Raw genomic sequence first — 72,089 nt, forward strand, 5'->3', positions numbered from 1 at the left:
GAAATAAGTGCAGTTGAGAAGAAGAAAAGATCGAACATTAGAGAAGGAGAGCAAAGAAGTAGAGAAAAGAGAGAGGGGGGGGGGAGAGGCCAGAAGGGGTAAATGGAGGAGAAGACATTATACGGGGAAAGATGAAATTGGGCAGAAAATACTAGGAATTGTGGGAGTGTACGTTAATTGGGATGGGGAGATGAAGTTGGAGGCGGTAAGGGATTGGATGAAAGAAGAAGAGGGAACGAGTGGATGTTGGAATAAAGTGTGTGGAAATATAGATTAAAAATATATGTAAAGGATAAAGAAGTTACCAAGGTCTGTAGATAAACGATGGGAGAGGAAAAAAGATCTTATTCATATTTACACATTAGCCCTAACATGGCGGGGTCAATACGATATATCAATTCCACCTTCCCCCACCTTCTCCAGCTTCCACTTTACTACACTCACTCTTCTCGTACACATACACTTCGTAGCCTCAAAATGCGAAAACCTTTCTTCCCCTCCCGTCGTTTATCTACAAACCTTGGAAGTCACTAGGGATAGATTGCGTAATTAGAATGCATAATAAAAATGCGTAATCAAGATGCGTAGTAAGGATGTGTAATTAGGCTGCGTTTTAGAAATAAAGAAAGTAGAAGTAAGAATAAAAGGATGAGAGAAAAAAAAGAACGAAAATATAGCGAGTATGGGAAAAGGACATTCAGCGAGTGAAAGGATGCATCCGAGCAAAGGAAAGGATTGTTCTAGAGTGAAAGTTGTTTATACTAATGATAAAAAACACTTAGGATGACTAATCTGGCAAATATTTTTTTATTAATGTAATTTAAAAAACTCATCTAGAGCCACTGATTTAAGCCTACCTCAATTTCTGTACGCGATTGACACCGTTTTAAGTTCCACTTGCTTCTCAATGGAAAATTTTATAAGCAAGTCTTTGGCAGCCCGATGGGCTCCTCCCTTTCACCGATATTGGCGGATATCGTTATGGAAGATTTAGAAGCACTCCTTGAACTTTCTCAATGTCTTGGTAATTAGAGAAGGCAGTAAATTGTTAAGTAATTGGTTTAGGAAACCGACATTTTCTGGCCGGTATATTAATTATTTCTCGTCCCACCCGAATGCCTATAAAATTAATACAATCACCAATCTTGTGCCAAGCGATTTTACTGTCTAGCGAAAGGTTTCACAAACACAACATCAAAATTGTCAAGGAATTATTGTTAAAAAATTCTTTTCCAATAAAATTCATCCATCGACATATTAAAAGACGATTAAATAAATTATTAGAAAAAAGCGACCTTGTAAAAAACAATGTTAACACACTGGTCAACAATAAAATATAAATAATGTGAAAACAATTGTTTTACCGTACGTTAACATGTGAGCGATGAGATGAGACGTATATTGAATAAGTTTATAGATGTACGATACACCGTGCCCAAAAAATTAGATAGGGTAATAAAAAGAAGAAAAGATAAAATTGAAGATATTAACTCTACTGAAATTGTATACAAAATTAATTTTAACGAATGCAATTTCTCATACATAGGTCAGATCAAACGACACATAAAAATTAGAATCAAAGAGCACCAATATAACATAAAAAGCTTGTCTTCGCACCATACCGTAGTCACAGATCACCGATTATCCTTACACCACAAATTTGATTGGTCGAAACCTGAGATTTTACATCGAGAAAAACATAAAAAAAAGAGAGAAATCGCCGAAATGTTATTAAATTTTTTAAATTTGTTTTATATTAAAAAATTTAATAACATTAATTTACAAAAATACACGGAGAATCTCAATCCTTCATATGACAGAATTATAAGTATTGTTTAGCTTCCTTTGACTAATTATTTTTGAACAAACTTACTGTATGTTTTTAAATCTGACTAACATTTTTCGACGATCACCTCATTCCACAGACAAAGGTTGTGTTGTACAGACGTGCTTTCCAACACGTCTCCTGTAATAATACTAATTTATGCAAATTGACATGGATAGATTTTTAATGCGTTAATATAATTTAATCAAGGTATTTATAATCTCATTCATTCGGATTAATTTATTTTGTGATTCGAGACGTACTTATATTTGTTCTTTTGCTTTAAATTATAGATACACTTGATAAGGGCCAGGAATTGTCTGGCCGAAACGTTGTGTTTTTTAATTACATCAATAAAAAAATATTTGCCAGATTAGTCATTCTAAGTGTTTTTTATCATTAGTCTTTGAATACTGGCATATTAACAATACTGTTGGAGTTGTTTATACTATTTTAAAATATTGGATTGAGATAGAGATGGTTGTAAATATAGAGGTGGTTGTGACAGCGTGCTGGGAGATGTAGAAGTGGATGATATTGTTAATAAAGGGTAGTTGCGGAGTGGATAGGTAATTAAAATGCGTAAATCAGGATGCATAATAAAGATGTGTAATTAGGCTGTGCTTTAGAAATAGAGAAGATAGAAAGTAGGAAAGAGAGAGGGGATAGGAAGGAAGAGAGTAGATTGTTGTGAGTGTGATGCACTCACACAAGAAATGTCGCAAGCGATATAAGGTGTCAAATGACACCTCGCGCGCGGACACCGCCCGGCCTACATACCGGGCAATGCACCCGATTGCTTAATAAACAACACCCAAAATCTCCTAATTTTGGAGTGGAATCTGCATAGCTAGCAATTGCTGGCTAAGCAAGAACATTGACTAAAGGCCAGTGACCGGGAAGTACCTTCCCCGATTATACACCAAAAATCGGTGTATATAAACACCGAGGTACAGACAACGAGCGGGCTTTGCTACACATTATACAGCGACAAACGTATGTCGCTCATTCTTTTATATTTGTCACGGGTATTAACGAATTAAGTCAGTGTAACTCAGTGTAATCAAGATAGAAAATATATACACATTGTTATACGACAATTGGCTACAATCTCTCAAGAAACCTGACCCGAGGAGTATCGACGGACGATCCCAAATACCTGTGGCCCTCGATCCACCAAAGGGCCACAACAAGATGAATATGGCGAGAAAGCACTCAGCGAGTGAGAGGATAAGAGGATGCATACAAGAGAAGGGAAGGATTGTGCTAGCGTGAGAGTTGTTTATACTATTGTATATATTAAATTGAGACAGAGATGATTGTAAATATAGATGTGGTTGTAACAGCGTGTTGGGAGATGTAGAGGTGAATGATATGGTTAATATACGATAGTTGCGGAGTAAGTAGGGAAAGTAGTATCAAGTTAGTGTAAGTTAGTGATTAAGTTCGAGTTTTTATATGTAAAACAAAGATTGTAAAGCTCAAGGGGACACAATAAAGCACATACATAAGTAAACCCTTAAAAAATTAGTTGCTGCATTAAGCTTGGTATCAAAATAATTGTCTTTATCTGTTTTTAAAATATCCTGATCCCAAATTTTTTTGCTTAATATTTAGCTTATGTAACTCAATTGTTAAGATGGCGGTACTGACGCGCTCACAAGAGTAAAGTTTTTTTTTAAACTAATTGCTGCGACTTTGAAATCAAAATGATTGTCTACTTATCTTTTTTTAAAACATCCTGGTCTCGAATTTTTTGTCCCGTCAACGCCTCAACACCCATAACTTAACAATTAAATTGTTAGTTAAATACTAAGCAAAAAAATTCGTGACCAAAATATTTTCAGAGCAAATAAATAGACGATTATTTTCGTTTTAGAGCAGAAAAATTAAATATTAAGTAAAAAATTCGGGATATTTTAAAAACAGATACACAATCACTTTGATACCAAAGTCAATGCAGCAATTAATTTTTCTAATGTACTTTACTATTGTGATCGCGTCAGAATCGTCACCTTAACAATTGAGATACACAAGCTAAATATTAAGCAAAAAATTCGGGACCAGTAATGTCAACACACATGTATGTACGTATAGTATACATATGAGCATGTTTGTACATATATATGCATGTGTGTATTTCTCTCTCCCTCTCTCTCTCTCTCCCTCCCTCTCCCTCTCTCTCTCTTTGGGGGGTTGCTCTGTATGTAAGAAACGATATCAAGTATGAAATAGTAGTATTGAAAAAATTAGAAAGGATTGTGTGATGCGTTGCAATAGAAGTAAAAGAGAAATTGTTTAAAGGAGTGTTAATGGTAATATATCATTCACCGAGTGCGTCACATGGAGAGTTTATAGGATTCTTAGAGGAGATAGTAGAAGAATTAACGATAAAAGAAGAGTGTATAATATTAGGAGACTTTAATATAGATTGTATGACAGACTCTTATTATACAAATAAACTACTAACGACTATGCAAAGTCTAGGTATGAAGCAGTATGTGGATAAACCAACGAGAGTTACCGAAAATAGTAAAACAATTATAGATCTAGTTTTTGCGAATAAAGATATAAATGTAGAAGTCAAGTACGAACCTAAGATAACGGATCATGCGTGGATAAAAGTTGTGATAAATATGAACAAGATTGTAAATAAATATAAAGAATTCAGTGGCAGGGATTATAGTAAATATAATGCGGATGAGTTTATTAAGCTAGTGGAGAGTAATTTAAAAAAAAGGATATGATTTAGATATTAATCAGTTAGATATTAATGTAAAGGCAAAGAATTTAATTAATAGTATTGTAGATGCGCTAGACATCTCAGCACCTAAAAAAATTTTTAGAATACCGAAAATATGGGAAGGGAAAAAATGGTATTCAAAGGAAGTAGAAGAGCTAGTGACTAGAAGAGATGAGGCTTATAGAAAAGCACTGTACGATAGCACGGAACAAAACTGGCAACAATTTAAAATAGAAAGAAATGCAGTAGTTAGTTTAATTAGAACAAAGAAAAAAGAATATTATGAAAACATGATTGATCATAATAGTAACAATCCCACAACTATGTGGAAATCATTAAAAGAAATTATTAAAGGAGGACCAATAGGCGCGAAAGTTGTAGGAAAAATAGATTTTGAAATATTAGACAATAATATAGAGTGTGATATAGCTGATAAATTTAACTTATATTATATACAAAGTATTAAAGACATAATAAAATCTATAGATAAGAATTATACAACAAGCACAAATAAGAGAACTATTTATTGTATTGAAAAGAAGGGAGAGCTAGAAAAATTTGAATCAATTACGACAGAACAAATAAGAAAAATCATTAGGAAATTACCAAAAAAGAAAGGTACCGAAGAAGTAATAACTAGTGATATATTAAAAACGGTATTTTGTGTCATAGAAGAGGAATATTGTGATATAATAAATAAGTCATTGATTGAGGGTTGTTTCTTGATAGAGTGAAAAACATCCACGATAATTCCAATACCAAAAGTAGAGAAACCTAAGAGGGCAAGTGATTATAGGCCTATTAATATATTACCAATATATGAAAAAGTATTAGAGATAATAGTTAAAAAGCAAATTGAGGTCTACCTAGAAAGTAATAAAATTATAACGGAACATCAGTCGGGCTTTAGAAAAAATTATTCGTGTGAAACAGCAATTCAAACAGTTATAGATGAATGGAAATTGATTATTAGTGAGAGACAAATAGTAGGAGTTATTTTTGTAGATCTTAAACGGGCTTTCGAGACAATTGATAGAGGAAGATTATTAGAGAATTTATACCAGTATGGTATTACAAGAACAGTTCTAGAATGGTTTAGGTCGTACTTAAAAGATAGAATGCAACAAGTTCAATTTAATGATAGATGGTCTAAGATACTAACTACGGAATATAGAATGCCACAGGGTTCGGTATTGAGCCCATTGTTGTTTATAATATATATGAATGATATTGTTAACGTTTGCTCGGAGGTGTGTAATATAAAAATGTTTGCGGACGATACGTTAATATATGTAACAGGTGAGAGTAGTGCGGAGATAGAGAGGAAATTGAATATTGCATTTAACGTAGTGGAGGAATGGATGAATATTAATAAACTGAAGATGAATGCGGGGAAAACAAAATATATGTTAGTTAGAGGTATAAGGAAAGAATTGAGAGGCAATATTATTGTGAGATGTTTGGATGGAAATGAGATTGAGCGCGCAGAAATAATGAAGTACTTGGGCATAATTATTGATGATAGACTTAGATTCAGCGGTCACTGTGATTACATGCTAAAGAAAATAAGTTTTTTAAATAGAATAGGGAACTTTATCTCGGCTTACACTAGATGTACGATATACAAGACAATTATAGCACCTCACTTTCGAGTATTGTGCGACGCTACTAATAGATATGGGAGATACACAGTTAAGTAGGCTCCAAATAGCGCAAAATAGAGCCATGAGCGTCATATTGCAATGTGACAGACGTACCAAAGTCAAATGTATGCACCAAGCGTTGTAATTAATGACCATAAGACAAAGGCTGTATTACAATATGTGCATGTTTATTTTTAAGATCTTAAATAATATGATGCCGGAGCAATTTAGTAATAGACTTATGCCCGTTTCTACCAACTTGGGGTTAACTATGGTTTAGTGAAACTTCGGTTAAAATTAACTCTTAGTTTAATATTGATTGGTTTCTACGAGTGAAGTATCTGGAACGTTTAACTAAACTTATAGCATGTTTGATGTAACTCTGGAAGCACTAGAATGTAGAACGTTGATTGGTTCAATAATTGTTCTAACGGAACTGTGATACATATCTTATAAAAAAAGCGTACAATTATCATAAGTGCATAATTATTATAAGAAAAATGAGTGAAAGAAAATTAAGTGTGCAACGAAAACGTGCGCAAAATTTTTCCGAAAAGGAAAAACTAATTTTAACAGAAGTAATGTTAAAATATAAAAATATTATAGAAAATAAAAGAACTGATGGAGTAACCTCAAAAGATAAAGAAAAGTGTTGGAAGCTAATAGAAAATGATTACAATAGTACATCTTCTTCAACAGAATTTAGAAATGCGGAAGTTCTAAAAAGTTGTTGGGAGAATCTAAAAAAAGACACGAAAATTTTTTGCTGATGAAAGGATGAAATTATATAAAACTGGTAAGTAAAATATTGCTTGATATTTTGGTGTAAAACTATAGGGATATTAAATATCAAAATGATTATTTTATAATTTGTAGACGTACATAATTTTTTATAAGTAATACTGTGTATACTGTAATAGTAAATTATGTTTGTAAAACTAGGTGGAGGGCCATGTGAATTCCAATCAAATATATTGATGGAACGTATACGTGACATTATTAAACCTTCTGTTGAAGGCATCATAAATACTTACGATAGTGATGCTATAGAAGGTAAAAAAAAAAATATATATATATATATATAATATATGAACAGTATAAATTTAAGCGATGTTACGATCCTTCCTAATTTTGAAATTTATTAGAACAAGAGATATCGTTACTTTTACTAGTTAATAATATATGTAAAAAAGCTAAGAATGTGTTAAATTATATTCATGTATGTATATAATGTTTATACAGAACAAAGTGCAAATGTGTGCAACAAAAAAGCTACAAAGACAAATTCATGTGAGACGTTATCAGATACTACTGAAATGGAGGAGTGGCTTGATGACTACAATGATCAAGATCTTTTACAGGTGAGTATTAAAATATGTTACAATGTGTGTATACTATATACATTTTTCAAATGAATTAAAGACAAATTAATATGAATTTGTAGTACCTACAACAAAATAATGGTGATATAAAACAAGATTCGTTTGATAACGATGCACATGAAATGACAACATATAATAAGGAAAATGATGACATAATTGATAACGAGAGTGCATCAGATGTTAACGGAAATAGCCCGTTTGTAAGTATGAACAAAAATTTCATGTACATAGAAATGTAATATATTACGCTATTTATTTTTATTTTCATATACTTTTTTGTTGTAGTTTACGAATAATAAACAACACTTTCTTAAAAAGAATAATACCCAAAATAGAACAAAACCAGAAAAGCAAGATGTACAGAAAACATCCGCAGTACAAATATTAAAACAAAAAATAAGTACTCCACTTCAAGTCAAAGCCAATGTTATAGATGAGCAATATAAATCGAGAAAACTCAATAGACAAGACAAACCATATAAGAAAAATGAAGATACTGTTACTTCAAAAAAGTTACAATTTGACATGTTAACAGAATCAAAAATCAAGCTTGCAGAATGTATGACAGAAGATTTTAAAGCAAAAAGTGAAATAGAAATGCAAATCTTAAGTAGACGATTAAGGAAAGAAGAATTAGAAATACAGATATTAGAAAAAGAGTTGTTATTACAAGAGCACAGATTACAAAGAGAGGTGCAACAAAAAAACATCATCTAACATTTAATAGAAATAAATTTTATTTTTAATTTGGTGTACTAAACACTTAACAGTAAGATAAGACTGATAATATTAGGTTTTTATTCCTGCACTACTGTACTGGTGCAATAAGTTAGAATAAAACAAATATATTTTTTTCATTCTAACTTATTGTACTAGTGCAGCAGTGTAGGAATAAAAAACAACCCTATTATTATATTGAGAAAGACTGATAATATTAACCTTATATAAAGAAGCTATAAAATATACTAAGTGATATTAATAAAAAATAGTAAACAATTGTACTTGTTACATTACATGATATATGTCCGAACTCGTAGTTCGCGATTTAGGGCCGATAGCGCTCATGGATGTGATAATATAACTAGCTTGTAAGTCAATGCAATAGATGTCATTCTTATAGCTGGCGGGGCGAAAGGGAAGAGAGGAGAAACGAGTCAGTCGCCTGTAACCACTCGTGCGAGACGCTTGCACAAATAAAGTAAAATATATTTAGTAGTGTTTCTTATACATTTTGAGCGTTGTTTTTCAACCGCATCCCTAAACATCCAGAGACAGCACGATCCATTCGGATCATTGAACGAAACATTGGTCCTTCGAGCCGGATATTCAGAAGTAATAAAGAACAAGTTTGTGCAAGCAACAATCGGAAGTACGGCGTGGCATAGAAACGTCGAGAAATCCACACGAGTGAGCTCTCAAAGCAGAATCAGGCAGGCGGATCTGCAATTCAGCACATTCGTTGATGCAAACATACGCAAGACAATAATCGTACGCACGGAATCGTAAGTCCACAACAAAGATTTGCGATTCTACGCAGCGTAACGATAACGCAAAACGATAGAAGGCATCGTAATCGAAGGCCGGCTGAACAAGACTGTTCAACGCAGTAATCATAAGGCGTCGTGCAAGCCAAGGGCACGTGCGCCGGCATCAAACTTCCAGCAAGGGCGAGTAGCCATATCAACCGCGTGAGAAGCGGAAGACACACGGCGGCGGCCATAGCAGCCACAAGGGACGCGGGTGCGACACGTCGGCAGCCATAGTAGCATCAAAGGAATTGGCGGGAACGACACACCAGCGGCCTTAGCAGCAAAGAATTCGAGTTCACGGCACGTCAGGACAGCGGGACCCGAGGTCATTTGCGATCGCGGCACGTAAGCAGAGTGGTTCACCTATATCATTTGTATCATTTACGCGCATAATTGCGTGATCACTGTCGAGTTAAGGCACATTGTATTCGCGTACAACACGAGTCGGTATGGCGGATGAGCGAACGATCAGTATGTTAAAAAAGAAACGCGGCATTATCAAAAGTCAATTATCGAAATTCACAACATATATTGACAGATTTAATGATTCGAGAAACTTGACGGAATTAACTGCGCGACTAGAGAAGGCTGAAGATTTATGGGCAGATTTTGACAAAATACAAACGGAAATCGAGTTAGAGGATGACACCGAAACGCAATCTGAGCATCGCGATGCGTTCGAAACAGCATATTTTAATGTAATAGGTAGGGCGAGACAGCTTAAACATGCGGGATCACAACAAGCGAGTTCAGATGTACAGCCACAAGCGAATCACACGTGCGCTAATCAAAACGTAAATTTGCCCATATTGAAATTGCCAGAGTTCAACGGAGAATACAGTAAATGGATACAGTTTAACGATACATTCAATGCGATAATTCATAACAACAATACGTTGAATATCACGCAAAAATTTTATTATTTAAAGTCATGCTTGAGTGGAGAGGCCGCTCAAGCATTAGATACATTAGAGGTATCGGACGCGAATTATGAGGTCGCTCGGGATATCTTAAGACAAAGGTTCGAAAACAAAAACATTATAATACATAGTCACGTAAGGGCTTTATTCGAATTATCACAGGTAATTAAAGATTCACACACATCTCTTAGAAGCCTCATTGATAGCATGTCACAACATTTGCGAGCTCTAAGGTCCTTGGGACAACCGGTCGATGAATGGGATTCGATGATCATTTTTCTTATTACGTCAAAGTTAGATACGATAACGCGTAGGGAATGGGAAAAGGCAACGGTCAAGCATAGCGAATTACCAACCACCAATAGTTTCAAGGCTTTTTTAAACGAACGTTGTCAATTTCTTGAAAAATTAGCAAGAGACGATAAACAGACGAACAAACAAATTGGAAATAAAGAAAATAAGGATAAAACAAGGTTAGGCACATTGACGTGTTTAGCATCAAACCTTGCAAAATGCTTATTTTGTAAGGGTTCGCATAACATATATTCATGCAAGGATTTATTAAACTTATCGGTAGATAAGCGATTAACACAAGTCAAGAAACTAAAATTATGTACGAATTGCTTGAGAAGTAACCATTTTAGTAGAGATTGCAAGGCAGGTGGTTGTAAAAAATGTAGCGGTAGGCACAACACGTTATTACATTTCAGTGACTCCAAAGGCGAAAATGAGAGAGACGATCATTCGACTGCTAATACGAACAGTGAAAACAGCGTAAAGGAATCGGCGGTGGCCACACATGCATTACAAATAAACAATAATTCATATATACTGTTAGCGACGGCCAGGATTGTCATATTCGACAACAATGGTAAGCCTCATCAATGCAGGGCTCTATTAGATAATGGATCGCAGTCAAATTTTGTTACAAAACGTTTGTCTCAAAAATTAGGTGTCGCGGGGACGCCTATAAAGCTTCCGGTTTGCGGAATCAATCAAAGTGTAACGACCATTTCACATAAAATCAATGCCTCCGTTAAGTCGTTTTACAATGATTATAGGGCCGAATTGTCATTCTTGGTAGTTGAAAACATCACGCAAGAATTGCCAAACAAATTTTATAATATTTCAACATTAAACATACCGGATGATCTATCATTAGCGGATCCGCGTTTTAATTATCCCGATAGGATAGATCTACTGTTAGGCGCGGGTATTTTTTGGGAACTTCTTTGTGCAGGACAAATTCAATTAGGTAAGGGAAGGCCATTCCTTCAAAAAACGAGATTAGGGTGGGTCATATCGGGACCTATGGCACCTATGTGCAAGGAAACAGTATCCCTGTGTCAGGTCAGCACCATCCAAGAAGTGCGCGACAATTTAGAGCGTTTCTGGGAGATAGAGGAATGTTTCACAGCACCAAAATATACACGAGAGGAATCTGAATGCGAAGCATTATTCGTTAAAACCGCGGAACGCGATGAGCAAGGTCGATTCACAGTACAATTACCGTTTCGAACAAATGTAAATGAACTCGGGGATTCTTTAAATATGACAATTAAACGATTTTACGCATTAGAACGGCGGTTAGCTAAAGATCCGGATCTTAAAAAACAATATTTAAATTTTATGAACGAATATCAACAACTCGGTCACATGACAGAAATTACCCCTGAGGAGAAGGATCTTAACTCGGTCTATTATTTGCCTCACCATAGTGTGGTGAAGGAATCGAGCACAACTACAAGAGTACGCGTGGTATTCGATGCATCAGCAAGGACATCTTCTAATTTATCGTTGAATGACGTATTGATGACTGGCCCGATTATACAAGATAGTTTGTTCGCAATATTAGTTCGTTTTAGAGTGCACAAATATGTGTTTACAGCTGATGTAAGAAAGATGTACAGACAGGTCAATGTTTATGAACCGCATCGTAACTATCAGAGAATTATATGGCGCCCAAATGAAAGGGAACCTGTACGGCATTTTAAATTAAATACGCTAACATACGGTACAGCGTCGGCTTCATTTGAGGCTATACGAGCTCTTCATCAAACAGCAATAGACAAACGGGACGCGTACCCTGAGGCATGTAACATTATTCTAATGGACTTTTACGTAGATGATCTAATCTCAGGATCCGATACAATCAAGAGCGCGAAAGATCTGGTTCATAATATAAACACAGTACTAAGCAGCGGATGTTTTCAACTACATAAATGGAATAGCAACAATGAAAAAATAATTGAGTCATTACAAGCGGAACCGAGTACTGATCAGATACAACTGCCTCAGGAAGTCAATTCGAAGACACTTGGTCTGTCATGGAATACTAGTAACGATACATTACATTATCAGGCAAGCAACATAAGTAATAAATCGACTAAGGTTACTAAGAGAAAAATATTATCATTTATAGCGCAGTTGTTTGATCCGTTAGGATTAATTAGTCCGACGATCGTCATAGGGAAAATTATCATGCAAAAAATTTGGAAGGCAGGAATCGGTTGGGACGAGTCGTTGCCCCTTGAGATATTCACGATATGGAATCAATTTTTCGAGGGTATGAAAAACATGAACGAAATTTCGATACCCAGATGCGCATGGGGTCAACGGTATCATAGTGTACAATTACACGGATTTAGCGACGCCTCGGAAGTAGCCTACGGCGCATGCATATATGTTAGATCAGAAGACGAAGCTGGTAATATCACGTCTAAAATCTTATGCGCTAAATCACGCGTGGCCCCGTTAAAAACGGTAAGTTTACCGCGGCTCGAGTTGTGTGGTGCGTTACTTTTAGCGCGATTGCATCAACAAGTAGTAGAGGCTTTAAGTCGTCTTGATAGTCAACATTGTGATAGCTTCTATTGGTGCGATTCCACCATTGTTTTATCATGGGTTACCACTGAACCCAGCCGGTTAAAAACATTCGTAGCAAATCGAACTGCTGAAATACAGCGACTTACTGACGTCAATCGTTGGTCTCATGTGGTGAGTGACGAAAATCCCGCGGATATCATAACAAGGGGGATGAGTCTAGGCAAGCTAGCAACAACTCGGTTGTGGTGGCACGGGCCACCGTGGTTGAAACTCAAATCTGAGGCCTGGCCTATCGTAAATACTGTTCCTCAAACTACAGTCCTTCCCGAGTTAAAGGATAATGAGGTGGTATGCACTACGGTTAAATTCAGTTGTGATTTATTTCATCGGTTCTCATCATACATGAAATTACTTCGCGTTACAGCCTATTGCTTGCGATTTATTAAAAACGTAAGGGGGAGGCAGAAATGTACCGGACTGTTATCGGTCAATGAATTGAACGAATCATTATTCACGCTGGTTAGAATGATGCAATCCATGCATTTTGCGCCTGAAATCAATGACTTAGAACGCAAAGAAACAATACGTGCAAATAGCAGAATACTGTCACTAAATCCATTCTTAGATGAGCATCGTATATTAAGAGTAGGGGGTCGTTTAAGATATTCCGAGCTACCATATGAGCGGAGGCATCCGATGTTGCTACCGAGCAATCATTCACGCGCATGATTATAATTCACGAACATGAAAAACAAATGCACGCAGGATTGGCTAGTACATTAGCGGCAATTAGAATGCGTTTTTGGCCTCTAAATAGCCGTAGTACAGTAAGAAAGGTAATTTCGCGATGCGTAATTTGCTTTCGCGTGAATCCGAAGAACACGAAATATCAAATGGGAAATCTGCCAGAATCCCGGTTTAACTCTGACAAGCCATTTGCAGTGATCGGTATAGATTTTGCAGGACCCTTAGTAATTAAAGACGGTAAGCTTAGAAATAAAAAGATTATCAAATGTTACTTATGCGTATTCGTCTGTTTCTCGACCAAGGCTGTACATCTGGAGATCGTTGGCGATTTAACGAGCGATTCGTTTTTAAACGCGTTAAAACGATTTGTATCGCGACGCGGATTGTGCCGTCATATATATTCTGACAACGCCACTAATTTTGTTGGTGCGAACAAAGAATTGAACGAAATCGCTAAATGGTTAAAATGCATGGACAAGAATGACAAATTTATAAAATTTTGTACCCAAAATTTAATAACGTGGCATTTTACTCCACCACATGCTCCAAATTTTGGAGGCATATGGGAGGCGGCGGTAAAGAGCGCGAAATATCATATTAAGAGAATAGTGGGCCAGGCCCATCTAACATTCGAAGAATTGTACACAGTGATCACGCAAATTGAAGCAATTATGAATTCTCGACCATTAATGCCGATATCAAACGATCCAAATGACATGGAAATATTAACGCCGGGACATTTTTTAATTGGTGAGCCACTCACAGCGTTACCACAAAACTCCGTCACAGAATTATCTACTAATCGATTGAATCAGTATCAGCGTCTACAGCAGCTCGTTCAACACTTTTGGTCCCGATGGAATAAGGAATATGTGTCGAGTCTGCAGCATCGTAGCAAATGGAAAATTGACACGCCGTCAAAGATTAAACTAGGTACCATGGTAATATTAAAGGAGGATCATACACCGCCACAGCAATGGCGTTTTGGTCGCGTAATGGAAATTCATCCTGGTAAGGATGGAGTAGTACGTGTGGTAAGCGTAAAGACAGTCAGTGGAATATTGAAACGATCGCTGGGAAAAATTTGCGTATTACCCTTGAACGAAACCATGTAAAACTCAACCAAATTTTAAAGACTATATGATTGTAACTCATTTTACGCGAGACTGATTAGTATTAAGACGCGTATTATTATTATTTTTTTTTATTATTATTTTATTTTATACGTATATAAAGGAAATACTTATTTAGTATAATACTCATTATAAGATTATTCATTGAAAGCGGCCTTTCAAGGGGCGCGGGATGTCCGAACTCGTAGTTCGCGATTTAGGGCCGATAGCGCTCATGGATGTGATAATATAACTAGCTTGTAAGTCAATGCAATAGATGTCATTCTTATAGCTGGCGGGGCGAAAGGGAAGAGAGGAGAAACGAGTCAGTCGCCTGTAACCACTCGTGCGAGACGCTTGCACAAATAAAGTAAAATATATTTAGTAGTGTTTCTTATACATTTTGAGCGTTGTTTTTCAACCGCATCCCTAAACATCCAGAGACAGCACGATCCATTCGGATCATTGAACGAAACAATATATATATATATTAATATTTTATATTATAATATTGTATATTATATGTATATATATATATATATATATATATATACATATAAAACAAATGCAAAATGTTATTTTGCAAGACTGATCAAACAAAAGTAAAGTTAAAATGAAATTCTACTTTATAAAACAATTGTTCTTTGTCCACAAAAAATTTTATTTATGTTTTGTTCTTACTGCAAAGTAACATTTTAATTTTATTTTTGTTAGATTAGTCTTGCAAAATAACATTTTGCATTTGTTATATATATATATATATATATATATATATATATATATACATATATAAATCATGTAACAATTTTAATTATTTACTATTTTTTATTTTTATCACTTAGTATATTTTATAGCTTTTCAGTCTAACATAATGTTACGTTATATTAAGACTGTTTCTTTTTTTATAAGAACTTTAATTAATATTTCTTACTCTGTAAAATAACATTTTAATTTTATTTTTGTTTGATTAGTCTAACACTGTTACGTTATATAATAAGAACTGTTCCTTTTTTACAAGATTAATTTGTTTTGTACTTACTGCGAGATAATATATTAATTTTATTATTGTTTGGTGTAATACGAAGTATTTATAAAAAATACATAAGTGCGTAGATAGAAAGAGAAAGAGAGAAAGGGGAGATATTTTTTTGATAATATATACTTTATTATGTATAAGTAAAGGTATTTAAATGAAAACATAATACATGTGTAATGTAATTTCAAACTGTATTTTATTTTAATAAATAGAGTGGTACAGACATTAATATTGTTTAAATTTAGAATTTTCTTAATTCTAACGTACCTAAAATTAAAAAAGATGAAATAATATTAATATATTACTAAATATTTAAATATATTTTTAAGTTTTTGCATTTTTTGTTCGATTCTTATGCAGTTCATTATTTCATACACATGCAACAGGATAGAAAGTTTCAGACTTTAGAATATTTAAATGTTCTTTATGTCTTTTTTAGTTTTTAATATCTCTTTTATTCGTGTATGTTAATTGTAAAACATTTCGGGATATATGGTTTCCTCAATTTATACTCGGGATGTATGGTTTCCTCAATTTATACTCTAATGCTGAAAAAATTATATTTCTTAATAATAGAAGTATTTTATAGAATTATAAATTGTGAGGTAATATATAAAACTAATATTTTTGTATTATATCATTTATGCATTCATATATGTATATCAGCGTATGAACACACACATACACACAAAATCTAATGGAAATAAGAAATTTTAATATATTAAATATGAAAATATTTGTAAACAAACATACTTAGCAAAATAAGTATGAATCAGTTCTGTTCTTATTGTTGCACCAGCAACCTCGTCATTGATTCTCTGGTTAATGTTGCATTCCGCTAGCATATAATCCCATGGTGCAGGTAAATCTACATTTGGATCATCATCTGGTTGTGGGTCATGATTTTCTCTAGCAATATTGTGAAGCACTGCTGTTGCAATAATAATAGGCATGACTCTCTGTAAATGATATCGCATTCCCAAAGCTAGAATTGGAAATCTTCTTTTCCAAACACCAAATAGACGTTCTATTATATTGCGGGTAGAATGTGTGATTCATTATAAAGTCGTTCTGCAGCAGTTTGTCGTTATCAGTGGAGTTAGAAGATATTGTTTCGAAGGGTATGCGGAATCTCCTAACAAAAAACCGTTATTATATGCACCATTCTCAAAATTTGCTTTCAAGCGACTATTATTAAAAATAGTGCTATCGTGCACAGAACCCTGCCAACGAGCAACTATATCCGTTATTTGCAAATTGCTGTTACATGTTACTTGTGCATTTATAGAAAAGTATCCTTTCCTATTACAAAATAACTCAGCATCTTCTCCCCCTATACAACAATTAAAATTAAAGAATATGTAAGTAGTAATAATTGTATAGCAGGCAAATTAATGCAAATAATATAAATAATATCTCATATTACAATAACTTACCAAATGATTGGACACGGATATGTGTGCAATCTATACATCCTATCACTCTTGGAAAACGTGCAATATTATAGAATTGTCGTTGTTCCTTCCTTATTTCTTCTTCCGTGTTTGGAAAATGAATATAAAGAGGTCGTAATCTAGCAATGGCTTGACTGACTCTGTGTACGATATAATGTGCTGAAGTTGTGCTCACACCCGAAAAATCTCCAGCAGATATTAAAAATGATCCAGTGGCATATACACGAAGCGTCAATAACAATTGTGTCATGGGAGATATAGCTTTATTTCTAGAAAGAAATTAGTATTACCTTTATGTTTACTAGAATTTATATTTGCAATTATAAAACTATTTCTTATACTTACTTATTTGTTGCAAATTCTAACTCTTCTCTTATATGTTGTAACACTGATAACACAGATCTTTTACTTATTCGAAATCGCATTATAAATTCAATGTCATCAAGCTCTTCGAAATAATTAATGCGATGTTTAAATCTTTTTCTCCTTCTGATCGGTCTCACAATATCTTCATCATCAGAAAACAACAGATTTAATAAAAAGGGCATCATATTTCCTATATGTAACTTTTAATATAAATTTTTGTATCATAAAATTTTTACATCATTTATTAAATGTATTTACTTTTTTACTTACTTTATATTACTTTAATTATTATATGTAATTTTATTAACAATCTTATATATAACCACACAATTTTTCTACAAACTAGATAGTTATATTTCTAAAACGTGGTTTAACAATGCTAAACGGTCAATATTGATCGTTTAAATTAAACTGGATTTACGTACATTTAAACGTGAGTTTATCATTAGTAGAAACCAACATTTTGCTAAACTTTGGTTAACCGAATGTCACTAGGGATTAACTTTTAAACCGCGTTGGTAGAAATGGGCATTAGAATAGTAAAGGGAGAACGCGAAACTAGGCAGACAGGGGATATTGTTATTGAATTTCGAAAAACAAGAAGCGCGCAGAAAAGTTTATTTTATGAAGGTGTGTTAATGTACAACGATTAATTACCACCCGAAGTTAAACATTGTAATCGTTTAGAAATGTTTAAACGAATGCTAAAAGAATTTGTTTTTAATGATGTAGCATAAAATTGTATATATATATGTATTGAAAATAGCTGAGAAAGCTAATAAAAGATCGATCAAACAATCAATCAATCAATCAATCAATCTCTCTCTCTCAATTGGATAATAACAATAGCACACAATTATAATTTATTCACATGTGTAGCCAAGCATTCGTGGCCAACAATTGTTCATGATAAAATTTCTTACCATGTTTCTCTTTAAAATTCAAATAATAAATATAATAATAATAATATAACAATCTCATCCAACAGCTTGTTTTTTCTTAAATCTTTTGCGAAGATTTCCTCGGAACAAGTTGGATATTAGATCTTGTAATACAGATACTTATGTAATACAAGGATCTAAAAATATTTTAATAACTTATCGATACACTACAAAAGAATAAAACGCTTACCTTATCCCATCATTTTTTTGTAAAATGTTATTTGGTACCTTCAAGTCCACATATTCTGTCGACCACATTGCAAATTCCAAGTTTTGAAGTTAATTATATACCATATAATATTTAGGGGAAAGAATTACTTAAAACAACGAAAGAAAAATGAAACACACAGACACACATGCACGCACGCACGCATATATATGTACATACATACTCATATGTATATACATACATACATATATGTTTAGACATTACACAATGTTTCTCTCTCTCTCCCCCCTTTCTCTCTTATTTGACAATAACTCTTTCTAACACACAATAATTATAACTTTTTTACATGTATAAATAACTTTAAAAAATTGTTATCTATCCCAGGTGCCGAGCGACGACGACGACAAAGACGACGTTTCTGAAAATATTTTACTCTTGATGCAAAACTTTAAATCGCTATATCTTTGCTCGTAAGTCACGTAGTGAAAAAATAAAAACACTTTCATTATACAAACTAGATCCAAGCTATATTGAGCCAATTTAAAAATTAATCGATTCAATAAATAAATAAATGAATATTATCAAGTCGACTGTCTGGCAAATCCGTTTATTAAAAAAAAAGATGCCATGCCTCTTGATTGCATCTTATGTAGGCTAAACTGCTAAAAACAAGAATATTTGAACACAGTGTTGCGCCTTGCGGTACAACAAAGGATTTTTGCCGTACCTTGCGGTGCGACAAAAGATCTTTTGGGATTCGTTGCTGCCCAAGGAGTAGGAACTCGCGGAAGGAGGCGGCTTTTGTTGGCAGGGTCCTTAAATCACTCACTCACTGATTCTAAGTTAATTTGATATAAAAGATTTATTTCTCTGTTGTTGTACACTGGTTGCGGTCGGCGAAGGTCGGCCGCGTCGTGTTACACTTGATTAGATACGGCGCGTGGCTCGGAGTTAACGCTTCGTCTCTTTGCTCGCTCGAGATTTGCTAGCGGCTAAGTTCCGAACTCGTAATTCACTCGTGCAGGCCGTACGTATCGGCTTGATTGCTAATCACTGATCCCGCTGGCCGCTGTTCGGCAGCAGCTTAAATAGTGTCGCGGATTTGATTATTAGTGGGGGCATCGGGCCCTCCGCATGACCATATATGGTCATTCCCGCGCGCATCCGGCGCGCGGGAAATATTTGCGAGTTTAGCAACAATTGCCAAAATGCAGGTATGCAATTCCGGTGGCATGATTGTTGCTAAGCTGGCTTCGCTACTTCTTTAAGGTGGCTGGTGCGTTGCCCAGTGCGATGACCGACCGGCAGCGCACGAGGCATGTGTCACCTGACACCTTGTGATAGCGAGCCTTCCTCGGCGAGCTATCTGATAATTTTAATATTTTATTTTCTTTATTTTATAATATGATTTTATTGGTTGTGAGTGTTTCGCTCACAACAATAGAAACTGTATCAATAGAAATTCAATTCAGGCCTCAATAATTATAGATCGTAGAATCAATCAGTTACATGAATTTGGCTGGGAGGTTTTAATTTTGGAAAAAGAAAAAGATTTATCCAAGAGATTAATTTCCGAGATGAGACACATAAAAAGATAAACAAAGGATTAAACGTGCAATGGGACACAGATTTACTCAAATCCTATGTACGATAAATTCATCAAATAATATAGGCTGTGTCCATCGTGATGCTCTCTTCCTCTCTCTCTCCTCCCTCCACGACGTTCCTGATCCCAACACAAGATCTACACTGTGAAATAATTTGTCTCACTTTGTTTTTTAACACCAACAAAGTCAGAGAGCTTATATATACACAATTGACGGTTCAACTTCAGTTCAATCTGATCTTTTTGTAAGATTTTTGTAGATTTTTAATGAGCCCTTTATTGAATTATGAGATTTTTATTATAGTGACTAAATTTGTTTAGTTTGACCGTTGTTTTCCGGATTAAAAACTTCATAATGACTTAATTTCAAGACTCCATTGTACTTATGATTCAATAACACTGAAGAGGACTCGAAATGTGAATCAAAACGTTTGCGAACTCAATGTACATTTATATTTTAAATTTTTATTGGGTTTTTGTTGCAATGTAAGAATTTTCTTAGAATAAAAATTTGCATAATTACACCTAGAGCTGGCTCTTATTGGCGATATTCTCTTAATGTTTTGAAATTATAGAGCCTTTTAAATACTTTTGTTCATTATTAAAATAATATAGTTATAAGTTCCCATGGGTTGAGTGTCTATCGGGCGTGTCTCCAGGTGGCGGATAGGACGCCTAGGTGGAAAACCCCGGTTCGGGTCTAAACCCCTGCGTGCTGGGGCGAACCGCTCGGGCGATAACCTGCCCCGGCGTAAAACTCTGTCTAGGGGTGGGGAAAGCCGATACCGCGGACCAAATCAACCCAAGCCAAGCTGGAAGCTATTATGGCGATGGCTGCATGGCACTGAAGGAGCAGTATCTCGAACGATGGGAAATCAGGCGAAACTCCAGAGTATTTAGCCTTACCCACGCATGCGGAGCAGAGCCCCTGCCAGTTTGATCAGTCAGCTGTTCTGATCGATCGATATATTGATTTCCCATGAGGAGCGTTGTCAATTGTCTTCGGCTTGACAACGCCGATTATTGTTGTTGTTGATTCTCAGACTCGCTCTGAGTTTAACGTGTATTCGTTTGCTCAAAATAAAGTTATTCATTTAAAGAAAAAGTGTCTTTTCCTTTCCGCGACGCGAGCGTAACATTTTCGGGGCTCGTCCGGGATCCGTTCGACAGATCCTGCGGAACGCGCGCGTGTTTTTAGTAAAAAGTGCGCGGAGCGAAAAAGTGCGAGAAGAGAGAAATGGAGACAACGGGCTCAGCTGCAGGTGCTTTGGAATTTATGGAAGGACGTTCCCTGCAACGTGCGTCGGCGAAAAAAAGGCACGCCGAGACTCCGGGGCCTTCCTCGGGTGCAGCGGCGCCCGAATTCTTGTTACTCCTGGAGGAGCTTCGTCAGATGCACGAGGAACAAGCGCGACAGCGGTAGGAATTCGAGGAGACGCTGTGGCAGCTGCGGTCTCTTCGCGGAACAGATATCCAGCTAAGTCCCTCTAATAGCATTCTCCCGGTCAAAAATGTGGGTGACGCGGCGCGTGTGTCCGGTGAGCGTGAGCGCGTGCGGGGAAGTGCGAGCGAGCGGCTGGAAATTAAAACTCGACACTTTTGACGGGACGGCTCCGTTGCGCGAATTTCTTACTCAATTCTCGCTTATCGCGGACGCGAATCGATGGAGCGAAGCAGAGAAGGCGGTCGTTTTGTCTTCTTGCTTGCGTAAGAAGGCTCGCTCCGTATTGGACTTGTATGCCGACGGGGAAAACTCGATTTCTTTCCCAGAGCTCAAATATAAATTGGAGTTGCAATTCGGGAAAAGTGAGCTCGCGCAAAATTTTTACTTACAATTCACTAATCGAAAACAAAACGTGGGCAAAGATTTTGCGACATTGGACGCGGATCTAGAGCGGCTTTCGCGGAAAGCTTATCCGGAGTGCTCGCACGAGGTGCGGGATAAAATAGCTTGTTCGCAGTTTGTTGCCGCGCTTTCGGAAGGATTTATTAAGCGTACTCTTCAGGTGGAGGGGATAGCTTCGCTCAGGGTGGCGATTGAACGCGCAAAAACTTTGAAATTAATAAACCAGAGTAGTTTTTCGGAAAGGGCGTCGAGAAATTTCCGTTCCGTTCGTAAGAAGGCTATAGGGCAAAAGAGAGAGAGAAGCGCACAGGACAAAAAGCGGTCGGGGGAGGAAAAGCTCGTTAAGAGAGAGAGAGGAGCTGGCGTGGGCCGAAGTCCGCGGCTGGCGGTTCGCGCGAGTGTTGGACGTGCGGGAAGATGGGGCATTTCCGTGCGGACTGTCCCGTGGAGGAGAGAAACTAGGTTTAGACGACCTTCCCGGAGCGAGTTCAACTTTGGAGGTAAAAGCTCCGACGGTCAGCCGTTTTGTTAAAAAAACTGACGTTTTTCATAATAATCATGTTTTTATTAGTATGGAGGAAAATTTTGTATATAAAGGAAAATTAGTCGGAAGGTCTTGTTTCTTTAAAATAGACTCAGGCTCCGACGTTTCGGTGGTTAACGGAAAATTTGTCAAAGGGAAAAGTTTTTTTTTTGAAAACTGGAAGTTGTATTTTAAGATATCCAACCGGAGAAAGAGTTCTTTTCAAGGGAAGGGTCGTTCAGGGAAGACTCTAGTTCAGATTGGGAAATTTTTGTTGGAAATTCCTTTTATTGTGACCAATATACGTGATGATTGTTTACTTGGTGCTGATTTTATTGAAAAGATAAATTTGGGGAATATTTTTGATGCTTTTTTTCTCTAAGTCTGTTCCTGTGGTGAAAAGGGTTGCTTATATGGAAGCGTCAGCGGAAAAAATTTCTTCCGTCTTAGAGGAACTCATTCTTAAAAATTCGTCTAATCTTGATAAAAGTAAAAAAAATTTTTCTGATTTTCTTGAAGAATTTTGTGACGTGTTCTCGAAAAAAATCGTTGCTGGAAATTATGATGTTGTTCAACATTCTATAATTGTTCAAGATGTTTCCCCGATTAAGTAGGCGCCTCGACGGATTCTTTTGTATTTGCGGGGGAAGGTGGAGAAAGTAATTGAGGAGATGAAAGAACAAGGCGTGATTAAAGAGTCTTGAAGTCCCTGGATTTCTCCTGCTGTCTTGGTCAGAAAGAAAAACGGGACAATAAGGTTTTGCGTGGATTATCAAAAGTTAAATGCCGTAACTGAGAAAGACTTCTATCCCCTCCCCAGGATTGATGACATATTCGATTCACTCTCAGGTAATATTTGGTTCTCAACTTTAGATTTGAAAAGGAGTTACTGGCAAATTAAGATCAGTCCCGAAGATCGTGAGAAAACTGCTTCCTCTGTCAGAAGGGGGCTGTGGCAGTTCACTGTCATGCCTTTTGGTCTGTGTAACGCTCTCGCGACTTTTGAGCGTCTCATGGAAAAAGAGTATTTGTCAAAAATTTGTTTTTTGATTTGAAGTAAACCTCGTTTACTTAGATGACGTTATTGTTTTCAAAGAAATGTTGAAAAATCTTGAAATAATTTTTCGACGAATACGGGAGATTAATTTGAAGATTAATCCTGGAAAATGTTTTCTTTTCTAAAAGTGTTAAATATTTGGGACGTTATTTCCTCAAGTGGCATTACTATCGATCCTGAAAAAGTTTCTGCTTTGAAAAACTGGCCGGTTCCGCATTCTAAAAAATAATTACAGTTTTCTGGGTTTTTGTTCTTACTACCGTAAATTTGTAAAGGGTTTCTCTTCTATCGCGAAGCTCCTTTTTGTGCTCACGGAAGATAAAATCAAATTTACTTGGGGAAATAAATGTCAAGATGCATTTAACAAACTAAAGAACATTTTATCCTCTCTCCCATGCTTTTTTCCCCTAATGGGAAAGGTGAATTTATCTTGGATACCGATGCTTCAATATTAGTATCGGTGCGGTCCTCTCGCAAAGGCAAGTTGGAGTGGAAAGAGTTATCGCGTATTTCAGTCGTGTTTTGAATAAGGCTGAAAGGAATTATTGTGTAATTCGCCAAGAACTTTTGGCCATTGTTGAGTCAGTTAAGTCTTTTACTCATTATTTATTAGGACGAAAATTCTTTATTCGCACCGATCATGTTTCTTTAAAGTGGTTAATGTCATTCAGGGAATTGGAAGATCAACTTGTTCGTTGGTTAGAAAGGCTACAACGCTTTGAGTTTAAAATTGTCTATCGAAAAGGACAGTCTGACAGGAACGCGGATGAGATGTCTCAACGGTTGTGTGAATCTTCGGGATGCAAGTATTGCACCAGAGTGGAAGAGAAGAGCGCTCAGGAATCGGAGAGCACGATAGCTCGAATTTTCTTCCCCAAAAGTAATGTGTTGAAATGACGTCGAGATCAGAGGGAAGATCCTTGCATCGCGTCAATCATTCGTTGGAAGGAGACGGGGGAGATTCCTCGTCATACAGAGCTCGCTTCTCAGGATGTTTCTTCCCGGATATATCACTCGTATTGGGATGCTCTTTATATCCGGAACGGTATTCTTTATAAGAAATGGTTCGCTCCAAATTTAAAGTCGACTGTTCTTCAGCTTGTTGTTCCTCGCAAACGAGTTAAGAAAATTTTGTTGCAGGCCCATGATTCTTCTTCTAGCGGCCATTTCGGTTTTAATAAAACGCTTGAGAGAATTTGTAAACGTTTCTTTTGGGCGACCTGTAAGCGGGACGTGGAGGAATAGTGCAAATCTTGTGACGTTTGTATTTCCAGGAAAGGTCCTGCTGGAAAAGGGAAATCCCCTCTTCAAGTTTACAACGTTGGTTCTCCTTTCGAGAGAGTTCAGATGGATATTTTAGAACCTCTTCCTACTACTACTTCGGGAAATAAATATTTACTTGTAATTGTAAACTGTTTCACAAAATGAGTTGAGGCTTTCTTGCTGAAGAACATCAGAGCGAAGACAGTTGCGGAGGTCTTCATTGGTCAGGTGGTGTCAAGACATGGAATACCTTTTGAACTCCACACTGATCAGGGAAGAACTTTGAGTCGACGCTTTTCTCCGAGTTTATGAAGCTTCTCGGAATTAGAATCACTCCTCTTCATCCGCAATCTGATGGTCAAGTGGAGCGCCAACACCAGACAATCGTTAACTTTTTAGCGAAAGTACATCTCCTTGAATCCAAAGGATTGGGATTAATAGATCCCTATGTACCTATTGGCCTATCATTCTTCGAAGCATGAAGCAACCGGTCTGTGGAACTCTATTTCGGGCGGGATCTTAGGATGCCCTTGGATCTGGTTCCCGAGGGGAACCCAGAGATCTGCGTCCCAGAGATCTGCGAGAAGATGGGGGGAGAGATGTTGTCAAAAGCACTAGAGATGTCGATGAAGACACAGATGATTTTGTTGAGCAGAAGAAAGCGGTGCACGAAGCTAGTTAATGCCATAAGGTTGTCGGTGCAGGATTTGTTGGACCTGAAGCCTGATTGAAAGTCGGGAAGGATATGTCTGGATTTGGTCCACCAGCGCAGTCTCCAGAAAATAATTATTTCTGGAACCTTGAGAAAGCACGAAAGGAGGGAGATCGGTCTGACACATTTGCCATTGGGTTAGGGGATGAAGATGACCAAGGACTTATGCCATTCGGGAGGGAAGACGCCCGCTTGCAGCAATTGATTGAAGATGGTGGCGAAAACCTGTTAGTAAGAGAGGAGAGCTGCGGCAAAGTCGATTTAATTCAGGCTAGAGACGTTGCGTTTTTTGGATGTGTTTATCGCATGTCTGACTTCGGTGGCGGTAATAGCCGAATCGAGAGATGCGGGCGCCGAGGAGGCAGCGGGCGGGGTGTCGAGGTCTTGGCTCCGGGAACCTCGTTCGCTGGGACGTTATGTGGAGGAGCGTCGTCAGAAGCTCGAAGAAGTCGGTTCTGAAGCAAAAAAGCGGATGGATAATCGTGCTTTTCGCGTTACAATACCGGACGCAGACGGATTTTATTTCAGAAAGGACAGAAGATTTGGCTGTTCAATCCTCAGAGGACGAAGGGTTTAGCTCCTAAATTGCAGAGAAATTGGAAAGGTCCCTATTTCGTGGTAAAAAAATTGAGTAAAGTAGTCTATTGCATTCGAAAATCTTCTAAGCATCGTAGGAAAATTGTTCATTCCGACAGGTTGGCTTCTTATAAAGAAAGAGGCTTAGGTTAATTCTCTATTTAGAAAGAAATTCGTTAATTGGAAAGTCAGAGCCCAGATTCTTTAGAAATTGAGACTGTTTAAGTTAAGTAAAATTGTTTTTGTTTTCTGCCCTTATTTCTCTTTAATTTTTCAGTCTCTCGTCATGAAGGAGACGGACCGGGCGGAAGATTCTCTTGGAAACTGTTCCGTGAGATCTTCGAGGACGACCCTCTCTGTTCACGCGGGGGAATCTTTTAGTTTTTAAGAAGACTGCCTCTCCTACGGTTTTTGAACCGTGGTTTTCCTGTGGGACAAAGAGTAAATGCCGAGACAGGGACTTCAGGAGTCCTTTTGGGATGACGGGTCCACGGTAGTTACCCCCCTTTTGTCCGAAGAAGTAAAGAGGAAACGCCGCTGTGAGTGCGTTCTCTGCTGGATGCAACTGCGAGAAAAAGCTTCAGGGAGCTAGCCACTCTGCAGGGCAGAAGTGGAATGAAAGAACCTTCCGGAGAAGGAAGAGATACTTCAGAAAACCTGAACAACACAGTATAAAACCTGGACAACGCAGTCAAAAACGACGAGTTCGGTAACTCGGGCAGTAGTCCGGGGTAGAACAAGGTCGAGGCACCAGGAACGGCTCAGTTTCCGCATTCGGTTGTCGGGACGACAACTTGTGAAGAAGAGAGGAGCAGTGTTACGCCTCTGCCAGTTTAATCAGTTAGTTGTTCTGATCGATCAATATATTGATTTTCCATGAGGAGCGTTGTCAATTGTTTTCGGCTTGACAACGACGATTAATGTTGTTATTGATTCTCAGACTCGCTCTGAGTTTAACGTGTATTCATTTGCTCGAAATAAAGCTATTCGTTTAAGGAAAAAGAGGGTGTCTTTTCCTTTCCGCGGCGCGAGCGTAACAATATTAAAGTATTATTACAGAAAGCTATTTAGGCCTCCAAATGAAGATCGACCCAAGGCCTGCATGGCCGTTAAAGGAAGACCCAGCTGTTGCCGGATTTTTGATACAGAAACTTGATAGCGGTCGTGATCAAGATCACTAACGGGACCTGGGCTAGGAAGGTGGTGGTGGTGTCGGGCTATCCCCCGCACGGAGAGGATGATCCGCTGCCATCGGACCAGGCAGTTTATCTGGTGGAGTTCTGTCAAAGGGAGCGGCTTCCCCTCATCCTGGGGTGCGATGCAAATGATCCTGGGGTGCGATGCACCACACGATGTGGAGAAGCACGGATACCAATAGGAGAGGTGAGAGGCTGTTGGAATTTCTAGTGTCTACCGACCTGAAAATTCTCAACAGAGGCGAGGAACCGACTTTTGTCACGGCAGTGAAAAAGGAGATTCTAGATCTAACCGTCTGTTCCAGACAGTTAGTACAGGAGGTGACCGGCTGGAGAGTTTCTGAGGAGCCCTCATTGTCGGACCACAGACAGATCACCTTCAGGCTTGCCAAGGCTCAGACGAAGGTGATGACCGTAAGGAATCCAAGGAAGACGAACTGGGACTCATTTCGTGAAGACCTGGCCGTCGGTCTTAGGGAATTTCCCAAAAGACATGAAACCCCGCAAGAGATCAAGCTGTGCGTCGAACACCTGCAAAGAGCTCTCGTTGGCAGCTTTGAAAATAGCTGTCCAAAAAGGACGGTAAGAAATACCAGGAAAGTCTCCTAGTAGAATCCCAAGCTGCAGGATTTCAGAGGCGCGGCACGCCGGGCCTGGAACAGTGCCAGAAACACGGTCCGCCAGACTGACTGGGACCTTCATCGGAGAACCCAGAAAGCCTATAGAGATTCTGAAATAAGGGCTAAAAGGGAGAGCTGGAGAAGATTTTGCGAGTCGGTGGAGGGAATACCCGAAACCGCAAGGCTCGGTAGGATCTTGGCCAAGAATCAAGATGCTCCTCTAGAGGCTATTTGACTCGACGACGGGACGATAGTGGCTGGAGAGCGATGCCTGATCCATTTGCTGAGTCGAACTTTCTGGGCTTCCGCGGAGGCCCGGAGAAGGACATCCAAGGAACCCCGAACCTGCACAGGGCACGAGAAAAGGATTGGTCTCTTGCGGCAGAAATCGTTGAGCCTGACAAGGTCAAATGGGCCGTAGGAGTTTTCAACCCTTTAAGTCGGCCGGGCCGGATCTAGCCCTTTTTCAGGAGAGGCTGGAGCAGATTATCGGGCCGCTCACGCGGACGCTGAGGGCTTGATTGGCTTTGGGCTATATGCCTAGAACTTGGAGACAGGCGAAAGTGGTGTTCAAGGCAGGAAAAACGGGTTACAGTTCCCCCAAGGCGGGAAGAACGAGTTACAGCTCTGCCAAGGATTTTCGCCCAATCAGCCTGACGTCTTTTCTTCTCAAGACGTTGGAAAGGCTGGTGGACGTCTACGCAAGGTGGTTTTACTGCACCCGTTGCATGTGAATCAGCACGCGTATCGTGTAAGGTACTCCACAGAATCGGCGCATCACTCTGCTGCATCGTTTATCGAGGAACTAGAGAAGAAGGACTACGTGGTCGGCACCTTTCTAGATATAAAAGGTGGTTTCAACAACACACCACACAAAGTGATGTGTGAGGAGGTTGTTCGCAGGGGTGTGCCGGAAAGGATCGTGGATTGGATCAGAGGTATGTTCGGGCGGCAGGTAACGGCCTCACTGGGAACGGTGAGGATCAGTGGATGGGTAGAGAGAGGCTGCCCGCAGGGGCGAGTTCTTTCTTCACTCTTGTGGTATCTGGTAGCGGACAGATTGCTCAGGACGCTAAACGAAAGGAGCTTCTTTACATTAGGATATGCGAATGACTTGGCCATCCTAATAAGAGGTCCCTTTCTAGAGACTCTCCTGGAGCTCACGCAAAGGACCTTGGAGGTGATTGTGGAGTGGTGCGGCAGGACCGGTTTGTCGGTAAATCCACTGAAGACGGGGCTCGTAATTTTCATTCGCAAGTACAAGGTAGGCTCAGTGGAAGGGTCAGTCCTTGGAGGAACGAGACTAGTTAACCGAGTCGGCTATATATTTGGAGGTGATCCTAGATAGGAAACTGACATTAAAGGAACATCTCGAGAACTGCTGTAGGACGGTATGCTTTTACTTCTGGATGTGCAGAAGAGCATTCGGGCAGACTTAAGGCCTCAAACCGAAAATGGTTCACAGGATTTATACGGCGATACTCAGACCGAGACTGCTATACGCGGCGGTGATATGGTGACCAAAGGTGCTGAGGAAAACCGCTAAGACAACGCTGGAGCATGTCAGGGCTCTGATCCTAAGAGCGACTCTGAGAGCCATGTGGACCACGCCGGTAGCGATGATGAGGGTGCCGCTTGGCGTTGAGTTTCTCAACCAGGTGGTGGTAGTGGCGGCAACAGCCTACCGTCTGAAGTGTGAATCGAGGTGGAAGGAATCCTAACGGACAACATTTTTGCAATGGAGCAAGATAGGAAAACTGTGACTCGTCCCTTCGAAAGAAGGTACAGGATAAGCTTTCCCGGGCGCTGGGAATGGAACGGCTCCAAAGGACCGGTTTCTCGGGACAGGGACGTCTAGTTCACGGATGGTTCCAGAACGAGCATGGGCTCTGGAGCTGGTTTTTATTGTCAACGCAGCAGAGCAAAGATCATCATCCCGCTTGGCAAACACGCTACGGTTTTCCAAGCGGAGGTGGTAGCCATTATGAGATGCGACCAAAACCTATTAGTCTGATAGAGTAGGAAGACGCATTAGGATCTGCTCAGACAATCAGGCAGCACTTAAGGCGCTTGAGGGTCCGAGAATAAATTCGTGGCTGGTTTGGGACTGCAAATGCGCACTGGACAAGTTGACAAAGAACAATAAAGTTGGCCTGGTATGGGTCCCTGGCCAATCAAGAATCAAAGGCAACAAAATGGCCAATCTATTTGTTAAGGAGGCGGCGAGAACAGGATTGCTGGGACCGGAGCTGGCTCTTGGGATCTATTTTTGTCTGGGCAAGGGGAGAATCAGGAGCTGGCTCAGAGAATAGCACCTGAAGTACTGGAAGAAAGAAGCGAAGGTCAAGAGCAAACAGGCCAGGATCTTGCTGGGGGAGTGTCCCGGCGGGGGCTTGGCCAAAAGCATAAAAGCTTTAAGTAGAAAAGACGCTAGGCTCATGACGTAGTTGCTCACGGGTCATGGCGATTTTAGCTATCACATGCATAAACTGGGCTGTAGCAATACGCCCGACTGCAGATTGTGTGGAGAAGAGAAGGAGACTAGTCTTCACATTCTTAGAGACTGCCCAGAATTGGTCGGACTAAAAATACGCCTGCTAGCCTCAGGTTTACTGGAACCAGAACAGGTAGGGCAGCTAATAACGAGGAGGCACAATGGACTCGGTCTGAGTGCCAAAGTGGGGCTCGTAGGACCACTCCCGATGTTATTATTATTATTATAGTTATAAGTTTTGTTTTTAAGTGAATAAATTTAAAAAAATTTAATATTATATTTTAAGAAAAACAAAATTTTCTTGATTAAACTTTGTTATTTTACACTTTATCAGGTAAAAAAAATAAAAATAATATTGAGCACAATGGGAATCAACAGTCCGTAGCCATGAGCACTATATATATATATATATATATATATATATATATATATACACATATATATTTATATATACAGGGTGTCTGGTATTTTTTTTTGAGATGTTTATGAGCAGGTAGAGCGCATGAAACTCAAGAGAAAAGTACCTTACCGTTTTTCCATTTCCGCAATAGTTAACAAGTTAGTAACTTGTAAAATTTTCTGTATTAGCCCGGCCTACCGGCAAATGCAAGCGCGCCGAGCGCCCGGCCGCGGCGACCGCCTCTCCCCAGCGCTTGAACCTTGAAATTGCTAGGCGCGCGTGAGAAATTGTTACAACAAGCGACAATGGTTACGCACAAGCGACGCGTAACGCTAAATTCTCCCTTTGAGTTATGATAGTTCCTTACCTTTTTTAATAAAAATAAAATTTTTTAACGACAAAAAGTATGTGTGTATGTGTACTAAAAATATCAGTTGTAATGCTTAAAGAAGTAATTACTAAATTTATTTTTTTAATAAATAACAATTATTTTTAATAAAAAATATTTTTTTGATGATAGTCTTAAACGTTGTAAACTGTCATTATAAATTTTAAAAGAAGCTGTTATTATATGCTCAAAACAAAATTTATGCTTCTTCAAAAAACATTAGAAAATTTTATCGATTAAAATGGAAATGACAACCAAATAAAGTGTTTGTTTCAACTTTATATTCTTAATTAAAAATTAAATAACTAGGATATTTATATTTTTAATAAAATTAATCCTTGTGATAGACTTATAATACACGGAAATAACTTTATGGTAAAAATTACTATGATAAGTAGTAAACGCGAGCCAAGGAAGAATTATAAAAATTTTTATTGTTTTTCATCAAATTACGACAATATTTACACTACTTATATGATATAATTCTCTGAAATTTCTTCTTACAGTTCGTGGTTACTATCATAAATAATAAATCATACATAATGTTACTATAAAATTTTCTCCGTAATTTTACAAATGTATTAACTTGTAAATTTACAAATATATGAATTTATTAAACGTTTGAAAACTTATAAGCAATATTTATTTAATTTAAGAAAATTTTAGTATGTAATATAAACGCATTTGCCGGTAGGCCGGGCTAATACAGAAAATTTTACAAGTCACTAACTTGTTAACTATTGCGAATATGGAAAAACGGTAAAGTACTTTTCTGTTTAGTTTCATGCACTCTACCTACTCATAAACATCCCATAAAAAATACCAGACACCCTGTATATATATATATATATATATATATATATATATATATATAAACTACGCCGCCTTCTTGCACAACTTTAACGGAACTGAATATTGTATTTTTTTAAATTAATTTTTTTCGAAAACGGTTGAAAGATGGATCGTAAGACTGCGTATTCTTATTGTAAAGTATCACGGTACAAAAAACTTATTTAAAATCGACGTTTCAAATCTGTAGCTCTTTCCTCATAAGTATTGTATGTATGTAGCAGAAAATTCAATCGTGGCACATTTTATATGCATTATTAAAATTCCATGAGAAAAATACGCTGTTTAATTACATTTTCTAAATATAGAATGTTCATAGAAAGAAATGCAATCAAGATATTTGATTTTCAATCATTTTCAATATTGTCATCGATGTATTACGCTATTTTTACGACTACTATGTTCAAGAACACTTTTGAAGATATTAGAATTTTACAAAATTTGTTTCGACATATGTAAAAACCATTAATTTCTGTTTAAAGCCTTTCATTGGAGATATACTGAATTTGTGACGTCATGAATAAAAAATGACATATTAACAACCCACGTTTTCGACTGTGCTATTTGCAAATAAAAATAAAGCTGCGTTCCAAAATTTATTGTCAGTGGAAGTTTATAGTTCACGTTACATATCGTCGTTTCCGAATAAAAGAGCGTTAATTTAAAAACCGATTGAAAAGGGCGTTAACTCAGAAACCGGTGGAGAAAAGCATTAAATTGGAAATCGATTAAAAAGGGCGTTAACTCGGAAGCCGATTAAAAAGGGCGTTAACTCGAAAGCCGGTTGAAAAAGGTGTTAACTGGGAAGCCGGTTGAAAAAAGCGTTATTTCGCCTACTAAAACTTTATTTTAGTTTCGTAGGACTGCCGAAATAATTTTGGTGCTTGATTTAAAACAGCATATTGAAATAAAAATGAATATGTACATATAAATAAAGCAACAAAATTATTTCGGCAATGCTGTCAAAACTTAAAGTGAAAAATTTGAGGGCGTAAGTTAACGCCTTTTCAACCGTCTTCCTAGTTAATGTCTTTTTCAATCGGCGCCCAAATTAACGCCTTTTTCAACCGGCTTCCGAGTTAATGCCGGTTTTAATTGGCTTCTGAGTTAACGCCCTTTTATAACATCTGAAATCACTTTAATACTTTGAAAATATGGCGAGTATTAGACTTTTTTAAATATATTAATATATAATCGTAAAATATACGAGACCAATTTTTGTCTGTCAAAATTCAATCGCAATGATAACTCTCGCAAATACAAAGTAAAAACAGCGAAATAACTAATCAGCATCTCAAAAAACTGTCAACAATAAAATCGGTAACATCTTTTTAAGAGAAGATAATTATTATAGTTAGTATTCATAATACTCACCAGAGTATTCACAATACTTACATGTTACAAATATTCGACGCCAATTTGATTCGCCTTGAAGTATGTTGTTAAACACAAAAATCTAAAACACGCATTTTTTATGTGCGGAAATTCATGTTTAAGAGGTAAAATACCCCTTTGAAAAAAAAATTTTCTTTTCGGAGCGAATATCGCCGGAAATATAAAAAATAGAAAAAAATTTTCACATAAAAGTTGTATTCAAAACTACCTTAACGGTCTCAAAACTACCTTAAAGTTGTAAAAAAAAAATTTATTTTTCTTGTTTAGCTGAAAATTATATTTCTTGTTTACCAAAATATTCCCACTCACATTTTTTTAATTAAAAAAAATTTTCCGTCAAAAGAGCTTTTTAAAATTTAATTATGTATATTAAAGTTATGTTACAAAATATATTCAAAAATAATTTACAAATGCAATAAGTACAATAAGTAAATGATATAGGATATATTATTGTATTAACATTTAAAAATTATTTCCTTATTAAATGTTTAGAAATTATTATGTAAATTACAATCTTATTATGTAAATAAACAAAAAATAAAAGTAGTTCTAGTTTTAAAAATGTAAAAGCATTAAAACAAAAATAGTTTTAAGAAAATAATAAGATGTTATTAACCTTTTCAAGGGCACATATTTTCTAACAATTATGTCGGATAAGTCTTGTCGTATCTTTGTTTTGAATTATTCTGAAACCGAATCCGAGGTCAAAATTTAAAAATTCAAAATAGCGGATCTAATATGGCGCACATCGAACATAAAAATTAAAAATTTGTAGCCATATTTTACACAAAATTTGTAATTAAAAAAGTTCCTTTCAATTATTTGCTAAAATGCAGTTTTCGAAAAAAAAAATTTTTGGAATGATATTCTTGAAATCCTTTCATTCGATATTTTGTAGCCATCATTTTGAATTTTACATTTTTCAGCTTATTCTCATAATCAGCAATCTAAATAACCATTAAGTACAAAATTCCACACAATTGACTTATAAATTAAGTGAATAAATCATTTTTATATGCTAAAAATAGCATTTTTGCAGTATATTTTGTTAAATAAAAAATAATAACAATATACTTTCTACAACTTCAACTTAATATGACTTAGTTCGTCATCTCTAGAATCTAAAATTATGATCTGGTAGTTTATTAACATTCAAGGGGCTTCCAGAATAAACTTATCGTAAAAAAAGCATTTTTCGTCATTGTTTATTAATAATTGCAAAATGCATGATTGATGCAAAACTAGTATAGTAGTGCATAGTTCTAACATTAACAAATATAGAACAGTTTATTTCACGATCACACGATGCAACAGACTTCAATTATATTTAAAAAAACGAAGAAAATGAAGTGGAAAGTATACTTCCCACCGCCCCTAAAAGGGTTAAGCATCTTAATTTAACGACTTAAAAAAAGCGATTTTTAGGAATTTTTTTCTCAAGAATTATTGCAGATATTTAAATAATTTTTTTTTTTGTTTTTTAATTAACTCTTTGACTTTATAATAATTTTTTGAATAAAAAAAATTATTTGTATGCATTTATATATAATTGAAAATAGCGTTTCAAAATTCATAGCGGGACAAATATTTCCACTTCAAAAACAAAAAAACTACAAAATTCTTAAATTGTCAGTCAATGGTTATAGCCCGAACTACAATTAAATCAAAATATTGATTTGTTCGAATTTTATAAAACATAAGCAACTGAAAAAAATCCATTTTTTCAAATGGCTACCATTTTGTTATTTCTTGATAAAATTAATTTTTTCTAATTCCGGCTATAGCCATTCACTAAAAATTTAAGAATCTTTTTGGTTATTTGTTTCTGACCTTCCCAAATAGAAATATTTGTCCCGCCATAAATTTTGAGGTGCTATTTTCAATTATATATAAATGCATAAAAATAATTCTTTTATTACACAAAAATTATTACAAAGTTGAAAAATTAATTCAAAAATCAATAAAAATTATTTAAATATCTGCAATGATTTTTGAAAAAAAATTTTTACAAATCGCCTTTTCAAAGCCAACAAAATAAGATGAAAGAAATTTTAAAGAAATTATGTTCTTGCGATGTACAACTTTGCAGTGTACAATTTTACGGTGTAAAAATGTACGGTGTACAACTTTACAGTGTAGAAATGTACAGTGTCCAAAATTTATGTTCTGTATGTCCAAAATTCTTGTGTCCGAATGAATCGTGTCCATTTAAACCGTGTACATGATTTCGTGTCCATTTGTAATCTGCGTATTTGTGTACGTAAATTTGTGTACGATCTAATTGTGTCTATCTGCACTGTGTCCAAGTGAGCCACTCCCGAAATAATGTACAAAAATAAGTAAAAAATAGGAAAAATTATACTAGCTTTAAAGAGATATAATAAAAACTATCATAATTTTTAACTCTTTAAGGCCCGAATTTTTACAGACACGTTAATGAAATACAAACACCATACATATAGGTTTTTGAGGTCGCTGATTACAAATCTGACATCAGAATTTCAAAATTCAAAATGGCGAATCTAATATAGCGGACCAAAAATATTTTTATTTAATTAAAATTTCTTTAGTAGTCAATGAACTGGCCAATTTATTATTATTCAAATAGCACAACGTTTCGATCTTAGTTCAGGTTCTTATCAAGTGCGAAATCCGAAAGATTCAAATTTTCAGGAAACGTCATAACCAGTGTTGTAAACGATCTAGATCATTAATCTAGATCAACTTCTATGATCTATTGATCTAGTAAGATCTTTTTTTACGTTAATCTTTGATCTGATCTAGATTTTTTAAATTATATGATCTTGGTCTATAAAAAATTAGATCTTTTTATTACTTGACTCGAATGACTTTAGAGGTTCTCTATCTATACTGTCATCTCTACTCTAGGGCTGCTTTCTTTTTAGGAGACACAAGCGACACTTTTGACACAAATCGACACACGTCGCTTTCCATTTAGAATTTTATTCAAACTCAATCGACACTCTTCGACTCTGCTTGGGAGGAGAGTTAGAGTATGTTTTTTAACTAGAACGTCATGTGCACGTGAAAGCGATTTTGTATTAAAGCAAATTATTCGGTTTAGCGGCGCCAAGTTTTTGTAGTAAAATTTGTATTAAAATATTTATTTGTAATATTTGTACAAATAATTATTTGTAAAAGTGGATGTTTTAGTTCGTATAAACATCCATTTTCATAGTTGGCGCATTTTCTTCATATCAATACTTTTGTAGAAAATTAACTTTTTGTTATTTTAAGGAGGGAAAGAGAATTTTATTAAAATTTCGTACATTTGTAGTGCCAAATTAAAATTATTTTGTACAAAAATAGATTTTTGAGGGTGTTTCATGCGCGCGTATACTTGGCGCTTTTTTATACCTTTTTTTAAAAAGGTAATTTTGTTGCAATTTCACTCATTTTGTAGTGTCAGATATCTCATTTTTTTAAATAATATATATGAAAATCCTTAAGACAATTTTAAAGTCTATATCTAATTAAAGATCGAGATTCAGAGTAAATTAAAATATTTAACAAAACAAAGTTATATTAGTTTTTTTTTATTACATTTTAATTCATTTTCATAATATGCCTATTATATCATAGCTAGAAACACGGCTGTCCAATTTAAAGATTAGTATAACACTATGTGTAGTACAATCAAATAAGTATATTACACAAAATTTTCATTTTTTTATTGAAAATAAGTATTTAGAGATAAGTTAATATTATAAAATTTTATAAATCTAATGCACCGTTTAATGTGATAAATCTAAGGTCAGATTAAGGTTAGGTATTAGTTTATCCACATATGGCACATACTGTTCGTTACGTGTTCCATTTATCTATGACAAACTGTGTTCGAGTGTGTTAATTTGTGTCGATGTGTGTCTCCTAAAAAGAAAGCAGCCTAGGTCAATAGTTTCTAAGATTAAAGTCCGCGATGCTAGAACTTGGTCCAAGTTTGCGGTCCAGAAAATGTGTAGCCAAATTAACTAGCAAATTTTAATTTACTTATGTATAATTATATATGTACTTATATATGTACTTATTATATACTTACAAATAATTGGATTAATAAAGTTAATGTCACAAATAGTTGTTTAATTAATTCAAATTTTTGTTTTAAAAGTTCGGCGTAAATTGTGCAATTTTCTACTGCGCATGCGTACCACTAAATCTTCGAAAGAAAAAATCTCCGGCGGCAAGAACTTCCTTTTAGAGGTGTAGAGTGGGGGTAATAAGGTAAAACTATCGAAGATTTTTTCCTTTGGAGATTTCTGGGACATTCCTAAAAACCCACTAAAGAAGTTTAAAAAACTTTGATGCCTACTCCTACCAAATTGTCAAAGTAAAAAAAGAAACGATCTTCGATCTAGATCAAAATTAATGTTATCTATGATCTAGATCAAATGTATGAAAAATGATCTGTAATCTGATCTAGATTTAATATTTTGATAAAGATCTTGATCTGATCTAGATTATTTATTTAATGATCTATTACAACACTGGTCATAACACTCGTTGTAACTCACAAATTGACGAAATGTATAGCGTTAAAAAATCGCTTAGTTATAATAAGTGTCTAGAACGGAGGAAACAAGTAAGTTTGTGCAGTTCACTCTATATTGTTACATTTCTTTCTAAAACCTTAGGAAAAGCTTACATTCAGCCTTGTATATTTTATAGCAAAGGAGTGAATTTGCTGGTACAAACTCACAAGCTTACGTTTCCTGAAAATTTGAATCCTTCGGATTTCGCACTTGATAAGGACCTGAACTAAGGTCGAAACGTTGTGCTATTTGAATATTAATAAATTGGCTAGTTCGTTGACTACTAAAGAAATTTTAATTATTTTTAACCTTGACTGGTGACTATAAGGACTATAAGGACTACATTATTTTTATTTAGTTTATTTAGATAAAATTTAGAATACAGTGGTTTTCGGGGACACTGATTACGTATCTGACACAATTTTGAATTTTAAAATTTTGATGTCAGATTCGTAAACAGCGACCCCGAAAACCCGTGTATTATGAATTTTATTCAAATAAACTAAATAAAAATATTTTTGGTCCGCCATATTAGATCCGCCATTTTAGATTTTAAAATTCTGATGTTAGATTCGTATCAGCAATCCCAAAAACCTACATTATAAATTGTCACATCAATGTTACTTAATGTTCGCTCTGACCTAAATTTTTCTTGTAAAAGATTTTTTTTGTTAATAAATTAATACTTAATATATACAATTTCATAATAACAATAATAGCACATAATTAATAACTTGCTAGATGCTAGGTGTATGATGCTAGAATCATATCGATTTCAATTATATATCTTATTGTTTAGACTTTAGACCATAATTATTTGCGCACATAACCAAGAATAGCGTATATATGGAGGCATTTATCATTAATTCTCGAATATTTTGTAATACAACTTTAATATATATAAACAATGTTAATACATTAATTCTCTGACCGACCGTAATATGTTAAACATATCCATGAGTTGTAAATCGTCTAACTTTTATTAAATTTAATTTTCTTAGCTTTATTTTAAACTGCACGCCGACAGGATTCGTCAGATTTAAGACACAGTAACTAAGTTAATTTTGATGCTCAAGAGCATCTTGAAATCCTCTCTTCCCACCTTCCCCGAAAAACTGTAAATTTATTGCGAAAAATTTTTGGGGAAGATGGAAAGGGAGCATTTTAAGATGCTCTTAAGCATCAAAATTAATTTAGTTACTGTGTCTTAAGTCTGACAAATCCTGTCGGCGCGCAGTTTAAAATAAAGCTAATAAAATTAAATTTAATAAAAGAATTATATCCATTACTAAGATCCGATGCAGATCGTTAGACGATTTACAACTCATGGATATATTTAATATTTATGGTTAAATAAAAAAAACCTTTAATTTGTTAAAAAATTTTAATTAAAAAAAATTGGGAGTCGAGGTATTTTGTTAAACTTTTTTTTTGTTTTAAAACTTAAAAGTACTCTTGAAACTATACAACCATTATTAAACAAAACTTTTTTATCTTTTATATTTCCAACGATATTCCCCAGAAAAGAAAAATCATTTTATTTCAAAGAGGTGTTTTACTCCCCTCCCGCACATAAAAAACACATGCCTTAGATTTTTGTGTTTAACAACATATTTCAAAGAGAATCAAATCAGCGCCGAACACTCGTGACATGTCCCTTGTTAAAGAATTTCACATCATAAATTACAATACTAGGATAAAGTGAATAATTACTCATATAAACAAAAAGATGTCTTTCAGATTTCTAAAAGACATCTTACTATTTCTTGCGATATCTCGCATTTTTTACGAAAAAGTATCTTTTCGCGATCTAAAAAAATGTCTTATGCAACAGTTTGAGATATTTTTTAGATACCTGGCAATGTCTAAAAGACATCTTGAAGAAATCTGAAAGATATTTTAAAGATATCCAAAAGATTTCTTTTAGAAATCCAAAAAACCTATATGAGACACCTTAAAGATGTCTTTTATACGTCTTGAAGACCCTTTCTAGAATTTTAGACATTTATAAAGGTTTATACATTTATGCGGAGGCACAGAGAGCTTTCTTCGAGAAGAGGTGCAAAGACCCATAAAATTCTCTCCATCAGAATGCAAAAAATCTATTACGTAGGGTCTAAGAAAGTTGAGAGCTTACTACGATTGCTACCGTAGGTTAATCACCATAGGTGATCTTCTTATATCGCTTTCACAATGTAAATTACATCACGAGAAAGGTAGCATCGCGTCGTCGCCTATAGCGGCGATTCCGCGAACTACGTCGCGGCTGCCGCGACTGCAGATGCTGCACGCGTGTGCACATTATATTCTGGTGAATATTTCACCGCCACATGAACTACTAAATTATGATTTAAAATATCTTTTTTTAAATGTTGAGTAATAAATATATAAAAATGTTTATAGACATTTTAAAACAATTCTAGAACTGGTCTTCAAGATATATGTATAAAAGACATCTTTAACTTCTAAACGATCAATTTTTTGGTCGACTTTTTTAATTTTAATGCTAAAACATTTTTGTCCTTGTCAGTGAGATGAACTACGAAGATGACATCACTCTAGCACCTAATATTATATTAGGCGGAAATTCATTTAAAAAAAGTGATTATTTTTTTGTTGTATTTAAACTTTATATTGTTTATTTTTAAAATGATTGTTTAGCGTCATTTGCATAAAAATGTGTTAAAAAATATGTATATAATAATATAATTATGTCGCACCTTGTGAAGTATGAGACAGTATATAAAATGTCATTAAAGTAACATATCAATTTATTCCGAAATAAATGCATATATTATGATAAAAGAAGTAATTTTAGGTAAATAAATATATAATGTTTTCGCTAAAAATTATAACCCTAATATTAGGCTTATGGTATGACACGGATGAAAATATTAAATCGTTAACATATTATTTCTCGCCTCCATCACAAATTTAATATGGTTGCAGTGGGCCAGGATCTTTAAAATTTCATTATCGATAAATAATGAAGTTTTATAGACCTGCGAATTCGACATGCAACAAATAAAACTCTTTATTCAGAGATATCTTATCATCTGTACATTCTTGTATATTTCGTTTTCCAGATCCTTGTCTTTGTCTTTATCATACGTACTCTGTAATGCTAGCGCCACACTGTGCGCGATTCGTACTTCGTAATTCGTGGAGATTCATCATTCGCTACTGTAAACTTTCCACACTATTCGCGATTCGCAATATGTCATTCGTAATTCGTCATTCTTTAGTTTATTGCTTCGACCAGTTTCAGCAGTATAGATGTTTAATTAATCATTGTGCCAAAAATGTCTTCTAGAAGTACAAAAACACGATAATTTATTTACTCGGTTTCTGTTATAGCAGCCAAAATAACAACTATGAATCATCGCGAATAGTGTGTCGTGACACGAATGGATTAATTCATATTGATTCGCGTCATTTGAGATTTGTCGAAAAACCACTTGGCCAGCGAATCAGTGTGAATGACGAGTCGCGCATGACAAATCGACGAATTTTCTCTCCACATTATGCATGAACGTTATATGAATCGCGAATTACGAATACGCGCATAGTGTGGCGCTAGCATAAAAAAACATGTAAATTTATCTCCACTAGCTTATCTTACGACATAATATTGATAAATTTTTCTCTTGTGAAATATATTTACAAAATTGAATAAGTTAATTCTCCTTTTTAACTAAATTAAATTAAAGCTAATGGCTTATAAAATTAATTCAGTTGCATTAAAAGTTACACAAAAAATTAATTAACTTGATTAAAAATAACGTTAAAATTAACAAAGAGATGCCACCATCTGCTAATTCTACTTTCGAATAAGCCATAATGCATTCGAAAGGGAAGAAAAAAAAAACAAAAACCGTGTTTTGGCTTTTAGGTAAATGAGCCTTAATTTCTGAAAAAATTGCATCTAAATATATGCATTTTCGGTCGATAAGGTAAGCACAATAGAAAGCCGCTTCTCCACATGAAGCGCAGTGGTCGCGGGTGCTAAGTGCGCGCCTAGTATCAGTGCAAGCTGGGTTCAAAACCAGTTGTAACAATTTTTTCAGCCTTTATGTTAATTAAATTTATTTTCTAAAAAAAAAAATTTTTTTGCGGTTTTAATAAATTTCTATAATGTTATTAAATATAATTAAAAACATTGACATTCTTGTACAATATTGTGGGTGGAAATTTACATAAAAACATTGCAAACATAAATATTTCTCGCACCATGAACATATTATAAATGCAATTCGCGTGTTGCAAATACATTTTTTATTATGTACATTGGCACGGTGGACCAGAAAACTGAAAAAATGGCCAAAATACTAAAAGAGTTCCAATTGTTATGAAATATAATAGTCCAAAGTTTTTGAGGTTGCTGATTTTGAATCCGAATGTACTCAAAATTCAGAAATTTAAAATAAAGGATCCAATATAGCGGACAAAATTACTAAAAATGCTTCGATTGTGTAGCAATTTGATACTAAAAGATTTTTTGAGATCGCTGATTTTAAATCCATATTCAAAATTCTAAAATTCAAAAAAAGTGGACAATAAAGAAAACACTAGAACGTCGTTTTTTTTAAGAAATGGCAAAAGTATCGTATATGCTAAAGAAATTTATTTATACATCTTAAATTATGAACAAATAAATATAAGAGACGAAAAAGGAAGGAAAAAGTAATAGGAAAGAAATACACAAACTATAATTCAAAAGCAAAAAAATTAAGATGCAAACAAATATTTATTTTATTACCTATTATACAATTTTTTCTCTAAAAAAACAAAGTTTGATTGCAAATTACAAAAATATCTATAGAATTAATCTGCAAGAAATACAATTATTTATTTGTTGTGTTAAAGTAAAAATATTATTAGTGAACTATTTTTTGCAAACAAAATATTCGGACGTATGACAAGTATGCATTTATTAAGCAACTACAGTGCAATACCAGTGCAATGGGAATGACACATACAGTAGAGCGCCTGATCAACGGTTGATCGGTTGTTGCGGCATGTAGAAAATTCGCGCGGTTACTCACTTTTCATATTAAATAGTAATATTTATGAAAACGGGCAAAAGTGGGGATATCTATTTTAAAGTACAGATCATAAACTACACGTTAGTATGGGAATTTTTATTGATAACTGCTGAAATCTCGAGGAATCTACGTTCGGCAGCAGTGCTTTGCTGAAAAATTTGATATGTTATTAGAATGTTGCATTATTTCATGAAATGATAACTATTCAAATAAAATGGTTATTTTCCTTATTTATTTATGCCTAAGGAAGAAAAAAAAACAGAAATAATTTTAATCTTTACGACTAATATTCATACGACTATTATTCAAACAAAATAACTTAACCACAGGCAAGACAAAAATTAAAACTTATTTTTTGATCTTACACTACTATAAATTGAATAGGAATTAATGAATCAGCAAATAATTTTCCTAAAAACTACTTCAATTATTGCTGATTATAATAATCATGTCTCCCAGCTCACTGTGGGTGGAAAACACAATTTAAAAAAAAAAAAACAAAAAGTATGCAAAATAATTGCTTGTTACTGTCAAAGTTAAAAAATAAACGCGACATTGTACAAGAATGTCAGAATTTTATAATAAAAAGTGTATATTATTTTTTATTATATTTAATAATATTATAAAAATTTATTAAAACCACAAGTTTTTATTTTAAAGAAAAAAGAAAATAAATTTAATTGGAATACCCGCGGCCACTGCGCTTCATGCCAAGAAGTGGTTTTCTGTTGTACTTACCGTCGAAAATAAAAAACATTTAGATATAATTTTCTCAGAAACTACTCCCATTCACCCAAAAGCCAAAACACAATTTTTGCTTTTCACTTCCTCTTTCACTAATACTAATGCAGTTCTATCTCATTCAAAAGTAGAGTTAGCAGATAGTGGCATCTCCTTGTAAATAAAATTAAAATCATTATTTATATTAAATATTTTATTTGTAAATTAAGTTTATATAAAAACAAGAAATATCGTTTCTTCACTTAAGAATGTTTTCTTTTGTAATTTTTTTCTTTTACAAAGATAAATAAGTTAAGAAAAAAGTTAATAAGTTCAAGTTTATGCTTAAGAAATAACTAATTACAGTTAAAAATTAATTATTTAAAATTAGAATTAAAATTATTAACTTCTTAACTTTATTATAAACTTTTAACTTTTTAACTAGTTAACTTTTTAACTCTGAATGATAACTGTTTTTTTTTAACAGTGGACCAGCACCATTGTAATATAAAGTTAAAAAATTTTACAAATCCATTGGTAAAGAAAATATTCAAAATATAAGCACATACAAAATTAGTTTTACTTAATACAATAAAACGTTCAGTAAAATTATAGTTGCTTCCAAATGTGTTACATTTCAAATAATGTAAATTATCATTAAATTTAAGCGTATAAACGTAATGACAAGAAAAAATGTCAACACATATCATCACTTTAGACTTTACACACACACGCGCGCGTACACACATACAGAAATTAGTGCTAATACTTGATGTAAAAATATCATTAAAAGAAAATAAAACACCTAATTATGGTTTTTCTCGAGATAAACAACCAAAAGTTGCGCACAAGACGAAAGAGAAGCGTTCTCGCACGACACACGAGGATACGCTCGCACGTACATCATCTCGTTGATCAATATGACTGTCGCATAGATTCATAAATTATTACGTTAATATTACGTTACGCAAGTGCAGATGCTGGTAGGGAGCTGTGTTTTGGTTTTGTTTTGTTTAAGAAAACCTTTATGCAACCATTAAAATCAGCGCTTACAAGAACGTGTCCTCCACAACCTTTAGTGCGTTGCTCGACAACAGGATCAATAGGAACATCTACATTGGAAGTATTTAACACGTCTTTTTGTTCCTCCTTATTCTCCCAGCGTTCTCTTGCTTCGATCTGTTTGATAATACTATCTGGATTCGGCGCAAATACAGCACATGTTACTACGGCATTATGTGCTTTTATGCCTTCCCAGAAATCATTTCGATCTCTACGAACGCTGGAAAATTTGGAATAATCGTGATGGGTTTTCCAAATATAAATGCACTGATTTTCAGAACCGCTAACTATATATTGACCGTCTGGACTAAAACTCGCTTTAATTTGACTACTGATATTAACGTATCCTTTGTATTTACATGACAGGTTCAAATCTCTCAAATCATACAAACGAATGCGACTGTCGTTGGACGTAACCAATATTTTGTCTTCTCCTGGCATAGGTTCGATTCCGCTGATTTTGCGACCGGTAGAATTTTTTCCCCTTGTCGATCGAACGTGTATTTGCGTATGATATTTCAATTGATCGGTATTATAAAATATGCAACGACCGTCGTACGAGCCCACAACCGCAAATTTTCCGTTCTGACAAAAGTTAGCCGCGGTAATCAATTTGGTTTGCCCGTCTACTTCGTTCCATACTGCAACCTTTTTATCAGGAATATTCCATAAACGTAATTTGCCATCTAGCGATCCTGAAAGAAAGTATCGGTCGTCTCGTGGGTGAAATACTATAGCCGTTACAAAGTCAATATGTTGAAAGCAACATAGGCATTCCTTGCGGGATATATGCCAAAGCCGTACAGTTTTATCCATCGATGAAGATAAAACAAAATAGTTTTTAGACCACGATACATCAAGCAGATCCGAAGTGTGACCGGTGTATGTGCAAAATGGTTTTGGCATAAATGGGCTTTTTGTTCCTTCGATCTCGCTAAAGGCACTAGCTACAACATTAGGGTCTTCCATCGACTGCTGTGAAACTAACGATTCCTGTGAAGGAGTAGGACTGACCTTCTCCGCGTTATACTTGGTTCGCATATCCTGAAAATATGTGAAAGCATCTCGTAGGACCCAAATCCTTAGAACGCGATCTTGTCCTGCAGTGGCTAACAATCGACCGCAGGCTGAAAACTTCATACACCAGACGGGACCTACATGTTCCCCGCTAAGATCTTGAACGTGCTGCAGACAGCTAAACTCATATGGACCTTTGTGGCTGTTTGATGCTTTTAATTTTATGTATTGTTGTTCACCAGGATAAACTTCATCCACTATGTCCATGACATCCTCTTTATGCCTCGCGTGCGATACTTCTTGCGCAATAGATTTAGCTTTGTCCATTGTCTTTTTAACAGTTGATCCTAGGAATCGTTTCAACTTTTGTGTTCGTTTACGAACTCTATCTACGGATACATCTTCATCTGGGGGTATACTAGATATTTTACTGTCCACGCTTTCCTCGTCACTCTCCTTCTCCTTCTCAAGACTAGAATTGCTTATATATTTAGATTTAGTAAGTCTCATAATGTGTAATGATAAAGGATTGATACATTGCGGTAATTTATCTTCTGCTATACTTAATGGCACCTGTTCCCCTGTATCTAAATTCGTTACAGGCACTTGTTCCAAGATTTCCTGGAAAAGTATTTTAAATTATCATATCATTTTTATTTTAGATATCCTTAACACATGTGGAATATATATGCGTTTAGAATAGGCATGTCTAAAACTCGGTTCGCGAGCTAAAGCTTTTCCTCTTCTTTACCTCGATAGAACGAGACAGACAGTAAATAAAAAAAGAGAGCCGTGCCTGAATACAAGCCTATTTAAGTTTATGTAACAAAAACGCCGAGGAGTCCTCTATGCTCTTTCTGGCAGTTGTCGCATATTTCACCTATCCTGTACCTGTATAAAGCCTATTATTGCTACATTTTTTAAACATATTCTTTCCAGATGTACTCAAATTTTGTAAAAAAATTTTTTTTAATATCTCGGTCTTTGCGGGAATTTTATTTTAAATTTCTGATAAGATTAGCAAGCTTTTTTTAAATGTAATTTTGAAATTTACTTTGTTTTACATTTTGCAATCATATAAAGAAAAATCATAATTTTTAATATTAATTTTCAGAAAGTATTAAAAAGAAAAATTGGGAACTAAATATCATACAATGATTTGTTTGTAATAATGTAACTCATTAAAAATATATGCAGAATATGAAATGTGATTAAATACACAATTCAGAATAAAATACGCAATATAAATTTTATCTCTTTGAGACTTAATACATTCGTAGTAAAAAACGTGTATTCGTACCAAAAAATACTGAGAAAAAGTAAAAATTTTTAAGAAATATCTTTTTTTATTCTTGAAAATCATGGATTTTAATAGAATTTTACTAAAACTTTTATTATCATTAATTTTTTACAAATTTGTCGATTCACAAAAATCTACGTAAATATATGGATGTATATGCCACATTTATTGCTAATTTTAATAATTATGAGTAAAAAAATTATAATTAATTGTCGATATTTTATAGTATAAAAATTTAGAAAAAGACAATAAAAAAAATAATTTGTCAGAGAGAAGTAAAATTTAAATTTACAAGTAAAATTCCGAAAATTCTCTTGAGTTCCAATAAAATTTCGTGAAAATCCATGGTGTTCAAGAATAACAAAATAATTCCTTAAAATTTTTCAAGTTTTCTTGGTTTTTTCTGGTAATACTTTAAATTTTTATTACGAAAAATATAAATGTGTTTGACATCTATCTATTTAAGTCTCAAACAGAGAAAATTTACATCGCATACTTTATTATTAAATTATAATTTGTTTCCAATAAAAAGGGCTCTTGGGTATATGCCGCGTCCCAGTACAGCGTTACGCCGACATTTTGTAAACGTTGCAGTTTGCATCATCAGGGCTAGAAACTTTGATATTGTATCTGATCGCGAAATGTAAAACTATAATTTAATTGTAATTTACTTGCATTTTAGGTACCTATATATTTCAACAACAAAAATATCAACAACAAAAGTATCAAGCATTGTCGAGTCAATAGAATAATATTAAACAATCTTACTAAAAAATATATACTGAAAATATACATATATAAATACATAAACAATACTTCCTATAATAAAAAATAAAAGTTAAAAAGATTGGTGTACAATGTAATGAGCTTCACAGACATAGAATAATAGACTCGCACATTGGATGCAATTAGCAATAACCAATAAGAGCTCTGCTTTTTCAGACGTCGCATCCGTCGCAAGATTCGGTGCAACGTCGTTCGAAATATTGCCAGTTTCAACTTTCGTCGCTTGCAATGCGCGATAACCAGCACCATGTTATATACAGAGAATATTGTCGAAACTGTGAATATATTTGGATGTTTTAAAAATTTATTAAGATTTATTGATGCATTCAATCTCCTTTGTATTTCTAGGAACATTTTTTAAACTGAAGAGATAGAATTATGTAATTAATAAATTATTTTGTTTTTACTTACGGTATATATTCACTATCAATAAATACTTCAGTACTTTTTCTGTAATATAAATACCTTAAATTATACTAAACAATCTTTTAATATTACAGTCATTTCGTCGCGTGTCGCGTTTAATCGCTTTCAGTGTGAATGCAGAAAAATTATTTTTTACGAACTCCTCGCGCATTACCTACCACGTTCAGTATGCCATAAAGGACCATTAGGCGCTTTAGCTCGCAAAGGTTTTGGATAGGCCTGATTTAGCATAATTGATTGACAAACCATGTCGGTAAGACGCTTGCCAGAGTCTGTCCTAGTCCTTACAAACATATTTAATTGCTTAACCAAATCTTGATCACCAGCAGATTTACGCCTTTCTTTGGAACTTTGTGGGCTCATGCCCGAAAACTTATGTGGGCCTAGAGAATAACGACCCATACTGTTGCTCGATGCTGATCCTAATGGACTACTAGATTTTTCACTCGATCGACTAAGCAAATCTGCTTTCATTCTTTCTACCCTTTCTAATTCCTCAGTAGATGGACCTTCTGCTTTTAGCTTATCCTCATCCTAAAAAATACATGTATTTACTGAGTGTTCCATTTTAACAGAAAAACAATAAAAGGAGGGCTGGTAAAAAGTAACAATTTTAGACCATCAACCAGCGCCTAAAATTCATATACATTATCGTTGCTAATATTCTACAAAATGCAAAAATATTTTTTTGAAGCCTAAAAAGTTCCGATAAAAACTTGGTAAGATACAAAAATAAAGTACAATGTTATGCTGTAGATCTTCAAATATTTTACGCGGTATCCTCAAAATAGGTGATTTAATTACCTTTGTGGAATTATTATTCAAACGTGATATAAATATCGACTGTCATTCAAAATGACTTATCCAATATAGCAGTATGTAAGTTTGGAAAAGTCATAGGCTGCATTCGGGGAGACGCTATTAGTGCTACTAGAATCAATCTATCTTCATTAAAAGTAGAAGAAGAATAGACTGATGCTGATAACGCTAAAAGCATCTCCTCGAACGCATCCATAGCATAGACAAAGGTATAGACGGAGTCTTTCAAGAAGGGCTGAAACCGTGATAAGGGGGGAGGGGGAGTCAGTCGCAACTGCGTCGCGATGTCGTGAATGAGCTGAACTCTTAGAACATATAGAATATATAGATATGGAAGGGAAATGCCGATGTTTTCTATGGACCGACAGTGTGTCCAAGTAATGTACGAGAAAAAAAGCTATACATGGAATAATTGTCCTTTGTACGCATGCATCGAAATCGTTACTGATCGTCACGCAACAACTTCGACGCATTCTATATAACCGAACTCCTCGGCACATAGTAAAATAAATAAATAAATAAATAAATAATTAAATAAATAAATTTTAAATTACAAAATTTTTTGTGTTTATTGTGTTCTTTACGGCAATCGGGATAAATCGGTTTCCTATTATACGTAAGTAAATTAAAATGTACATTTTTGTATTTATATTATACAATTTATTATATAATGCAATTAAGGTTAGGTTAGGTTTTGTGAGGAATTAAATAAATATGCATATTATGTAAGACATAAAAAATTCTTTTATCAATAGATTTCCCAAGCAAGAAGAAATTCGCAAGTACTGGCTGACATTTTGTGGGATTAATGAAAACGTTCTTAATACAGCCAACAGATTATGTTCAAATCATTTTTGCAAAAAGGATTTGAAGACAAAAGTTAGTAAAGGTGCATACATAAAACTTAATGCTGTGCCATCAATAAAAAAAAAAAATCAAAGTTTGTCAAGTTACTTGTAGTATAAAAAAAATGCATTAATCTTTTTAAGTAAATAATTGCAATGTATTAATTTAAAAATTAATAATTATTTTATATTTGTTTAATAAGAATTAAAAAAAAACTAATTAATAATTAATAACTTTTAGATACTTCAGTTATGTGGCTAAATTTGGCAATTATTATAGTTAAATGTGTTGTTGTCATGTCGCCAACATAATGAGAATCATGTGGAGTCTTCGTAGATGTTCAAACATTTAAACACTGACAATTAATGCTTAAATTTTCGAACACCTACAAAGACTTCTACATCAGTGCTACAATTAAAAAATACATTGCTTTAAATGCGACAATCACTAACGAATGATTATTGCAAAAGTTTCTTGAATTGTAATAAAGTAAAGATTGTGACAGTTCATTGACCTTTGCTAAACATACTACTCAAACAGACTTTTCAGATTTAACGATTTATACATTTTAGATATACCTATTATACACACGCACGCACGCACGCACGCACGCACAAAAATATATTGTGTCACACATATTACAAATATTATTCTTTCTATATGCAAAAATTTCCCAAATTATTAACGAGATTATAAAACGGAAAAAAATTCGACACAAGTACTCTGCAAAATTGAGAGCATTTGCTCTTACACTCAATTTTTATTCCTCCAAAACGTATAATCACGTGAGAAGTTCAAAAACCTTTTTCCTGAACCTTTGATAATCCGAAAATGGTATTTCGTACTAAATAGTCGACCAAGATTTACTGACGAAATATTACAAGCTTTAAAATGTAAAGCACGTAAAGTGGATAATCATGTTATCTGTAATTTAGTAATAGATGAGACTGCGATTCGGCAATAAATAGTATATAATAAAAATCGTTATTACGGCTATGTTGATTTAGAAGTTAATAATAATATTGCCGATATAGATAATCCTCCACAAGCGAAAAGCGCATTAGTTTTCATGCTGGTTGGATTAAATGGTCACTGGAAAGTTCGAATAGGTTATTTTTTAATTGATTCATTGAGCGGAAAAGAGAGTCAGTTTATTAGAAAAATTTATACATTGATGGAACTAGTTAATTTAAGTATGTGCACTAATTTGAGTGTTAATTTTGAATTAGGAAAACAATTTAAACTTTATTTTTTTAATCCCGCAACAAAAGAGAAAATTTTGTTTCTTTGAACCTTCTCATATGATTAAATTAATTAGAAATCCTTTGGGAGATACATTAAATTTACGTCACAATAAAAAAAAAATATTTACTGGTAGAAGATGGCATCTGTCCAAAAAATCCAAAAAATAGAAGGTTTACAAACTGCCACTAAATTGACTAAAAAGCACATGTTTAAGAACAATAAAATGAATGTAAAAGCGACGATATGACTCAGCCCATATGTTGAAGAGGTGATCAAATACATCAGTGGATTTGTCGTAAGAAAGTTATTAAGAAATACATTGGCGTAAAAAAACGAGACAAAAATTTTGACCAAATTTTTAGACAATATTAAAAGTGACTTTGCGAAAAATCATCCAAACATCAACTTTTTTTATAAATTAAAAGGAAAAGGATCTACTTTAAGAATCCCTAGGCGAAAATTTGATTTGTTAAGTGTGGCCTTTTTATATCGCATAAAAACCAAACATTTTTTTATTGAAAAAAGTAAAGTTTTTTTATCTTTTTTTTACAAGTTTCTCGTTAAAATTTTGCTAATATCAATCCAGATTTTTAAAGCTCATTCTTTTCTAAGCAATTAAAAAAATACACAATACAATGTTTTTTATTGATTATACACGGAGTTTGAAATTTAGGGCATTTTAGGGTATTTTAGCAAATAATTACAGTATTTTTTGGATACCATGAAACAATATCAATATGATATTGCACATTGATTTTATTCATGTTTAACTCAATTATACCGCTGTCATCAGTGACCCAGTGTGCACCACGTGAGATTTTGCACTTTATGTGGCTCTGAAATTCATTGGTGCACTTATTGATCTGAATATAGCTTAAGGGTAACTGACAACACCAGGATAACTGACGCGTTCATTTCACTGAAGTCAACGGAAGGTCACAATCATCTATATTCGTAAACTCACACAAATATACACATACACATACTCATACATAAAAAATAAAAATTAAAAAATAATACGATAAACGGGTTAATATATCGAGCCAAGATAAATTATCCTAATACAATATAATTTATTAAATAAAAAATAAAAAATTATAAATGCGACTAAAAAACAACGGTGTTAAAATGTTAAACAAATTTCGAAACGTTTCGACTATAGGTAGTCCTCTTCGTAACAAATTACCAATATTTATAAACTTAAACATGAGTGAAATAACGCTAACGAAATTATAATTAAACAGTTAAAAAATGATGACTATTGAACAACCATGAAACAGCATATCGTCTATAAAAATGTGTCATAACAAATCAAAACGTGAACGAAGAAATAATCTAATCAAATAAATAATAAAATTTTTCCGCAAGTCGGTTTTCATCTTAAAAGGACAGAACAAATAGTCGAGAAAACTAAAAAATCAAACCCGATGGAATACGTGTAATTTATAAATAACAAACTAATATGCGTATTGCAAAAAACGATAAACTTATATATGTTGATCCCAGACAATATTAGAACAAGCAACAAACACGCAGAGTATTCGACAAAGCGCCAAAAACTAGTGTAACGTTAGTCAGAGGCAAAATGAGCGAACTCATTGTCTGTTAGTCATTTTCGACAAAATGTCAAACAATATGTCGAGACACTCCGTGTCCTTGTGTAAATGCCGTTAACTTGCTCCTTAATATGGATCATTTCTGAAATTAACCTTTTTTGGTATCTTGATTCAGAATCTAATATCTTAACGTTATTCCAATCAAACACGTGGTTATTTTTTAGCATGTGTTCTGTTACCACGGAATGTCTCGACGATTCCAATTTAAAATTATTCGCATGTTCCTTAATTCTGGTATTTAAATGTCTTTTTGTCTGTCCTACATATGGCGCGTTATAATTCTTATAGCATATTTTGTAGACAATATTATTCATTAGATTTATATCGTTTATGTCCTTCTGCACTCTAATAAATATGTTTAATTTGTTGAGGCAACGAAAGCCAACCATGAACAAATCTTTATTAACAAAAGATGAGGCGGTTTCAGATATGTGCCTAATATAAGGTAATACAAAATGTTTTTTCTTTATGTGTTGACTTTCAGTTGCACCCTGATTAGTTTGAGAATCTATGAGTTTTACTTGATTATTGAAATGTTGCTTAAGTCTCTGTTATTAATTTCATGAAAAGTAAGGTCCAATGGATAACCGTTGTCTAACAATATATTGATGCAAAATACGAGGTTCTTTTGCCAAAGATGAATCTGACAACATAACTGCTCTATCTATTAAACTATAGATTGTTCCTATTTTGTGACGAGGATGATGCAAGAAAAACGACAAATATCTTCCCAAAAACATATCTTTATGAAACCAATAAATTATAATCTTGTTGTTCTCCACTCTCAACAAAAGATCTAAAAAGCTGAGACAACGGTCTTTTTCAAGTTTTAAAGTGAACTGAAGTCTCAAATGGGAGCTGTTAAACATGTTGACAGTTTCAGTAGTTTTTGTCAGTGGTACAGATAATAGAATATCATCTACATATCGATAATAAATCGGAATTTCGAATTTTAATGCTTTTAACGCTTTGTTCTCGAGATCCTGCAACATTAAATCAGCCACAATTGGTGACAGAGGTGAGCCCATCAGAGTTCCAAATGTTTGCTTATATATTTTATTGTCAAACGTGAAAAAGGTTGACGCAAGAATAAAATTAATGGCATGTATAAACTGTCTAACGGAATGGAGGTATTATTTTCAATAAATGTCCACCTATTTATAATGCTCTGTATCGTAAGATCTCGAGGTATATTTGTAAATAATAAAGTAGCATCCAACGATATTAAGATATGTGGTGACGGTATAGTTTTACCCGATAAAAATTTAAATTTCACTTAAAGAATCAGCCCTTTTTTATATACTCTAAAATGAAGTGTAAATTTTAAACTCGTGTATAATCAACAAAAAACATCGAATCAACGTGTATTTTTTAAAAATTAGTTAGAAAAAAGTGAGCTTTAAAAATCTGGATTATTAACAAAATTTTAACGAGAAACTTGTAAAAAAAGATAAAAAACTTTTACTTGAAAAAAAAAAAAAAAAAAAACCATGTTTGATTTTCATGTGATATATAAGGGTCACATTTAACAAATCAAACTCTCGCCTAGGGATTCTTAAAGTAGATCCTTTGCCTTTTAATTTATAAAAAAGTTCATGTTTTGAGTTGATGATTTTTCGCAAAGTCACTTTTAATATTGCCTAAAAATTCAGTCAAAATTTTTGTCTCGTTTTTTTTGCGCCAGTGTATTTGTCATGTTCGTTCCATTTTTATCATTGCGAAATCGACGAATTCAATATTAATTATCTTAATACTTTATTATACTATTAATTATTTAATACTTTATTATTTTTGTCCCGTTTTTTTGCGCCAGTGTATCTGTCGTATTTGTTCCATTTTTTATTATTGCGAAATCGACGAATTCAATATTAATTATTTTAAGACAAAAGTAACGTGATCTTTCCCTCTAAAGATGTTATTAAAATAATACAATTCTGTAAAAAAATTATTAGGGAAAACTACTGTATAATTCGTAGCAAAAATAATATTAAAACGATTTTAACAATTAAAATATTTAATATTTGTCATTCCGTTTTTAATGACAGCGCAATGACAGAGCATATTATAGAACAAGATATACTCGATAATCACAAAATTCAACTAATTAAAAGTATTATAGAAATATATATTAATTTACGTTTATTTTATAAGACGAAGTGCGCTACCAATGTAATAAACAAAAAATATATTTGACATAAATTTACAAAATTTATTTTAAACACGAGTAAATATATATTTATACATATATATTAATAGTGTATGTAAACATTTATTAATCCTTACATTTATTAATCCCTACATTGCTATATTATCATTATATTTCATATAACATTTTTCACTTCACTATTATTTATTATAAACAATATATAAACTTTTTATATTAACTCTTAATCTTAACTTAAACGTCTGTCAATTTCGACGCATGCTCACAGAGGACAATTATTCTTTATATATCTTTCTCTCTGGCACACTATTTGGACGAACTTTCGATACAAGCATTCCCCTTCCATGTCTATATGTTCTAAGGTCAAACCATAGTCGAATCATTAGTCGAACATTATTGAGCATGACCGAATTTGACCGACCATTAATCGAACATCATTGAATGTGACCAAATTCGATCGAACATCGACTACCCGGGCTACTTCCTAAACTGCGATTTCAGACCCTCCCCCCCTCGTCTTGAGCAACAGCTAATGCTTTGTTTACCTTAGTTTATGAGTCATAACTTCAAAAAAATATTTTTGCATTCTGAGGGCACTAGCAACGATAATTTATATAAATTTTAAGCGCTAGTTGATGATGGGCTAAAATCGGCATTTTTTACCGGCCCTCCTTTGAAAACAAAACAATACTTGAAATTTGATAAAAAAATGTTTTAAACAAAAATTGTATAGAGGATCAAAGGGGAACATATAATAGTATATAAAATCAATTTTCCAAAAAATTACTTTTTTTTAAGTCACATAAAAATTATCACTATTTTTTAAATAAAATTATATACAATATAATTTTTACATAATATAAATTCTCTAATTAGTCTGCATGTAAAAGTATTAAAGTAAAGTTATTAAAATTTAATACTTTCTTCAAGATATTTCACATATTTTATTTTAATTTTATTTCAGTTATCCGCGCGTGATAGAATCGTGCATGAATATCCAGACTTTAGTAATTATATTTTTTAACCACAATATTTTTTTTACATTAATTAATTCTTTCTTATTATAATATAAAGATAAAAGTATTAAAGAAATATTATACACTTTATTTTAACGCCCAAAAATACGTAATTTTTTGTTCATTTTTAAGCTTCATTCTCAATAGGAAAAATGGGAAATATTTTGACCAAAACCATGTAACTTACTATTTTTGAATGTGCTCTTTCGATTTCCGGGATCAAAATTGCATTTTTATGCCTCAGAAAACCAATATGGCGGACTTTAAGTAGAAAAGTACTGAAAAATTGGAAAAATTTTTTTTCGATAATTTTTTTTGAGTAGAAAAAGTATTAGGATCCATTTCTAACTGTGTCCAAAGGTAGATGAAATAGTTGAAGTTTAACGAGATTCGCTGCAACCTTTTCAAAATGGCGGAAATTGCAAGAAATTTAGTGAAATATGAATTTCTTCTCAATAATTCTATGAAAATCAGACATTGTCAAACTTTATAGTATAAATTTTGGATAAATTCAATATCATTTGGTAATACTTAAGGAGAGCTCACTGTTCACCGAATTGGTTAAAACTTAACAATATTGTGTTTTTGTGCGTAGAATACGAATCTGGTAGAAAAAAGCGTCGTTCTGACCCGCAAGACGATATTAATCGTTAAAGTTCACTATTTGACAGGTTATGAAACCTGTCATATCGACGAAATGTTGCGACTGAACATGGTCCCATGGCCATATATGCGCATGCTCCGTGACTACATGTGCGACACATAAAATTGGTTAAAGTTAGAAAAAAATCACGGTGAGGGGGTGCAGAAGCTCCGCCCCTCCCACGCCCACGCGTTCTCTATACAGTTCTATTAACAGTTTTTAATTTTTAGGAGCCCACACCTAGCACAGCGAACGCGTTTGGCGAGAGGTAAGAGCTAATATCCCACGGTATGGAACGCGTACTCCACACTTAGCGGGATATTTAGCTAAATATCTTTTCAAACGGGTTCATAATTACGAAGACTATTTAAGCAGTTTTTTCTGTACGATTGCAGAACTGTATCCACCAAAGATTCATGATAAAACAGATGTCTTGAAGGCTTCTACAAGTACAGCAATTTAAAATAATTATTTGTTAAACCATGTATTATATTTTGCATTTCTTTGAAACATACATTTTTTTTACATATTTTTTTGTAAATTTTTTTCATAACGCATTTTTCGGTATCAAAATATAAGGTTACTTGTATTAATTATTAATTTATTACTACATTTTAGACACTGTATTTCTTTACTTATTAAATTATTATGTTCGATTAAATAATTTATTAACTGTTCCCTATATTGTTCCCTATCGTGTGTGTGTGTGTGTGTGTGTGTGTGTGTGTGTGTGTGTGTGTGTCTGCGCATGCCTAAGTCATAACATTTCGTCAGTATGACAGGTTTTATAACCTAATAGTTGTCAATTTTTACTGTTAATAACTTCCTTCGCGGGGCAGAGCGCCGCTTTTTTCTGCCAGATTCGTGTTCTTATGCACAAAAACACACAATATTGTTAAATTTTAACCAATTCGGTAAACAGTAAGCTCTCCTTAAGTATTATCCATCATTGTTTATATTTAATTAGAATTTACAATTTTAATAATGGCGGATCCAATATGGCAATCAGAGAACTAAAAAAATAATTAATTTTTTCGTAATTATTAGCAACAGAAATTTTGAAACTTTAAGTTTTGTATGTTTTTTTCTTTTGGTTACTGCAAAATGGCGGTTCCAAGATAGCAAATGGAAAATAAAAAATCTCAGAATTTCCCCCCAAAAATATCGCATTCTATAATAAAATTTCTTAAAAAAAGTATTCTTGCCAATTTTTATACAACGCATTTGACTGGGTCAGTCAAAAAAAGTAGGATCAAAAGAGTTTGCAATAAATATTGCGAGATATTACCTTGACAATGGTAAAAAACATCGTTCAAAATCGCACGATGTTTATACTAAAACTCTCAAGAAAAAATGTTCCTCAAAAACATGCATAATTAAAACTCAGAAATATTGTAATATATGTAATATATATTATTGTAAGTTCTGTTTCAGCAATAGTCATTAAAAAAAAAGGGGGGGGGGGGAGGGAGAAAAAGCCAAAAATTTTAAAATGCAAAAAAAAAACAAAGACTCTTAACCGTCCTCCTCCACGTGGTAAGAGTTACAAAACGTTCATTCATCGAGTAACGGCTAACAGACGGAAGCTTCAAGTACATTTACTTGAGAATACTAAAGTTGCGGGACTTTTTTTATTCAGAATTCTAACATTTTTATATTCCATCCATTATATTAAATCCGCCATTTTTAATTTTAAAAATCTATCACCAGATTTAAAATCAGCAACCTCAGAAACCCTTAGAATAGTTTATAGTAGAAACGTACGAAGAATGGTTCTCTTTGGCTTGATAGTTCAAGAATAAGTGTTATAGTGATTATAATTTCAAAACTTTATAATTTCATTTTCTCAAAAACAACGCATCTAATGAAAAATTGACAAGAATACTTTCTTGAAGAAATTATTTTTTAAATACGATATTTTTTATTTGGAAATTCTGAGATTTTTTATTTTCCATTCGCAATCTTGGATCCGCCATTTTGCGATATCCAAAACATAAAAAAACATACAAAACTTATAGTTTCAAAACTTCTGTTGCTAATAATCACGAAAAAATTAATTATTTTTTTAGTTCTCTGATTTAGTTCATTATTAAGATTAGATCTGCCATTATTAAGATTGTAAATTCTAATAAAACATGAACAATGTTGAATTCATCCAAAATTCATACACAAAACTTGACAATGCTTGATTTTCATAAAATTATTCAGAAAAAATCCATATTTCACTAAATTTCTTGCAATTTCCGCCATTTTGAAAAGATCGTAGTAAATTGGGGTTAAAAAAAATTTCTCGTTAAACTTCAACTATTTTATCCACCTTTGGACGCGGTTAGAAATGGATCCTAATACTTTTTCTATTCGAAAAAAATTATCGGAAAAAATTTTTTTCCAATTTTTCAGTACTTTTCAGTACACTTAAAGTCTGCCATATTTATTGGTTTTCTGAGGCATAAAAATGTAATTTTGACCCCGGAAATCGAAAAAGCATACTCAAAAATAGTAAGATATATGGTTTTGGTCAAAATATTTCTCATTTTTCTTATTGAGAATGAAGCTCAAAAATAAACGAAAAATTGCGTATTTTTGGGCGTTAATGGGTTAAAGGAAGCCTATAATCGTCTGTTTTATCGAGATTTTTTATAAAAACTAATTTTTTAATTAACTTTATAGAATCGCGAAACCATTTTACAGAATTAAAATACGCACCAAAATCTAGAAGAAAAAGGTCGAGTTCATGTCAAACACAAAAAATTTATTTTTGCACGTAAAATTGTCACTTGATGAAAATATTTGCTTAGTATACAACAAAATGTACAATATATATGTACAAAATAAAACCTTATTCCTCTAGGGATTACATATACGAACAATGTCGTGCAATTCGAACTAGGAATAAAAGCCTTAAAAAAAATATTAACTTCATGATTTTTTTATAATTGCAAATACAGGTTAATAAAAAAAGCAGTCTGAAAAAATATGTTCATTCTCAATATAAAGTTCAATTCAAAGACTGATATTAATACATGTACTTTAATTCTGGAAAAAAATTTCCAAATCTATAAATGAAATAGATACAAAATCTTGTTAATAATATGCACGAATGACTCTTACATTATCGACCACGATCAAGTTTGACGGGTACTTTAGCGTCCCCTTAAAATATTTCAGAATAATGTGTACAAAAATCTTCTAAATTATTGATTTTTCGATAAATTTATTTAATATTTTTATATGCAGATTAATTAGAGAAATTGTTTTAAAAAATTATATAATTCCATTTTTTTAATGATAACCTTCATATAACTAAAAAAAAATTTTTTTTAATTGATTTTATTATTATTTGTTTCCTTTCAAAACCATACTTTTCTGGAACATTTGTTTTCTAAAATGCTTTTCAAAATATTCTATCATTAAATAGGATATCCAGCTTATACAAATATTCTAAGTTTAATCTAATACCGCTTTTATTTTCGTACGATAAAGTCAAATCAAAAATATATTTAGACAAAAGTTATATGGTCTAAAAAGAAACAAATAAAATAGATTTCAAAAGAAATCGATTTTGCACAAAGATTAAAATCACAAAGTCATCATTTAAAAATTATATAATGAAATTATGATTTTTTTTACATAATTTCTCTAACTATTCGATAGAAAAGTATTAAAGTTATAAAAAAAATCAATAGTTTTCAATCATAAGAAGAAAATTCCATCTCTAAGTCAAAAACAAACTTAAAATACATAATATATATGTGTCTATTTGGAGAAAAAATGCTTCAATATTAAAAGAATTAATATTAAAGCAAAAATTATAAGCAAGTTTTAAATATTATTAACAAGAAAATTATTTTCTTAATTAGAAATAAAAAGACGAGAAAAGTATTTACTTGCGGTTTAACAACATATTGGCCTTTCGTCGCGGATCGAATATCGAGAGAATGTTCAAATTCTCGAGTGATTGATTCTATAGTGCTCGCTGGGCTTGGAAGTGGCGATGCTGGGATAAGCACTTCTGAGGAAGGCTGAAATTAATTGTGTAAAACAAATTATATTCAATTATTGTATATTGTTAAACAACACCAACAAAGAGATAATCATGATAAATCTTACAGTGAGATCACTTGGTATATTTGTCTTTGTTTTCTTTTTACGACGCGGTGGAGCAATAGGTACACCAGGCATTGCAGCATCTTCTACTGGTTTTCCGTTATTCTTTGTACTAGCGATAACATCGGGTTCTTGAAGCACAATAGTCTTGTCACTTTGTGAGTGAGAAGCATAGTTATACCTGCCGTTAACAGAGGATTCCTGCAAGGCATCTCCCGATAACGTAACGATGCTGGAAGACTGGGACACCTTACCAGAGGTTGTGTCCTCATCTTTGCTTGGAATGCTAACAATAGAGGACATTTGACCTTCGCGAGTAAGGATGGCAGAAGGAGGATACTGAGATATACCAGATACAAGTATGCCAGAAGCGTTATCTGTAACACCTGCCAGAATACGACCCACTCGTCCTAAAGATGTCATACTTTGTAAGCTAAGAGTGTCATGCTCTATAATTCGAAATGGATGGCTTGTTTTGGAAGAAGGATAAACACCCTCGATGGAAGATGTCTGGCTATCTGGAGGAGAGCTGTTAATTGGAATATCATCATCTTCCGTTTGCATGCGTTGGCGAAGTTCACGAAATCTTCTCCTGCCCACAATTTTGTCTGTGGTGGATTCTTTATCATCCTCGTCCTAAAATGTTTTGTATAAAAAAGTTTTTATTTTCTTGTTTTCTTTAAAAAAATATTTTGTGTGTCTTTTTATGTTTGTGAAATGTCATAATGTAGTAAACGTACAGCCTTGGTAAAAAAGTATTAGGCATCTTCAATTTACGAAATGAATTCAAATTGTAAGGTTTTCTAATTTTCTCTTGCTTTAAATTTGTTTTATAAACCAAATGCTATTCATTTTAACTCATTCTGAACAAATGCTTGCGTTTTTTAAGACGCATCAAATATTTTTATTTGTTTTCCGATAAAACATTAAGAAGTCTTGTTAAATAAGGTTTAATAATAAATAAGAAACACTACGAATTTACCTTTTCTAGATAGAATTACCCTTATCTATGATTACGCCGGTTTAAGAATTTTTAAACTTGTAATTACCAATCTACTACAAAATAAACTAGTAGGTTATAGCAAAATTGATTAAGCATTCATTATAATAGGTAATCCAAATTAAATATTAAGAAATAAGTTAAAAAGAGGAAAAACGGTCAAAAACAAGCAGAAGTTGAGTTGGTAAACAATTAAGAAATTATAATATTTATTCTCGAATCACATAACGCTAAAAACCTTGAAAATAAATTAAACAATATAATGTACAATTTCGGACTAACTTGCCCTTCAGTGTAAAAAAACGGTGATAGTAACTGAAATCAGATATTTACATATTGTTGAAGTCTAATTATAATACAATTTTCCATTACACGATTATAAATGGACATAATTATTATAGATAGAGACATAATTATTCAGAGACATAATTAGTCAGTTTAAAAAAAAACTAACAATTCTTCGCCATGGTAATCGTTGTCCGCCTTTTTTCCAGAAAACCGTTCTCTAACATTATCAAAGAGTCGGAGCTAGGGATGTGCCGGATAGAAAATTTGTCGAATAACCGGATATCGGATAATTTTGTACTCATTATTGTCGGATACCGGATATTATCTGGCAATAGTTGGATAACTGGATATATTATCCGGAAAAAAAGCTAAATATAAATTTAATTATGCTTTGCTCTTGTTTTTTTAATCTAGTATTTCTTGAGTAATGCCCAAATATGTAAAGTATAAAACGGACACCACTAATCTATAAATTTATCCCAACTTTAATTAAAGCAGTAATCTGATTGATGGTGTCTGTACTATCTGTTTTACACTGTGCGCGTCTGAGACACTCTTTATCTTTTGGCTCGATCGTTTCTCGGTTCTAGTTGCATATTTTGTCCACAGATGGTGCTATGCTTCAAATGCTACTCTGTCTAATCTAACTTAATAAAAGTATTTTAGAAAGTTTCTAATATTGTGAATTGTGAATAAAAAATATTACATTTTCTTCTACAATTAGAAGTGTATGTGTACTGTTCATAAAATTAACTTATATGAATTACAATGGCCCAGTTCAAGTCTCGTATTTGGAAGTATTTCAAAACTTGTAGTGATAATAAATCAACAGCAAAATGTAAATTGTGTCTTAAATAATCTTCATCGAGTAAAATTGTTCGTGGAAAAACACCGAAATTATTCAGTACAAAGCCATTGTGGAATCATGTAAAGCATAAACATCCTTTAGTATACAAAACTCAACGTGAAAATAAAAACAAGCAGATGCCAATGAGAGTTATAAATCTAATATCCAAATTTCCAATGAAAATCTTACACAAGAACAACAAACATGTTATACTCAACCTATTTTGCAAATGACCATTGATCACAAGATAAAGAATGTAAAATATGTACGTAAATACAATAATCAATCAAATACGTATTTCTATCAAGAAATAAATTTAATTTTAATATAAATTAATTATAAAAGCATTATATTATAATAATAATTGCATTTTCATAGGCGAGATTATGGCTTTAGACGCAGAACCTATCTCTTTAGTGGAATAAGAACGATTTTCAAATCTTTTATAATATATAGTACCCCGGTATAAATTGCCAAATAGAACTTATTTTTCGCGAACACTAATACCAGAAATATATAAAAAAATAAGGGCTAAAGTGAAAACAAAATTGAAAACTGCAAAATATATGTATATCATTTACTACAGATATTTGGACCAATTCAGTAAACAATGAATCATTCATTAGTTTAACAGCGCATTATATTTCCACTGAAACATTTCAAAAAGAAAAATATACTTTAAAAGTTAAGCATTTTTCCAACAGCCATACTGGTTGCAATATTGCGGATGCGCCTAATAATATTATGGAAGAATGGAATTTTAATATTGATCAAATCCATGCGATTGTAAGAGATAATGCTGCCAACACGATTTTAGGAATAGATAACTTTATACGTATATTTTACTAAAGTTTAAAACTGCGTTTACACGCACACACGCACACGCACACGTATATATACATAAGTTAATAAACATATTTTGTATTACAGAGCTTACAGTTGCAGAATCAGTCAGGTGCTTTTTACATTTGTTACAACTGATTGTGCACAATGCAATTTTTGCGCAAAGAAAAATTATTGATATTACAGCAAAATGTCGCAAAATTGTATCTCATTTTAATCATTCATCAAAAGCTTGCATAAAATTAAAAATAATTCAAAAAAACTTAAAACTTTCAACTCATAAATTAATACAAGATGTCGTCACTCGTTGGAATTTTGACATACTATATGCTATCACGTCTTTATAAGCAAAAACAAGCTGTCACTGTATATGCAACAGAATATGATATTCCTACTCTTGATGTGCATCAGTGGCATTTAACTAAAAACATAATTATTGTTTTAAAACCAATAGAAGAAATAACAAATATTGCTAGTGCCGATAATAAAAGAATCGCATATGTAGTACCGGCAATAACTACTCTTCAGTCTTATTTGTCGAAACGCATTCAATCTCAAGAAAATGATATAACAATTCGAAAAAACAATTTAAAAAAATAAATTGAAAACAGATTTTTAAATTCTTCTGAAATTAATATTCAAGAAAGATCTTGTTTTACACATGCTACATTTTTGGATCTACGTTCAAATCTCGTTTTTTAAGAAATAAAGCCAAAATTAAAGAATTAATTATTGAAGAACTTATTATCAACAAAAGCAATAAAAAACATACTTCTAAGAACATCCCCCCAAAAATCTATCACTATAAATCATACTGCAGATGCGTCACCTTCCTTTGATAGTCTTCATGATGTTGTTCATGAAAATATTTGGAAATGTTTCGACGAAATGCGAATGGATCAAAGTCAGATGTTGATACAAGTACAGATAAAGAAAAAAGCACGTTTCTTAACAGACAACTCAGCGACAGAACAAAAAAAAAGGCTGTATTTACTGCAGAAATAGCAAAATATCTGGCACTAGATTTATTAACATAAAAAGAAGACCCAATAGTATGGTGGAAAACTCATGCTCCAGAGTTTCTAGATTTAAAAACATTATTTCTGAAATATTGTAGTGCACCTCCAAGTTCTGTAAATTCAGAAAAATTATTTAGTGCCGCAGCAGCTGTGTATACAGAAGATAGAAATAGGTTACTGCCAGATAATGCAGAAATGCTTATATTTTTAATGAAAAATATAAAATATTTAAAAAATAGACGTATTTCAAAGAAGTAAAAGTACTTTATGTTAATAAATAATTAAACAAAATAATATAAGTAAACAGATATTCCATATTTCTTAACAACTTTTAATATTATTTAAGTTAATCGTACCTAGATTTTGTGAAAAATGGCCAAATGGGCCGGATAGCCGGATAGTTAAGTACTATTCGGCTATCCGGCCGAATTGTAAAAAAGTAGCAGGATAGATCGGATACCAGATATCCGGCACATCTCTAATCGGAGCCAAGTCGAAATTTATACATCATTAATCGGTGTAATCAAAGAACATCCATCTTACAATTGTCCGTTGTAATTGAAAATTATCGATTTATTTATGTTATATCAACAAAAGGTTTTTCCAAATAAATCGTCAGTCCGATAAAAAATTTTTTTAATATAAAAATAACAGAATCACGAAAAACTTTACACAGACAGACAAACGTCTAACTCCGGCGGTGGCAAACAGGAGGCTCTCCAGTCTTAATTAAGATACAATTATAATTGTATTATAATTGGACTTCAACAATATGTAAATATCTAATTTTAGTTACTATCATCGTTTTTTCACGCTGAAAAAGGGCAAGTTAATCCGAAACTGTACATTATATTGTTTAATTTATTCTCAAGGTTTTTAGCGTTATGTGATTCAAGAATAAATATTATAATTTCTTAATTGTTTACCAACTCAACTTCTGCTCGTTTTTGACTGTTTTCCTCTTTTTAATTTGCGTCTGCAATTTGCGAGCTTAAGAATCTATATTAAAAATTAAGGTTTAATATACAAGTGTGAAACACTACGACTACCTTTATTTATGACTAATTAAAAAATTTTCAGACTTGTAGCCATCTACTATAAAATGAACTAGTGGATTATAGCAAAATTGATTAAGGATTCATTATAATCAGTAATCCAAATTAAATATTAATACTAAACGTCATATTAGAGTAACATTTTTAAGGAAATATAGTTAATCGTTTTCTTAAATATTTGTTAAATTTAATCTGTGTTTAAGTTAAATATCACGAAATTTGGTAATGTCTCACGCAAAGTAAACGCGCAGCGTAAGGCTACCCGTAAGGCGAGCATCCAAGATTATCAGATCTCAATAACGGTTGAACTGATCATGTTCTAAGTAAGCTTAATCAAAGTTTGGGTTTTATTTATATAAAAAAAAAGTTTTAATTTTTTCTCGTTCTCTACGAGCGGAGATATCGCGACGCAAAGTCCGCATCAAAATATAAATTTTTCATTTAAGATACGTCATAGCCATTTGTTGAATACATAAAACTCAAACTTATGGCCTTTGAGTCTGTTCTTCAAAATAGCGCTCTTCACTATTTTTATAGTGTTCTCTCTCTCTTCCTCTCTCAACTTGATAATAACACTCTTTCTAGCACACAATAATTATAATTATAAAAATTTGGAACCAGTAATGTCAATACACATATGTATGTACGTACACTGCGCTTCAATTCGTTCCATTTCCCTACCGAGTTTACATAGGACATGTAACATATCCTACATAAACTCGCTAGAGGAATGGAACGAATCATTGACGCGTAGTGTACATACATATGAGCATGTATGTGCATGCATATATATATATATATATATATATATATATATATATATGCATGTGTGATTTCCCCCTCTTTCCCTCTCTTCTTCCCTCCGGGCTCTCTTTCTCTCTCTTCTTCCCTTTATTCGTTTACTCTTTTTCCTTTTGTCTATTCTTTTACATTAATGTCGAATAAAGTGTTTCTTTCTCTCTTTCCTTTAATATAATAACAAAAATAAAATATACCACAAAGTATTAACTTATCTCAGAGACTTATTTCCATAAAAAAATAAATATTTTATGTAATGTACTTATCTAATTGTACAGCGCATAATGTTACATTAATCTTCAAATTCGGCTTTCCTTCTACGATGTAATATGCATGTAGATATACAAAAACTAATTCGTCATTAACCTCGCTCACGTCATCACGTAATTAACCCCGAACTGTCACATTATCACCGTGAAGTTCGCTGCGGACACGAACACGCACTTTTGTCAATTCTCGTGTCCGTGTCAACTCGTAACCCATCCATCACAATATCTTTGTTCGTAAGTCACGTAGCAAAAAAGATAAAAACACTTTTATAATATAAATAGGATCCAAACTATCCACTAAACCTATTTAAAAATTAATCGATTAAGACACTATTTAAATCTGATAATCTACAGAATCTCGCAAACAGCATCTCGTGTAAAAGAAACAGCGGTGGTGCTTCGCTGCGCGTACACTTGGCGCGAGATACTACCGTGTCTCTTGATATTTTACTTTTGATGCAAAACTTTAAAAGTTTCGCATCAAATCGTTATCTTTGCTCGTAAGTCACGTAGCAAAAAGATAAAAAAAAACTTTTATTATACAAATCGGATCCAAGTTATCCATGAAACCTATTTAACTTTCCGAGGTCACACTGGGTAGTTACCATTCATCGCTTAAATTCAACACGTTATATCTGTCTTATCTAAGAAAAAATAATACTAGTAACGCATTTAGTGGTAATTCGAGGTTTCATATATGCTCTTACTATTCTGTAATTGAAAGTCGCGTTAATTTGCTTCTGGCAGTCGTCTGAAAACAAGGTAGTGTGGTATCCACCCTATGTGTGACCTCGGTGTAAGTTTTTTGTGTTTTTTGGTTCAAATTTTTGGATTTAAAAAGTGTAAGTATATGATATAAAACTAATTCTTATGCTTAGATTTTATTTCTATGCTGATTTATTCTTTAAAAATGTAGCATAATGCGCTCGGCACGCGGGGCAAGATGAATAATGGAAGGCGGCGCCAGGTGAAATCAGCCGAGAAATGCATTTCTTGCCGACCTATTATAAAGTAAATGCACCAACTATAAGAACAGATATTATATAAAATTTATTTGTTACATTTTAATATTAAAATGTTATATTCAATATAGTTTCATAAATATTATTAAATAGTTTATAATGGTTATTATAATAGTAAAGCGTTTTAATTAATACATTAATATTATACAAAAACCAAAAGAAGCATAATAAAAAGTTTTATTAAGAAAAACGGAGCACTGATATAAACTATTTTCTAAATTACAATCAGTAAAAAATAAATAAAATTAGACTTATTTAATATTACAATAAATTTTCATCATTTCCCTACAACAGCGCCAAGTTGTGATTTAAAAAACGTTTATCTATTATGCTTCTTTTGGTTTCTATAATAATAATATTTATTGCTATCCCTTGCGGGGTACAAGCGGACCCCCGCTCCGCTCACAATAATTCTTCGCCTCTCTTAAACTATTATCCGCCGCTCTACTCGCATTCACATTCACACTCGCTTGAGAGAGAGAAAGAGCATTCATACCTCCACAGCCATTCACACTTGGACCTCCGCTTCCGCTGTACATTCTTCCATTCTATTTCCTTTACATTCATTCATCCACACGCGCTCTACCTTCTTTTCTCCCCCTCCCCTCTCCCCTCCCTCCTCTTCTATCCTCCTGTCCTCTCTTAGTCTATCTAACCTCTCCATCCACCACTCTCCCTCCCCCTCCTCCCCTAATAATTCCTCCACCATCTCCTGCCAGCTTTTTTGTACCCCCCAGTCTATACACTCTTCCCAAACATGCTCCCACGTCTCCTCCCCCCATCCGCATAACCTACATGTCCTCCTCTCCTCCTCCTCCCAATATCTCCCCCCCCTCATTACTCCCCCTAACCTATACCTTGCCATCCTTTGCCATCTTTTCTCCTCCCAATTCCTTTTTAAATATTCCGGAATCCCCTCCCCTTTTACTCTCCAATACCACCCATTGTATTTTGAATCCTTGATTCCCTCCCATCTTTCCTTTCTTTGTTTTTCCCTCTCTCTCCTTACCAACTCCTCTCCTCTTAGCTTCCCTCTCTCCCTTAGCCTCTCCACCTCCTCCATCTCCCATCCCCTCTCTTTATAGAAATTTATCCTTTCTACTTCCCACCCCGACTTCGCCTTGCCCTCCCTCGCTTTCTTCTTTATCTCCATCCAACATCTCCTTGCCAGCTCTCCCCCTCCTCCCTCTTCTAACTTCTTTTCGTAACCCCATGCTCTCATTCCCGCTCTTCCCTCCAATCTATCCCTTTGCAATTCTTCTCTTATCATATATCCTGGTACACTTCTCTCTACTCCTAACATCCATCTCAAGTATCTCTCCTGCAATCTTTCTACCCCTATTCTCCTCTTCCATCCCCAAATCTCTACACCGTAACTTACCACCGACCACACCAACCTATCAAATAACCATAGCCTTCTCCCCCAGTCTCTTCCAAACCTCCTTTTCCCTATTCCCCAGATCTGTCCTAAAATAGCCGAACCTTTTTTTACTCTTTCTTCTACATGCCCATCCTGTTTTCCATTTGCCAGCAACGTGTACCCCAGGTATTTAAACCTATTTACCTCCTCTAACTTCTTTCCTTTCCATCTCCAGTTTATCTTTTTCCTTCTCCCCCCACCTCTTTTACATCTCATAATCTTTGTTTTCTCCGTATTTACTTCCAACTTCTTCCCATCCAGATAACTCTCCAATTTACCCATCATCCCTTTCATTCCCTCTTCATCCTTCGCTATTAGCACCACATCATCTGCATATGCCAGCGAATATATTTTCTTTCCCCCCAATTCAATTCCCCCCCATCCTCCTTTCTCAAATTTTTCATCTATATCCGCCAAAAGCAAGGTAAACAGGCACGGACTTAACGGGCACCCCTGTCTTACACCCCTTTCTGTCCAAAACTTTCTCCCTTCCGTTTTTCCTACCTTCACCCTACTTCCTGTCTCTTTTAGCACCTCTCCACATCTCTTGACTAGCCCCTCTCTTACTCCTCTCTTTCTCATTGCTGTCACCAAAACTTCTCTGTCTACCGAATCAAAAGCCGCCTTCATGTCTACAAATAATAAGATTAATTTCCCCCCCCTCTTCTCTAATTGCCTGTTCATCAAATAGTTCAGGACGTACACATTATCCACTGTACCCCATCCCCTTCTGAACCCCGCTTGACTCGGCGGTAAAATACTTTTCTCTTCTAACTCTATCCTTAACCTTTCTGCCAATACTGCCGTGTACACCTTATACGCCGTTTGCAATAACGTTACTCCTCTGTACTCCTCTACTTTTACTCCTTCCCCCTTTTTCACTATAGGTACTACTATTCCTTCCTTCCACCCTTCTGGCCAACCCTCTCCTTTCCATACCCTATTACATAATTTCCACAAACTACTCTCCAACTCCTCCCCTCCATATTTCCACACCTCATTCGGTATCCCATCTTCTCCCGATGCCTTCCCCACCTTCAAACCTTTCACTACTCTCCTTATCTCTTCCCTACCTATTTCCTCCTCCTCATCCTCCACCCTCTCTCCTACCCATTCCATCCTTACCCTCTCTTCCACCCCTCCCAACAACTTTCTAAAGTAGCCGTCCCATTCTTCTATTTCTATTGACTCATCCACCCTCCCTCTCTTTTTCCGCTCCTTATTTACTATCTTCCATACCTGCCCCTCCGACCTCGCCCTCGCTACCTCCTTCTCCCACTCTTCTCTCTCCTTATCCTTCTTTTCCTCACATAGTCTCTTGTATTTCCCTTTTTCCCTCCTGAACTCCTCCCCATCCCCTCCCTTTCTTTTCCACCTCCTTAGTTCCCTTCTCACTCTCCTCTTCCCCTCTCTACACTCCTCATCCCACCATCCCTTCCTCCCCCCCCCAACCCTTTTCTTTACCATGTTCTCCATAGCCTCTTCTATCTTCCTTTTCATCCTTCCCCATTCTTCCTCCACCTCTATGTCCCCCGAATTTATAACCCCATACTTCTCCGCAAATCTTTTCCTCCCTTCCTCCGACCACACTACTTTCTCTCTCCCTCTATCTTTTTCTTCTCTGTTCCTCCTCTTTTCCTTCCTTCCTTTTAACCACACCGACACTGGCTGATGATCCGAATCTATTTTATCCTCCACCTCCATTTTAATCAGCCTTTCTCTCATTTCCTCGTCCCCGATCACGTAATCAATTACGATCCTCCCTTCCATCCCACATGCGTCCATTCCCCTCTCTCATCCCCCTTCACATCCCCATTTATAATCGCATATCCCATCTCTCCTATGAACCTACAGAACTTCCTCCCTTCACTATTTACCGTAACATCTCTCGATTCTCTCTTCCCCTCACCTTCCATATATCTTCCCCCCTCTCTACCCGTTCTTACATTGAAATCTCCTCCTATAATCATCCTCACTCCCTCCTCTCTCCCTTCCATCCACCCTTTCAACGACTCCATTTTAGCTTCTAGGTCTTTATTTACATAAACTCCTATCACCCTCCACCAATCATCTCCTAGACATATTTTCTTTACCAACACCCCCTCTATCTCCCCCCCCTGCTCACTTCTATCTATCTTTATCTCTTTTCTTATTCCTATCACCATCCCCCCTTTTGCCCTCCCTTTTAATTTATCTCTACCCGCCCACTGTGCCTCCCACGCATAACCCTTCGGTAACTTTTCCTTCACTTTCACCCATCCCCCCTTATCCACCCACGTCTCACTCATTACTATTACATCCCAATCCTTCAAGCCTTCCCAGAAGTCTTTGTCCTTATTCCCCAACCCTGCTACGTTCCAAAATCCTACTTTGTATTCCCCCCCTCCTCGTTCCATCTCCCCTCCCCTTCTCTCCTTCCCCTCTCCTCCTTCCCCTTTTCCTCCCCTCATACTGCCTCTCCTTACTCGTTTACCTTATCTCCAAACCACATTTCTCCTATCTCATCCCATATCTTTACTTTCCCATCTACCCACATCCTCATATATCC

At 34.2% G+C, this 72,089-nt stretch overlaps 5 protein-coding genes, 1 long non-coding RNA gene and 1 pseudogene across 8 annotated transcripts in view; 4 read left to right on the plus strand and 3 right to left on the minus strand.

The window, feature by feature from the left end:
• Nucleotides 1-5,973: 5,973 nt before the first annotated feature.
• On the plus strand, nucleotides 5,974-8,329 carry LOC105840256. The gene is made up of 5 exons (XM_036291877.1): nucleotides 5,974-7,007; nucleotides 7,154-7,264; nucleotides 7,454-7,572; nucleotides 7,656-7,793; nucleotides 7,879-8,329. The coding sequence occupies exons 1-5, from the start codon at nucleotides 6,989-6,991 to the stop codon at nucleotides 8,308-8,310; spliced, it is 819 nt and encodes a 272-aa protein (XP_036147770.1). The 5' UTR covers nucleotides 5,974-6,988; the 3' UTR covers nucleotides 8,311-8,329.
• Nucleotides 8,330-9,571: 1,242 nt separating this feature from the next.
• Nucleotides 9,572-13,597, plus strand: LOC118644996. Its single transcript, XM_036285122.1, has one exon. It carries the CDS (start codon nucleotides 9,572-9,574, stop codon nucleotides 13,595-13,597), a length of 4,026 nt encoding a protein of 1,341 aa, XP_036141015.1.
• Nucleotides 13,598-13,623: 26 nt separating this feature from the next.
• Nucleotides 13,624-14,730, plus strand: LOC118644997. Its single transcript, XM_036285129.1, has one exon. The coding sequence runs from the start codon at nucleotides 13,624-13,626 to the stop codon at nucleotides 14,728-14,730; it is 1,107 nt and encodes a 368-aa protein (XP_036141022.1).
• Nucleotides 14,731-15,555: 825 nt separating this feature from the next.
• On the minus strand, nucleotides 15,556-18,315 carry LOC118647777 (annotated as a pseudogene).
• Nucleotides 18,316-27,628: 9,313 nt separating this feature from the next.
• Nucleotides 27,629-28,327, plus strand: LOC105837636. Its single transcript, XM_012682572.1, has 2 exons — nucleotides 27,629-28,054; nucleotides 28,100-28,327. Exons 1-2 carry the CDS (start codon nucleotides 27,629-27,631, stop codon nucleotides 28,325-28,327), a joined length of 654 nt encoding a protein of 217 aa, XP_012538026.1.
• A 16,140-nt stretch (nucleotides 28,328-44,467) lies between these two features.
• LOC105830730 (WD repeat-containing protein 44) overlaps nucleotides 44,468-72,089 on the minus strand; it is a 58,535-nt gene continuing 30,913 nt past the window's right edge. For all 3 annotated transcript variants that reach the window (XM_028194784.2, XM_028194785.2, XM_036293755.1), the window contains 4 exons: nucleotides 60,984-61,616; nucleotides 60,761-60,895; nucleotides 48,771-49,058; nucleotides 44,468-46,633 (listed from right to left, as the gene is read on the minus strand). In XM_028194784.2, the coding sequence (XP_028050585.1) occupies nucleotides 44,897-46,633; nucleotides 48,771-49,058; nucleotides 60,761-60,895; nucleotides 60,984-61,616 (2,793 nt within the window). In that variant the 3' untranslated portion in view covers nucleotides 44,468-44,896. The remainder of the gene's footprint in view (nucleotides 46,634-48,770; nucleotides 49,059-60,760; nucleotides 60,896-60,983; nucleotides 61,617-72,089) is intronic.
• On the minus strand, nucleotides 48,381-48,773 carry LOC114255616. The gene is made up of 2 exons (XR_003626844.2): nucleotides 48,683-48,773; nucleotides 48,381-48,548 (listed from the first exon to the last, which is right to left on the minus strand). It is a non-coding gene; the product is annotated as an uncharacterized LOC114255616 (long non-coding RNA).

This window comes from Monomorium pharaonis, chromosome 1 (assembly GCF_013373865.1).
Source record: "Monomorium pharaonis isolate MP-MQ-018 chromosome 1, ASM1337386v2, whole genome shotgun sequence".
Taxonomy (NCBI): Eukaryota; Metazoa; Arthropoda; class Insecta; order Hymenoptera; family Formicidae; genus Monomorium; species Monomorium pharaonis.

Excerpts from the sequence above, each read along its gene's own strand:
- LOC105840256 (XM_036291877.1), top strand. Across the intron at positions 7,265-7,453 it reads CGATAGTGATGCTATAGAAG|AACAAAGTGCAAATGTGTGC; the intron begins GTAAAAAAAAAA and ends ATGTTTATACAG. Across the intron at positions 7,794-7,878 it reads TTAACGGAAATAGCCCGTTT|TTTACGAATAATAAACAACA; the intron begins GTAAGTATGAAC and ends TTTTTGTTGTAG.
- LOC118644996 (XM_036285122.1), top strand. The coding sequence starts at position 9,572 with ATGGCGGATGAGCGAACGATCAGTATGTTAAAAAAGAAACGCGGCATT.
- LOC118644997 (XM_036285129.1), top strand. The coding sequence starts at position 13,624 with ATGCACGCAGGATTGGCTAGTACATTAGCGGCAATTAGAATGCGTTTT.
- LOC105837636 (XM_012682572.1), top strand. The coding sequence starts at position 27,629 with ATGTGGAGAAGCACGGATACCAATAGGAGAGGTGAGAGGCTGTTGGAA. Across the intron at positions 28,055-28,099 it reads ATAGCTGTCCAAAAAGGACG|GATTTCAGAGGCGCGGCACG; the intron begins GTAAGAAATACC and ends CCCAAGCTGCAG.